Source organism: Nicotiana sylvestris, chromosome 11 (genome assembly GCF_000393655.2).
Source record: "Nicotiana sylvestris chromosome 11, ASM39365v2, whole genome shotgun sequence".
NCBI lineage: Eukaryota > Viridiplantae > Streptophyta > Magnoliopsida > Solanales > Solanaceae > Nicotiana > Nicotiana sylvestris.
The window spans coordinates 109,063,940-109,136,028 of NC_091067.1; the positions used below are offsets into that span (position 1 = coordinate 109,063,940).

Below are 72,089 nucleotides of genomic sequence, written 5' to 3' on the forward strand. Positions count from 1 at the left end.
TTCGGAATGGAATTCCAAAATTTGGAATAGGTCTGTAGTGTTATTTTTGACGTGTGTGCAAAATTTCAGGTCATTCAGTTGAGGTTTGGTAGGTTTCGGCATCGTTTGCGAAATTCAGAAATTTTGGAGGTTCTTAAGCTTGAATCCGAGGGTGATTTGATATTTTGATATTGTCTTTAGTGTTACAAAGGTTTGAATAAGTTTGAATGGTAATATGTGACTTGTTGGTGCTTTTGGTTGAGGTCCCGAGTGCCTCGGGATGAATTTGGATGGTTGACGGAAGAGTTGGATTTGAGTTGGTGCAGCTGAGATTTGCTGCTTTTGTTATTTCTGCAACTGTGGATCGAGGACCGCAGGTGCGAGGTTGCAGATGCGAAAGGGAGGCCACAAATGCGGTTTTGGCCAGTTGAATCTTGATCGCATGTGCGTAGGTTTTATCGCACCAGCGAGGCCGAAAGTGCGAGTGTATAACAGCAGATGCAGAATTTTTCGGATAAGTGGAATTCGCAGGTGCGCTTGATGGACCATAGATGCGTTAGCGCCGGTGCGCTCATTTGGACTGCAGGTGTGAGTCTTCTGGGTAGAAATTATAAAAGCTACACTTCGCGAATTTTTGCCCATTCTTTACCATTTTTGGACGAGTTTGGAGCTTTGGGTAGTGATTTTCAAGAGGAATCGAAGGTTATCAGCTGGTAGGTTACTTAGGCTTTATTATTTGTGTTTGTGATGATTGTTCCACTATTTAATCATGGAATTAGTGTGAATTTGGAGTGAAGTTGAAGGGGCTAGGGCTTGAGTTTTGGAGAGTTTTAATTGAGGATTTGAGGGGTCAAATGGAGTAGGATTTTGATGAATCTTATATGTATGGACTCGTAAGTGGAAGGAGTTTCTAGTTTTGTGATTTTTGCAGGATTCCGAGACGTGGGCACTGGGGCAGGGTTTGGGTGAATTTCGGGAATTTGGATTGAATTGATAGTTTCTTGTTTGGAATTGATTCTTTGGCCTATATTGATTGCGTTGTATTGCTTTTGGTTAGATCTGAGACACTTGGAGGCCGATTTCAAAGGCAAAGGTGTAGCGGAGTAGGTTTGGGCTTGATTTGAGGTAAGTAACGCTTTCAAACTTGGTTTTGAGTGTTCAAATCCCCGAACTACATGTTATGTGATTAAATATTGAGGTGATGCAAATGCCAAGTGACGGGCGTGTGGGCGTGCACCGTGAGAATTGTGGCCTGGTTCATTCCATGGCACCGCGTAATGACTCTTTCTTGCTGATATTTGTGTTGTGATTATGTGATTAAGTTGATGAGCTGCATATCATACTAATTACCATGTTAGGCCTTCACTCCGATACTATTAAGACCCGAGTGGTCGTTTCTTGCAGTCATCTCATTAGTTTCATTGATATTCTGTACTCAGTCTTGTTCATGCATATAATATCATTTCTCAGTCTCAGTTGTTATTATTTGGCACATCATATCATTGTTTCGGGCTAGTTCCATGGCATTGTGAGCTAGTGTATGTGAGACTGGAGAGTGATGACTAAGTGAGGCCGAGAGTCTAATTATGAATGACAGTTTTGGGATCAGGCTGCACCTCGCAGTAGGTTATTGATTATGCCTTCATTGTCTTGTTATAGCGCTTGGGCTGAAAGGAGCCCCTTCGGAGTCTACACACCCCTAGTGAGCGCGGATGATATTATTGAGAGATGGATTTCCCTGGACATGGATTTGTTCGAAGTATTGATACCTGAGATGGATTTCTTCTAAGGGTTGGATTACCCCTGTTCCTCGGTACTGGTTGACTTGAAGTCTATGATGTATATATTCCGGGATGGATTTCCCTGAGCCGGATGGCCATATGCGGTACCGAGTGGTTGAGCATACGGTGCATTTTTCAAACATTTCTGGCAGTGACATGTAGGGATTTGCTAAGCTTTATACTTCACATTGTTCGGATTGGTATTTTGCTTTACTGTGGTGTTGAATAATTGAATTTCCAGCATGCCTACTTTTCTGAACAATTTAAATGTGTTATAATTGCTGAGGTTTAGTTCGTCACTACCTATCAGTCCATAGTTTGGACTTGTTACTTACTGAGTTGGCGTACTCACGTTACCCCTTGCACTTTGTGTGCAAATCCAGGTATCTCAGGGCACGGTAGCAACTGTTAACTATTCCAGTCACGGATTATCACCGGAAATAGCGAGGTAGCTGCCTGGCGATCAAAGTTCTACCTTTCTCATTCGTTATCTTCCTTCTAGTATACTTTGGCTACTTTCAAACTTTTTTGGTCTTGTTATGTTTTGGAATAATTGTAGCATTGCTCATGGCTTAGTGACACTCGAGGTCAGGCTTTTATTTCTGCATTTTGATTTTTGACTTTATATGTTTTTTTGGAAATTTAGTTGAAAAGGGTCGTTATTTAAGTTTTAAATGAAATGTTAAACTATTTTTGAAATGTGTCTGCTGGCCTAGTTTCATAATAGGCGCCATCACGACCGGGTTGGTTTTGGGGTCGTGACAAGTTGGTATCGGAGCCTAGGTTACATAGGTCTCACGAGTCATGAGCAGGTTTAGTAGAGTCTTACGGTTCGGTACAGAGACATCTGTACTTATCTTCGAGAGGCTGCAGAACCTTTAGGAAAAGCTTCACATTCTTGAATTCATGTCTTGCGAATCTATTGATTCTCGTACTGAACTTCTATTATTCTATTCTCTTACAGATGGTGAGGACACATGCTACTAGTCAGGACAGACTACCACCTGTACCACCAGCTGAGGCCGCTAGAGGCCTAGGTCGTGGCCGTGGTAGGGGCAGGGGTGTAGCAAGCACAACAGCTAGGGAAACACCTGCAGATCTACCAGCAGCCCCAGTTCATGATCAAGTCCTAGTTGTGGACGCTCCAGCAGGACCAGCTCAGACACCGACTATGCCTATTATTATTCCAGGTCTTCAGGAGACCTTGGCTTAGATCTTGACCGTGTGCACCAGTCTTGCTCAGGTAGTCACTCTTTCTACTACAATAACTACTTCTCAGGCCGGGGGAGGCACTCAAACGCTCGCCACCCGTACACCCGAGCAGGTTGTTTAGGGACTATAGACACCAGAGGCACCACCAGCCCAGCCAGTTGCACCTGCTCAATATTTTGTGGTACCAGTCATGCCTAATAACGAGCAACATTGATTGGAGAGGTTTGGTAGATTTCAGCCTCCGACTTTCAGTAGTGTAGAGGGAGAGGATGTTCAGGGTTTCTTGGACAAGTGTTAGAGGATTCTACGTACAACGGGTATTCTGGAGACCAATGAGGTCTCATTTACTACCTTTCAGTTTTCTAGAAATGCCTTTACTTGGTGGGAGGCTTATGAGAGGCGTATGCCTGTTGGTGTAGCGCCCCTTACCTGGCATCAATTCTCTTTTATCTTCCTAGAGAAGTATGTACCGCAGTCCCGTAGAGAGGAGTTGCGTAGGCAGTTTGAGCAGTTGCGTTAGGGGGATATGACCGTGACACAGGAGATAAGATTCTTCGAGTTGGTCCGTCATGCTATCTGGCTAGTTCCTACGGATACGGAGAAGATCAAGAGGTTCCTTGATGGCCTCACTTATCAGCTACGGATTTTTCTGACCAGAGAGAGGGTATCTGGCGCTTCTTTTGAGGAGGTGATTAACATTGCCAGAGAGATAGAGTCAATTCGCCTCCAGGAGCAATTTGAGAGGGAGGCCAAGAGGCCTTGGGGATCTGGTAGCTTTGGTGGTGTGCCTTCTGGAGTCAGTTCCAGTACGACAGAGGCTGTCCATTCAGACATGCTCAGTCAGCTCGTCTGGATCACCGTGGTGGATCATCTGGCCATATATCTCAAAGTTCACATCAGGGTCACTCATCTCTCACTACCCTTCCAGCTCAAAGTTTAACTTATACACCATCGGTTCCGGGTTCATATATGCCTGGTTCTTCTAGTAGGTATCTTGGTGCTCGAGGCTACCTTCAGTCCTCGTTACTAGTAGCCGGTAGAGGTTGCTTCGAGTGTTGAGATTTGGGTCATATCAAGAGGTTTTGTCCCCGTCTTACGGGAGATTCATTCTAGCAGAGGAGTCAGCCTTCGGCTTCAGAACCAGTTACTTCCCCACCCGCCGAGCCAGCTCAGGGTGGAGGTCAGTCAGCTAGGGGTCGCCCTAGAGAGGGAGGCCGATCAGGCCCATTTTTATGCACTCCCAGCAAGACCATATGCTATTGCTTCACATTCTGTGATTATAGGTATTGTCTTAGTCTACCACAGAGATGCCTCTATATTATTTGACCCTGGTTCCACTTTTTCATATGTGTCATCATATTTTACTCATTATTTGGATATGCCCCCCGAGTCTCTTGTTTTGTCTGTTAGTGTATCTACTCCACTGGGTGATACTATTGTTGTGGACCGCGTATATTGGTTGTATGTAGTGACCATTGGGGTTTGGATACCCGAGTGGACCTCTTATTGCTTAGTATGGTTGATTTTGATGTGATATTGGGCATGGATTGGTTATCTCTGTGTCGCTCAATTTTGGACTGTCATACTAAGACAATGACGTTGGCTATGCTGGGGGTACCACAGATTGAGTGGAGAGGTTCGACGGATTATGTCCCCAGTAGGGGAATTTCTTACTTGAAGACCTAACGGATGGTTGGGAAGGGTTGTCTTTTTTATTTAGCCTTTGTGAGGGATGTCAGTGTAGAGACTCCTAACATCAATTTAGTTCCGTTAGTGAGGGACTTCTCGGATGTGTTTCCTGCAGACTTGCCGGGCATGCCACCGGACATGAATATTGACTTTGATATTGATTTGGTGCTTGGCACTCAGCCCATTTCTATTCCACCATATCGTATGGCACTGGCGGAGTTGAAGGAATTGAAAGAGCAGCTTCAGGAACTCCTTGATGAAGGGTTTATTCAGCCTCGTGTGTTACCTTGGGGTGTGCCTGTCCTATTTGTGAAGAAGAAGGATGTTACTATGAGGATGTGCATTGATTACTGGCAGTTGAATAAGGTCACAATCAAGAACAAGTATCCTTTACCTTTTAAAGATTTATTTGACCAGCTTTAGGGAGCGAGAATGTTCTCCAAGATTGATCTCCAATCAGGGTATCACCAGTTGAAGATCAGGGACTCAAACATTCTTAAGACAACTTTCAGGACCCGATACGGTCATTATGAGTTCCTTGTGATGTCTTTTGGGCGACCAATGCCCCAGCAGCGTTCATGCATTTGATGAACAACGTGTTTCGGCCTTATCTCGACTCGTTTGTGATTGTATTCATTGATAATATTCTGGTGTACTCGCGTAGTCAAGAGGAGCACACTGAGCATTTGAGAGTTGTATTGCAGTGGTTGATGGAGGAGAAACTTTATGCAATGTTCTCTAAGTGTGAGTTTTGGCTCGGTTCAATAGCTTTCTTGGGGAACGTGGTGTCCAGTAAGGCTATTTAGGCTGATCTGAAAAAGATAGAGGCGGTTCAAAGTTGGCCCAGACCGTCCCCAGCCACGGAGATTTGTAGATTTCTTCGTTTGATAAGTTATTACCGTCGGTTCGTTCAAGGATTTTCATCTATAGCATCACCCTTGACCAAATTGACTCAAAGAGTGCTCCTTTCATGTGGTCAGATGAGTGTGAGGCGAGCTTTCAGAAGCTCCAGACTGCCTTGACCACGACTCCAGTGTTAGGTTTGCCATTAGCTTCAGGTTCTTATACAGTATATTGTGATGCTTCTTGGATCGACATCGGGTATGTGTTGATGTAGGAGGGTAGAGTGATTGCTTATGCTTCTCGTTAGTTGAATCCCCATGAGAAGAACTACCCTGTTCATGATTTGGAGTTGGCTGCCATTGTTCACGCATTAAAGATTTGGAGGCATTATCTCTATGGTGTGTCTTGTGAGGTATTCACTGATCATCGTAGACTCCAGCACTTGTTCAAGCAGAAGGATCTCAATTTGAGGCAGCGGAGATGGTTGGAGCTACTAAAGGACTATGATATTACTATATTGTATCTCCTAGGAAAGGCCAATGTGGTGGCCGATGCCTTGAGTAGGAAGATAGTTAGTATAGGCGGTCTTGAATTTATTCTTGTTGGGGAGAAACCTCTTGTAGTTGATGTCCAGGCCTTAGCCCATCGGTTTGTGAGGTTGGATATTTTGGAGCCCAGTCGGATCTTAGCTTGTGTGGTTTCTCGGTTTTCCTTTTTTGATCGTATCAGAGAGTGCCAATATGATGATCCTGATTTGCTTGTCCTTAAGGACATAGTTCAGCACAACGATGCCAGAGATATGACTATTGGTGATGATAGGGTATTAAGGATGCAGGACCAAATATGTGTGCCCAATGTGGATGGGCTTTGAAATTGATTCTGGAAGAGGCCCATAACTCGCGATATTCCATTCATCCGGGTGCCGCGAAGATGTACCAAGACTTGAGATAGCACTATTGGTGGAGGAGAATGAAGAAGGATATAGTGAGATTGGTAGCTCGGTGTCTCAATTGTTAGCAGGTGAAATATGAGCATCAGAGACCGGGTGGCTTCTTTAGTAGATGGATATTCTAGAGTAGGAGTGGGAGCGGATCACCATGGATTTTGTAGTTGGACTCCCACGGACTTTGAGGAAGTTCGATGCTATTTGGATGATTGTGGATCGACTGACCAAGTCCGCACACTTCATTCCTGTGTGTACTACCTATTCTTCAGAGCGATTATATGAGATTTATATCCGAGAGATTGTTCACCTGCATGGTGTCCCAGTTTCTATCATTTTAGATAGAGGTACTCAGTTTACATCGCAGTTTTGGAGAGCCATGCAGTGACAGTTGGGTACTCAGATTGAGTTGTGCACAACCTTTCACCCTCAGACGGACGGGAAGTCCGAGCGCACTATTCAGATATTGGAGGACATGTTGCAAGCTTGTGTCATTGATTTTAGTGGTTCATGAGACCAGTTTCTATCGCTCGTGGAATTTGCTTACAACAATTGTTATCAGTCGAGTATTCAAATGGCTCTATATAAGGCTTTAAATGAGAGACAGTGTAGATCTCCATTAGGGTGGTTTGAGCCAGACAAGGCTAGGCTTTTGGGTATAGACTTGGTACATGATGCTTTGGAGAATGTGAAAGTGATTCAGGAGCGGCTTCGTACAATGCAGTCAAGACAAAAGAGTTATGCTGACAGAAAGGTTCGTGATGTGTATGACATGGTCAGAGAGAAGGTTCTACTGAAGGTTTCACCCATGAAGGGTGTTATGAGATTTAGGAAGAAGGTCAAATTGAGCCCTCGGTTCATTGGGCCTTTTGAGGTGCTTCGGAAGATTGGGGAGGTGGCTTATGAGCTTGCTTTGCCACCTAGCTTGTCGGGGGTGCATCCAGTATTCATGTTTCTATGCTCCGAAAGTATATTGGCGATCCATCTCATGTTTTGGATTTCAGCACGGTTCAGTTAGACAATGATTTGACTTATGATGTAGAGCTTGTGGCTGTCTTGGAGCGGCAGGTCTGAAAGTTGAGATCAAAAGATATAGCGTTCGTGAAAGTGAAGTGGATAGGTTGGCCCGTAGAGGAGGATGCTTGGGAGACCAAGAGAGAGATGCAGAGCAGATATCCAAACCTAGTTGAAGTTTCAGGTATGTTTCTAGACTCGTTCGAGGACGAACGTTTATTTAAGAGGGGGAAGATGTAACGACCTGACTGGACGTTTCATGAGTTACAACCCCGTTTCCCCCATTTCTACTTCTTTATGTGTTTTTCAGTCATATTTCATCGTATCATGTTGGTTGGTTCGGGTTCAGAGTATTCTTGGAGTGGAATGAGACACTTAGTCTCTTATTTAGAAGCTTAAGTTGGAAAAGTTAATCGAATGTTGAATTATGCGTATAAGATCTCGAATGTGAATTCTTATGGTTCAGATAGCCCCGTTAGGTGATTTTGGACTTAAAAGCGTGTTCAGAATGTAGTTTGGAGGTCCGTGGTAGAATTACGCTTGAATTGACAAAATTAAAAATTTGGCATTTTCTGGTCAGCAGTTGAAATCTTGATATCGGGGTCGGAATGGAATTTTGAAAATTGGAATAGGTCCGTAGTATTATTTTTGACGTGTGTACAAAATTTCAGGTCGTTTAGTTGAGGTTTGGTAGGTTTCGGCATCGTTTGCGGAATTCGGAAATTTGGAGGTTCTTAGGCTTGAATCCAAGAGTGAATTGGTGTTTTGATGTTGTTTTTAGTGTTCTGAAAGTTTGAATAAGTTTGAATGTGGATATGTGACCCGTTGGTTCTTTTGGTTGAGGTTCTGAGGGCCTCGGGATGAATTTCGATGGTTGACGGAAGAGTTGGATTTGAGTTGGTGCAGCTGAGATTTGCTGCTTCTGTTATTTCTGCACATGCAGATCGGGGACCGCAAGTGCGAGGTCGCTTATGAAAGAGGGAGGCCGCAGATGTGATTTTGGCCAGTTGAAGCTTGATCGTAGGTGCAGAGGTTTTATCGCACTAGCTAGGCCGCATGTGCGAGTGTATAGCCGCAAATGCGAAATTTTTCGGATAAGTGGAATCCGCAGGTACGAGTCTTCTGGGCAGAAACTATAAAAGCTACACTTCACGAATATTTTCCCATTCTTAACCATTTTTGGACAATATTGGAGCTTTGGGTAGTGATTTTCAAGAGGAATCGAAGGTTACCAGCTGGGTAAGTTACTTGAGCTTTATTATTTGTGTTTGTGATGATTGTTCCACTGTTTAATCATAGAATTAGTGAGAATTTGGATTGAAGGGGTTAGGGCTTGAGTTTTGGAGCGCTTTGATTGAGGATTTGAGGGGTCAAATGCAGTCTTGTATGTATGGTCTCGTGAGTGGAAGAAGTTTCTAGTTTTGTGATTTTTGGCAGATTCCGAGACATGGGCCTGGGGGCCGAGTTTGGGTGAATTTCGGGATTTTGGATTGAATTGATAGTTTTTCGTTTGGAATTTATTCCTTGGCCTATATTGATTGCGTTGTATTTCCTTTGGTTAGATTCGAGACATTTGGAGGCCGATTTTAGAGGCAAAGGTGTAGCGAAGTAGGTTTTTGTTTGGTTTGATGTAAGTAATGCTTCCAAACTTGGTTCTAACGGTTCGACACCCCAAACTACGTGTTATGTGACTAAATATTAAGATGACACAAATACCAAGTGATGGGCGTGTGGGGGTGCACCGTGAAAATTATAGCCTGGTTCATTCCATGGCACCGCGTAGTGACTCTTTCTTGCTGATATTTGTGTTGTGATTATGTGATTAAGTTAATGAGCTGTAAATCATGCTAGTTAGTATGTTAGTTCTTCACGCCGATACTGTTGAGACCCAAGTTGTCGTTTCTTTCTTTCATCTCATTAATTTCATTGATATTCTGTACTCAGTCTTGTTCATGCATATCATATCATATCATATCTCAGTCTCAGTTGCTATTATTTGGCACATTATATCATTGTTTCGAGCTAGTCCCGTGTGTGTGAGACTGAGATATGATATGATATGCATGAACAAGACTGAGTATAGAATATCAATGAAATTAATGAGATGAAAGAAAGAAACGACACCTACTGAGTGAGGCTGAGAGCCTGATTATGAGTGAAAGTTTTGGGATCGCGCTGCACGCCGCAACAGATTATTGATTATGCCTTCATTGGCTTGTTATAGCGTTTGGGATGAAAGGATCCCCTCCGGAGCCTACACACCCCTTGTGAGCGCGGATAATATTATTGAGGGATGAATTTCCTTGGATATGGATTTGTCCGAATTATTGATACTTGGAGATGGATTTTTCCTTAAGGTTGGATTACCCTTGTTCCTCGGTACCGGATGACTTGAAGTCAGTATTGTATATTTTTCGGGATGGATTTCCCTGGGCGGATGGCCATATGCGGTGCCGAGTGGTTGAGCACTTGAGAGTGGTAGCACACAGTGCATTTTTCATACATTTCTGGCATTGACATGTAGAGATTTGCTGAGCTTTATACTTTACATTGTTCGGATTGGTATTTTTCTTTACTGTGGTGTTAAATAATTGCATTGCCAGCATGCCTACTTTTCTGTACAATTTAAATGTGTTATAATTGCTGAGGATTAGTTCGTCACTACCTATCAGTCCATAGTTTGGACTTGTTACTTACTAAGTTGGTGTACTCACGTTACCCCCTGCACCTTGTGTGTAGATTCAGGTATCTCAGGGCACGGTAGCGGTTGTTGAGTATTCCAGTTGCGGATTTTCATCGGAGATAGTGATGTAGCTGCCTGGCGATCGCAGTTCGGCCTTTCTCCTTCCTTATCCTCCTTCTAGTATACTTTGGCTACTTTCAGACTATTTTGGTCTTGTTATGATTCAGAACAATTGTAGCATTGCTCATGGCTTAATGACAACCGAGGTCGAGCTTTTATTTCTGTATTTTGGTTTTTGACTTTATATTTTTTTTTTGTTGGAATTTCAGTTGAAAAAGGTCGTTATTTAAGTTTTAAATGAAATGTTGAACTATTTTGGAAATGTGTCAGCTGACCTAGTTTCATGATAGGTGCCATCACGATCGGGTTGATTTTGGGGTGGTGACACCTTTAATGTTCTACTCTTTCTTTTCCGCAATTCCATAAGATTGCAGTGAGTAAGGGGCAGTCTTTTAGTGAATAATGTCATATTCCAAACATATTTTTTCAAAAGGAGATTCATATTTGCCGCTCCTATGACTTTGTTGAGCCAACCATAAGAACTGTTATTTGTGTCACGACACAACCAGATTTAATAAATGGTGAAATCTTTTATCTTCAAACCGACTGACATTTGAAACAACCAGAATTAATACAATGACGAAGTTTTTACTCTTCAAACCGAGTAAAAAGTCGGAGTAGAAAATTACTTAGATTTTAATCTTCAAAGTGAGTAGAAAGTCACTCAGACTTTAATATCTGAGAATAAATAGAATGTCACGATGATATTAATATCAAAAATTGAGTAGAAAATCACGCAAATTTTAATCCAGAAGCAGGAGAAAAAAATCACGAGAATTTTGATTTTTCTCCAAAATAGGGATAGTAAATCACAAATATTTTTATTTTCTTTTCAAATGGCGTTCCAACTAAACTATTATAACCCCTAAATATTTCAACAGTTTGATATATTTTCTTATCAAACAAATATATGTAATATCTTTACATATATTATTCATGATCTCAAAAATACTTTCAAGTATTAGTGTAAGCCTAATTTACATCTTACAAACCTTGAAAATAATCTTTCACGTAATTTTATGCATGTTATCAAATTCTATATCAACAAATTAATTAAAAGAACTAACAAAATACATGTTATTCTCAATCATGTAAATAATTCTAGATTTTTTATATATGAGATCATCATATAATAAACATTTATCCTAATTAAAGTGAATAGAAAAAAGGTAGAACCCGGATTTCTCTGTTTCAACTTTCTTCTTTATCCATAATTTTCAAGTTGATTTTTTCTTCCATGAATATCTTTTTTTATCTTTTTTTTTTAATTTCCTTTGGCAACAAAATCATATCTTCCTTTTCTCAATTTTACTTTGAGAAAATCGGACGATTAGTCACGTCCTTTAGGTCCAAATTGGACAAAGCCGCTTTCTTTTCGAATTACGACGCTTTGGCAGTATATTTCTAATCACATGTAAAGACTTTTGTATATATGTTCCAGATGTTGTATCCCGTATTCAAAATGCGACATGACACAACAGGAAAGATTATTGTTTTAGCAATTTTTTTATTGATCAGTGACTTCCCTCCAACTGGCTCCAACAACACTGCACTAAGATATCTTAAAAAGTGTTATGATAGGAAAACTTCGGTAATTGACATCTTACGTGAATGACTTTCTTGGAATCAATGAAGACGTGTCATTCTTCCTTTTCATCTCAATGAATATTTCCGGAGAGATTTTAAAGTTCTCCTTCGCAATTCATTTTCCAGTAAAGTGGCTCTATACTGCAACGACCTTTCGTACTTTGCAGAATAACCCCAATTAGTGGAAAGTGGAAACAGATTTTGTTATTTTCAATCCTTGAATTCTTATGGATGGAAATTGGCTGTAAACAATCGCGCCTTTCAAGTGTGCATGATACGGTTCTCTTAGCGCATGATAGGCGTGTTCTTGCTAACATACGCTGATCGGGGAGGATGTAAGGTCTGTGAAAATTTTTACTCAAAAACCTGAATTTTATGGTGTCAAGTTAGGATCATGTGTTAGAAATTCACTCGCCGCGGTTCGGACTCTTTGGATTGATCTGTGCATTAAAAAGTTAAGAAATTATGTTTTCGAAATTCACACTAGAATGAGTAATTAGTTTGGAGGTTCATGGGTATAAGAATGAATTTCTTGCATGCATAAAAGATAATAGGGTATTGAGAGGTGGTGAACTGGAAAAGATAGCAATTGGGGTGTAAAGTGATAGAAATCTCTCACAAAAGGGTCCTAAAATCACAAGGCACACCTAGTGCTTGATAATGTGCTCAAATGAGCTAGAATCTTAATCATGTCTCTAATTCTTAGTTCAATTTATAATTTTCATAAAAGAGATTGAAGTTGCTAAGAGTCCCGGAATTTTATAAGGATTAAGGAAAGCTTTATTGAGGTATGTATGTCTAAAACCCCCTTTTATTAGAAATTGAGCTCCGTTGGCATTTACGCAAATGTGGTAAGACTAGAATTGATAGATGTATTGATTGTTATTTCGCATGAATTGGTTTGCAATTATATATATGTATACATGAAAGGTGTGCCTCAATGTGCGTAATGTACTATTCTTGATATTTAGAGATGTGCGAAAAATATGAATCATGTATTGAAATGCCTAGGCTATAAGCCAAGATTAAAACTGAGATTGTCATGCAAATTATGTGAAATCTTACCTATGCTTGCAACTTGAATTGCTTTTGTATGTGCCTATGATCATAAATTGCAAGGTTGGCATTGAAAGTGGAAATGGTGTGATAATTGTGGCCCTAAGTGCCAATGAATTGATATGATATATGTAAAATAAAGATTCAAAAGAGATGGTTAATGAGAAAGGAGCAACGCCTAGGTAAGGCGGCCTAGCCGATCTGGCCGTGATCAGACACCATGCCGCACATATGATGACAATGTGCTGATATTGAATTCTGAAAAAGGGAAATAAAATGGTGATTGAGGTATATGTCTCAAATGAGGCAACCTAGCCGATCAGGTCGTGATCATACTCCGCTCAAGATAGCGGTGGTATTGAGAATAATGATGAACATATGAAAGAAATGCCCCAAAATAAAGTCATGGAAATTATGTGAAAGTTTATATGATTCTTTTATTTGATGATGTGGTGTCCGATTAGAACCTTTGATTGTCTCTTGTGACTTTCTTGTTCTTGCATGATAGGTCTTTCTAATAAAATGGTGTTTAGTTATACATACTAGTACTATTCCATGGTACTAACGCCCCTTTTGCCGGTGGCGCTATATTTTTAAATGAATGTAGATGGCTCCATAACGGATAGTGCTGATCGTGCGTAACACAGTATCCTCCTCTCAAAGTCTTGGTGAGCCCCTTTCTCCTTCAAGGGGTTATGTTGTACATCTTTTTTATAGATATCCACTTTTAAGATATAGCGGGGCCTTGCTTCCGGCATTGTCATACTTGTCTTTTGTATCCTTAGAGGCTCCGTAGACGTTTGTGTGGGTTATGTACGGGTTTATGAACTAAGTGGTATCTCAAACTCTTGTTTCTCTAAATTGTGACTGTATATAATCTTGAAACTTATCTACGGTTTAAGGTTGTAATATGAAATGATCTATCAATGTTGTATATACAATATTTCCTACTGTCCAAGTAAACGAAAGCATGGTTCCCTTCATCATTTTGAGCTGGGTAGAAAGTGTTAAAAAGGCTTGCTCTATCGGGATCACTCGATTGAGCGTCGGTCGTGCCTCCCGAGGTTGTGGCGTGACAATTGGGTATCAAAGCCTAAGGTTTTGAAGTATCCTAGGATGTCTCGGAGCCATGTCTAGCAGAGTCCTTCTTATCGGTGTGTAGTCGACCACATCTATAAGTTGGAGGCTACTTGAGCATTCAGAAATAACACCCTTCATTGGTATTCTGGATCATGCAGCAAAACTTGTTATGGAACTATTCCCCTCTAACTAGTGCATTGTTCTATCTAAGAAGAAAGGGAGAATTGGCCAAGGAGCCAATGCCACCTTAGGAGTGGCTGATGATTCATTGCTTGATACTGCGGGTGAGGGTAGTCGCCCTACTATCACCTTGCTTGGTTCTTCTATCCCAGAGCAGACTATCCCAATTCCTACACCTGCGGAGGGTACCGCTATCCCTCCAATTGATACTCTTGTTCTGCCTCCAGCCCCAGCTTCCGCTTCTGGTATTTCTGATGGGGATCTTAGGGGAGCTATTCAGATATTAACCCAGCTAGCGGCCTCTCATGCCCAGAGGTCAAATGTTGCGCCCAGTTCATCCAGCCACCAAGGGGATTCCACCAGTTCCAGGGTGAACAGATTTCTTCAGTTAGATCCTCTAGTGTTTATGGGTGCCAATCCAGAAGAAGACCCTCAGGATTTTATTGATGAGATGCACAAGACCCTTAGGGTTATGCGTGCAATTAAGACTGAAGGAGTAGAGTTGGCTGCCTATCGTCTGAAAGGGGTGGCCTATTCGTGGTTTGAGTTGTGGGAAGATTATCGTGAGGAGGGGAGCCCTCCGGAGAGGTGAGGTGAGTTTGTCGATGCCTTTATAGATCATTTTCTGCCTGCTGAGACAAGGGCAGCCCGTGCAACAGAGTTTGAAAATCTAAAGAAAGGTAGCAGAAGTGTGTGGGAGTATCACATGGAGTTTGCCCGCCTGTCCAAGTATTCCATTCATATATTGCCCACAATAGAGGCCAGGGTGCGTCAGTTTGTTCAGGGCCTTAATCCTTTGACTATTAATGAGGCTTCTACAGCTGCCTTGAATTCTGATATGAATTATAGGAAAATGGTAGCATTTTCTCAGGCCACAGAGAACTATAAACTGAAGAACCGAATGGAGAGAGGGTAACAGCAAGGCCCGGTCTACAGGCAACATGGGAGAGTCACTAGGTGGGGGAAGATTAGTTTTCAGGGGAGGATCATCAGGGCTGTCCCAGTCAGTTGCACAGTCTTTAGCTAGTGCACCACCATCAAGGCCCAACCAGCAGCAGTGGAGTCGTTTCAGGGCCGGTCAGGGCAACAGGGGATCCCATCAGCGGGGTCGATCAGGAGAGATGTCCCAGCAGCAGCAGAGCTCCCCGTGCCCTAGGTGCGGGAAGATGCACTAAGGGATTTGCTATTTAGAGTTATCCGTATGCTATGTATGTGGGATGAGGGGTCATATTCAGAGGCAATGTCGTGTATCCCGCCAGGGAGCGGGTAGGGGCACAACACAGTCATCTAGTCCAGCAGTTGCTACATCCTCAGCCCCCTCTCCAGCTCAAGGTACCCCAGCACCTGCAGGGCATGGTGCGTCTAGGGGTGGTACGCAGAGTTCAGAAGGACTCAGCCGATTCTATGCTATGAGTGGTCGCCAGACTGTAGAGGCTTCTCCAGATGTTGTTACATGTATTCTGACTGTCCAATCTCATGATGTGTATGCACTTATTGACCCAGTTCCACCTTGTCCTATGTTACCACTTTTATTGCTATGGAATTTGGGATAGAACTAGATCAACTTCATGAGCCATTTTCGGTATCTACTCTGGTTGGTGAGTCAATTACGGACACTCGAGTCTATAGAGGTTGTGTTGTCACGGTGCGGGGTAGGGATACCATGGCCGATCTTATTGAGCTAGGGATGGTCGATATTTATGTAATAATGGGAATGAATTGGCTTTATTCATGCTTTGCCAAACTTGATTGTCGAACTAGAACCATGAGGATTGAATTTCCTAATGAGCCAGTTGTTGAATGGAATGGAGATAATGTAGTGCCAAAAGGTCGGTTTATTTCTTACATTAAGGCCGTGAAGATGATCAAGAAAGGGTGTATATATCATTTAGTTTGGGTTACGGACACCAATGCCGAGGCGCCTAGCCTTGAGTTCGTGCTAGTTGTGAATGAATTTCCGGATGTCTTTCTAGATGAGCTCCCTAGGATTCCACCAGACAGGGAGATTGATTTTGGGATCGATGTGATGCCATGCACGCAACATATATCAATTCCACCTTACATAATGGTACCGACTGAATTGAAAGAGATAAAGGAACAATTGAAGGATTTGCTAGAAAAGGGTTTCATTCGGTCGAGTGTGTCACCATGGGGCGCACCGGTCTTGTTTGTAAGGAAGAAAGATGCGTCTCTACGGATGTGTATTGACTACCGGCAATTCAACAAGGTTACAATCAAGAATAAATATCCTCAACCAAGAATAGATGACTTGTTTGATCAATTTCAAGGTGCTACGTGTTTCTAAAAAATTGACTTGCGGACCGGGTATCATCAATTGAAGATAAGGGAGCAGGATATTCCAAAAACAACTTTCAGGATTCGGTATAGGCACTTTGAATTTCTGATGATGTCTTTTGGGAAAACAAATGCCCCGACAACTTTCATGGATCTTATGAATCGAGTCTTCAAGCCTTTTCTAGACTCCTTTGTGATAGTGTTCATTGACGATATTCTTGTGTATTCCCGAAGTCGGGAGGACCATGCTGACCATCTCAGGGCAATTCTTCAGACTCTTCAGCAACATCAATTGTATGTAAAATTTTCAAAATGTGAATTTTGGCTTGAATTTGTAGCATCCTTGGGTCATGTCGTCTCTAGGGAAGGAATTATGGTTGATCCTCAAAAGATTGCAGTAGTGAAGAATTGGCCTAGACCTACCACTCCAACAGAGATTCGCAGTTTCTTAGGTTTGGCAGGGTACTACAGGAGATTTGTGGAGGGTTTTCTACTCTCGCCTCTCCATTGACTAAATTGACGCAGAAAGCAGTTAAATTCCAATGGTCCGATGCTTGTGAAAGGAGTTTCCAAGAATTGAAATAAAGATTGACTACAACACCGGTATTAGCCATGCTAGAGGGTATAGAGAGATTTGTGGTGTATTGCGATGCTTCAAGGATTAGGCTTGGGTGTGTGTTAATGCAACACGACAAGGTTATAGCCTACGCTTCTACGCAACTCAAGAATCATGAAAGGAACTATCCAGATCATGACTTAGAGTTTGCGGCAGTGGTGTTTTCGCTAAAGATTTGGCGACATTATCTGTATGGGGTCCACGTGGATGTATTTATGGACAGCCTTCAATATATTTTCAAGTAGAAGGAATTGAATCTGAGATAGAGGAGAGGGCTAGAGTTACTCAAGGACTCTGACATTGATATTCTTTATCACCGGGAAAGGCTAATGTTGTGGTGGATGATCTTAGTCAAAAATCTATGGGAAGTTTAGATCATTTGGAGGCATGTCAGAGGCCGTTGGCCAGGGAGGTTCACCAGTTGGCTAGTTTGGGAGTTCCTCTTGCGGACTCTAATGAAGGAGGAGTGATTGTACAAAATAGGGCTGGATCATCGCTTGTAGAAGAGGTGAAGGAGAAGCAATTCGACGATTCATTATTAGCACAACTGAAAGAAGGGATTCATAAACATAAAACCACAACTTTTTCCTTTGGCATGGATGATGGTACCCTACGGTACCAAGGCCGCCTATGCGTTCCAAATATCGACGGTCTTCGGGGAAGGATCATGACAGAAGCTCACACTTCCAGGTATTCCGTGCAATTAGGGTCTACGAAAATGTATCATGACCTCAAGAAAGTTTATTGGTGGAACAACATGAAAAAGGAGGTGGCGTACTTTGTGGCAAGATGTCCGAACTATAAGCAAGTGAAGGCCGAACATCAAAGGCCCAGAGGATTGGCCCAAAGCATAGAAATTCCAATGTAGAAATGAGAGATGATCAATATGGATTTTGTGGTAGGGTTACCGCACATTCCGTGCAAGGTCGACTCAATTTGGGTAATCGTGGACCGACTCACGAAATCAGCGCACTTCTTGCTAGTTAAATCTACCGATACAGCGGAACAATATGCTCAGTTGTATATCAAGTAAATAGTTAGGTTGCATGGTACTCCAGTCTCAATCATTTTAGATCGAGGGGCTCAATTCATGGCCAACTTTTGGAAGAAATTTCAGTAAGGTTTGGGCATGCAGGTAAATCTTAGCACAACTTTTTACCCTCAGACTGACGGGCAAGCGGAGCGAATTATTCAGATGCTTGAGGACATGTTTCATGCTTGTATTCTCGATTTCAAGGGTAGCTGGGATGATCATTTTCCACTCATAGAGTTTGCTTATAACAACAACTTCTATGCTAGTATCTAGATGGCACCATTTGAGGCGTTGTATGGTAGAAGATGTAGATCTCCCATTGGGTGGTTCAAAGTTGGAGAAGCTGGATTGATAGGGCCGGACCTTGTGCATCAGGCTATAGAGAAAGTCAAGATTATTAAAGAGAGGTTGAGAACTACTCAGAGTCGCCAAAAGTCGTATTCGGACGTTCGTCGGAGAGATTTCGAGTTCAAAGAATATGATTGGGTATTTTTGAAGATTTCCCCCATGAAGGGTATCATGCGGTTTAGCAAGAAAGGGAAATTGAGTCTGAGGTATGTTGGACCATACAGAATCATTCAGAGTGTTGGTCAGGTGGAATACAAGCTCGAGTTGCCACCCGAGATGTCATTGGTGCACCTAGTCTTCCATGTGTCTATGTTGAAGATGGTAGTGGGAGATCCGTCCACTATTGTACCAGTTGAAACTATTGAGGTTAATGAGGAACTGTCATATGTAGATGTTCCACTTGCCAAGCAAGTTCGAAAATTGAGAAATAAGGAAATTGCCTCCGTGAAAGTGTTATGGCGGAACCAGCAGGTTGAAGAAGCCACTTGGGAAGCCGAGGAAGAAATGACAAAGAAGTACCCACTTTTGTTTGAATAGTCGGGTAATAGTTTTTATGCATTTGATTCTTATGAACCCTTATCTTTTGATTTGATCTATATAAAACTGTCCTGTTTTGGTTAAATGTTGCATATGCGGCCATGGTTAGTGTTGTACAAGTTATGTTATGTCTGTGGAATGTGTACATGCTGTTAGGATATGTTTCTAGGGCTTTTTGACAGGTGGATAGGCCTAGTTACAAAGGAAACTCTGGCGAAATTTCTGGAAATTTAGGGAATTAGCCAAATTTGGGGGCTATTAATATGTTTCATGTTGTGAAAAGCAAAGGATTGCATAAAGATTGCTAATAAGTGAACATTGATCCTCATTCGAGGACGAATGATATTAAGTGGGGGTGGATGTAAGGCCCCGTGAAAATTTCTACTCAAAAACCTGAATCTCATGGTGCCAAGTTTGGACCATGTGTTAGAAATTCACTCGCCGCGGTTCGGACCCTTTGGATTGATTTGTGTATTAAAAAGTCAAGAAATTATGTTTTTGAAATTCACACTAGAATGAGTAATTAGCTTGGGGGTTCATGGGTATAAGAATAGATTTCTTACATGCATAAAAGGTAATAGAGTATTGAGAGGTGGTGAACTGGAAAGGATAGCAATTGGGGTGTAAAATGATAGAAATCTCTCACAAAAGGGTCCTAAAATGACAATGCAAACCAAATGCTTGATAATGTGCTCAAATGAGCTAGAATCTTAATCATGTCTCTAATTCTTGGTTCAATTTGTAATTTTCATAAAAGATATTGAAGTTGCTAAGAGTTCCGGAATTTTATAAGGATTAAGGAAAGATTTATTGAGGTATATATGGCTAAAACCCCCTTTTATTAGAAATTGAGCTCCGTTGGTGTTTACACAAATATGGTAAGGCTAGAATTGATAGATCTATTGATTGTTATTTCACATGAATTGGTTTGCAATTATATATATATATATATATACATTAAAGGTGTGCCTCAATGTGTGTAATGTACTATTCTTGATATTTAGAGATGTGCGAAAAATATGAATCATGTGTTGAAATGCCTAGGTTATAAGCCAAGATTAAAACTGAGATTGTCATGCTAATTATGTGAAATCTTACCTATGCTTGCAACTTAAATAGCTTTCGTATGTGCCTATGATCATAAATTGCAAGATTGACATTGAAAGTGGAAATGGTGTGATAATTGTGGCCCTAAGTGCCAATGAATTGATATGATATATCTGAAATAAATATTCAAAAGAGATGATTAATGGAAAGGAACAATGCCTAGGTAAGACGGCCTAGCCGATCGAGTCGTTATCGGACACCATGCAGCACATATGGTGGCATGTGCTGATATTGAATTCTGAAAAAGGGAAATGAAATGATGATTGAGGTATATGTCTCAAATGAGGCAACCTAGCCGATTGGGTCGTGATCGGATTCTGCTCAAGATACCGGTGGTATTGAGAACCGTGATGAAAATATGAAAGAAATTCCCCAAACTAAAGTCATGGAAATTATGTGAAAGATTATATGATTCTTTTATTTGATGATGTGGTATCCGGTTAAAAGCTTTGATTGTCTCTTGTGATTTCCTTGTTCTTGCATGATAGTTCTTTCTAATAAAATGGTGTTTAGTTATACATACTAGTACTATTCCATTGTACTAACGTCCCTTTTGCCGGGGGCGCTACATTTTTAAATGAATGTAGGTGGCTCCATAGCGGATAGTGCTGATCGCGCATAGCGGAGTATCCTCCTCTCAAAGTCTTGGTGAGCCCCTTTCTCCTTCAAGGGGTTATGTTGTACATATTTTGTTATAAATATCCACTTTTGAGGTATAGCGGGGTCCTTGTTGCCGGCGTTGTCATACTTGTCTTTTGTATCCTTAGAGGCTCCGCAGACGTTTGTGTGGGTTATGTACGGGTGTTGGACGGGTCTATGAACTAAGTGCTAATCTCAAACTCTTGTTTCTCTAAATTGTGACTGTATGTAATGTTGAAACTTAGCTACGATTTAAGGTTGTAATATGAAATGATCTATCAATGTTAAATGTGCAATATTTCCTACTGTCTATGTAAATAAAAGCATGGTCCCCTTAATCATATTGAGTTGGGTAGAAAGTGTTAAAAATGCTTGCTTAGTCAGGATCACTCGATTGAGCACCGGTTGCGCCTCGCGAGGTTGGGGCGTGTCAAACAATGGGGAGGGGAAGACCTAGGAAAATTGCGACGTCAATTCAGTTAGGAAATATCATGGAAGCTGGTAATTCATAAGTTGCAGGGATAGGGAGAGCTGAGGTGGTGGATGCTGTGATAGATTCAATGGAACAGTGACCGCCATTAGCAGCCACGAAGGAAGCTCTGAAAACACCGCATGCAACAAGTCCTGTAGTGATGATCGAGAATGCGAAAGTAAATTTTGTTGCTCAAGTGCGAACTGGTAGATCTAACCAAGGGAAAAATGGCATACATGCCAATAGTAATCGAATTCAGCAAGTAGGGGAGATCGTGAGAAACTCGGTAGAAGCTGGTGATGATAGGGGAAAAAATGAGAGTAAATTGGAAGCTGATAAGAACAAAAATGAAGTACCAGCTGTAATTAAAGAGACGAGCCAGAAGAATTGGGCAAACTTATTTGTAAGGAATAAATTGGCTTCAAAAGGTATGGATCTAAATTTCATTGCGCCGGCTATCAAAAATGGAGAAGTAATTGTGGAATTATGTAAAGAAGAAGTTGAAGAACAGACAAGGAAATAGAAGCAAGATTTAATTCTCTATGTTGTTGGAATTACACCAACAATTGGAACTATGGAGCGATTCATCGCGTCAGAATGGAATTTTACTGCTAAACCTAAGGTCTACTATCATAATGAGGGACAATTCGTTGTAAGGTTCAATTTAATGGAGGATAGGGATGAAGTATTGTATTCTGGTCCGCATATGCTTGGTACTAAACCGATGATTGTGAAGGCTTGGTTGGAGAATTTTGATTTCAGCAAGGAGGTCCTGCACACCATTCCTGTGTGGGTGAAGTTTCCAAATCTCCCATTGAATTGTTGGGGAGCTAGATCTCTAAGAAGAATTAGCAGTGGACTAGGGATCCCATTTTACGCTGATGCTTGCACTACTCAGTTGGATCGAATTACCTATGCGCGAGTTTTGATTGAGATGAATGTAACAAAAGAACTCCCAAAGTTCATCAAAGTAACATATCCAAATGGAAGAGAATTTAGTCAAAGAGTAGCATACGATTGGGTGCCAGAATTTTGCCATATTGGGCATAGATGTGGGAAAGATGAACAACAGATACAGAAGAATAAGGTAAAACAACAGAAGCAGAGGCAAGAGTGGCAACCAAAAAAAAATGAAGCAATGAAAAGGTAGATCAACAGATATCAGTACATGTAAAAAGTAACCAAATAGTAATGATTGAAGAAGTAACCAGTAAAACTGATAACTCAAATGCAAGGATTGGTTGTGGAGAGGGGAGGCAGAGCTGAACAAAAGCAACAGAAAAGTCTATAGCTAGAAGCAAGGAGAAAATGGGGGAGGATAAAATTAATACCATTAATGGATTTAGTATACTAGCAGAATCTGGATTGCAACTAATGAACCCAAGTCAATTGGGTGAAGGCTCGAGTAGACAAAGGAGGTAGGAAGAGGCAGAAGGGTGTTCACACACTATATTCATTCTAGTATAAAGTTGATAACATGGAATATTAGGGGTCTAAACAAGACTTCAAGACAGAAGGAGATTAAGAAGTGTATAAGAAGTAATAAGGTTAGTATGATTGCATTACTAGAACATAAAGTGAAGGAGCAAAAAACTAGTCAAATAATTAAGAGGATCACTACAGGTTGGGATTGGCCAGCTAATTATGAACATAGTAGTAAAGGGAGAATCTAGTTGGTATGGGATGTTAAGAAAGTGGAATGTGTGGTGATGGAGAAGTCAGACCAATTCATTCATGCTGCAATTCTTATCTAGAACATGAATGTGCAGTTTGAATTCACAGTAGTCTATAGATTGCATACTGTGGATGACATGAGAAAATTGTGGAGGGATCTATTGCAAATTAATAGAAAAGTACAGGGGGCATGACTAATCATGAGGAACTTCGATGCCATAAGGTCTAGGGAGGATAAGCCAATTAGAATCCTATACAAGAGATGGAAGTGAAGGACTTTAATAATTTTATGGATGATGCTGTTTTGGCTGAGTTGAGGACTAGTGGTAGAAGCTTCACATGTACAAATGGTCACACATACAGTAGGATTGATAGGGCACTGGTTAATGCTGAGTAGATGCTGAAAATGCCTCACCTAGTGGTATAGGTAATGGATCCGGGATGTTCTGATCACTCACCATTGAGCATTACATTTGAAGACAAAGAAGAATCAAGACTTAAGCCTTTCAAGTTCTTGAACCATCTTGCTGATCATAAGGACTTTATGCAGATAGTAAACAAAGCTTGGAAAGGAAATAACAGAGACAACAAAATGAGAGATGTTTGGGAAAGATTGAAAAAGGTGAAGGAAGCCATGAAGAAATTGAATGTTGATGAATATAATGCTGTAGGAGGAAGGATCACAGAATGCAGGGAACAACTATGCATTCTGCAGGAGCAAATGAGAAAACCTGGCTAACCAAAAAATATTATACTAGCTAAGAAAGAGTTAAAGTTGCAATTGGAGAAATGGCTAAGGGTGGAAGAAAATATTTTAAAGCAAAAATCAAGAATACAATGGTTAAATCTAGGAAATGGCAACAATGCCTATTTCTATGCAAGCATGAAGAGCAAGAACTCCCAAAACATGATACAGAACTTAACAAGAAGCAATGGAATAGTGACACAGACAAAATAGGAGGTGGAAGATGAGATAATGGGATTCTACAAACAGTTACTAGGATCAGCAGCTGGAAAACTTCCAACTATTAATCCAACAATAATGAGAGAAGGGCCACTGATCAATAGACAACAACAAAGGCAGTTGATAGCAGATGTATCAATGGAGGAAATATACAGAGCACTGATGGGAATAAGTGGCAACAAAGCACCAGGTTGTGATGATTTTAATGCATTATTTTTCAAAAAAGCTTGGCCAGTGGTTGGGGAGAAGATTACTAAAGCAGTGTTGCAGTTCTTTTCTGAAGACAAACTATATCAACAAATCAATTGCACTACAGTGACCTTAATTCCTAAGGTACCAAATCCAAATAGAGTCTCAGATTGCAGGCCAATTTCTTGCTTCACCATACTCTATAAGATTATCCCGAAGGTACTAACAAAAAGGTTGCAAGGCATAATGAATGATATTGTAGATGAAAGTCAATCAGCTTTTGTCTCAGGGAGATTGATCAATAATAACATAATAATAAGCCATTAGCTTGTTAAAGGTTATGGTAGGAAGGGTATATCTCCTAGATGCATGTTAAAAGTGGATATGAAGAAAACATATGATTCTACTGAATGGGACTACATGGAGCAGGTGCTAAGGAACATATAAATGCCAGGAAAGTTTGTGAACTGGATTATGGTATGTGTGAGAAGTGTATCATATTCCATAGTTATAAATGGACAACATTCAACACCTTTCAAAGAAAAAAAGGGATTGAGGTAAGGTGATCCATTATCCCTCTGTCTATTTGTCTTTGCTATGGAATACCTTACAAGATTGTTGAAGACCTTAAAGAAGAGTCCAGATTTTAACTTCCACCCAAAATGTGCTAAGTTGAACATACTACAACTTAATTTTACTGATGATCTTCTACTATCCTACCGAGGTGATTATATATCTGTGAAGATGCTGTACCAATGTTTTCAAGAGTTCTCACAAGCCTCATGTCTAGATGCTACCACAGGGAAAAGTTCAATCTACTTTGGAGGAGTTAGAGATGACATTCAACAAGAGATATTAACAATGTTGGGTTTCTCAAAAGGGATCCTCCCAGTGAGATACCTGGGGGTACCTTTGAGTACTAAAAGAATGACATTGCTACAATATCAGCCATTACTTGAGAAAATGGTAGGGAGAATTCAGTCCTAGACTACTAAATTCCTAACCTATGCAGGAAGAGTCCAACTTATCAAAAGCATCCTATTCTTCATTCAAGTGTATTGATCTTAAATCTTCCTATTGCCTAAGAAGCTCATTCTGTTGGTTGAAAGTATCCGTAGAAAGTTCTTATGGACAAGAAATGTTGAGAGTACAAGGAAGGCACTTATAGCTTGGGATAAATTGTGTTGTCCAAGGGTAGCAGGAGGTTTGAATTTGCTGGATATAGGCACATAGAACAAAGCTGCAATGTGCAAGCTACTATGGAACTTGTGAAAAAAGAAGGATAAATTATGGGTGCAATGGGTTCATGTATACTATAAAAAGTACAGTCCTGGCTGGGGGGACTGAACCAAAGCAGGCATCTTGGGTGATTTAAAAAATCTTTAAAGCCAAGAAGTATTTTGTAGAAGCTGGTTACATAGAGGATGATGTGATTAGAATGAAGACTTTCAGTATTAAAGATATGTACTTAAAGAATAGAGGATAATTCAGTAAAGTTTCATGAAAAAGGATCATCTGGAACAATGCTGGATTACCAAAATGGATATTCATGGGATATTTGGTTGCTCATAGAAGACTCCAAATAAGAGACATATTGAAAAGGTAGGGATGTGTAGAAGATGACTCATGTCCATTAAGCAATGCAGAAGCAGGGACCATGAATCATTTATTCTTTGTATGCCCATTCTCAAAGATAATATGGTCTGCTATGTTATGATGGCTGAAGATTGTTAGACCCGTTATGGATTGAGAACATGAGCTGCAATGGGCTGAACAACACTATCGTGGTAGGAGTGCAGCTGCTGAAATCTATAGGATAATGCTGGTTGGTAGCATATACTATATTTGACAAGAAAAGAATACTAGAGTCTTACAAGAAATACAGAGGACTGCTGAAACAATTACTAGAAGTTAGCACAAGATATACACTGTACAGGAAATGTAAAGAAATGTTTGAAATGGAAACTGATTAAATTGAATTCTTATCCTACTGTTTAGTGAAATGGTTAGATAGAGATACTGGAGATTAGAGGAAAGGAAAAAGTAGCTCAGTGTGGGGCGTATGTCCAGAACAAGCTATAGCAAATCAGTGTAAGTATTACTTGGTAATAAAGTTTTAGTTACCAAAAAAAAAAATCGCGCCTTTCCTTAATTTTTATCCACATGGCCAAGGTTGGCAAGTTTCATGGCAACTATGGTTTCACAAAGACCTTAATCTCACAAATTGAACCGCAAGTAAAGAATGTGCCTTTCGCTCGATCTGATTTATTTGTCATGTCTCTGTCTTGGAAATTCTTTCACAGTTATGCTCACAATAAAGAAAATTTATTCCACGCAACTAAATTTTCTTTAATATAATCTTCTTTCTTCTTCATACAAAAAATCTCTTCTTGTTTATTAGTCTTTAACAAACACAGAAAAAGAAAATAAAAATAATAAAATATTTGACACTTATATTTATTTAAAAAATAATTCAATAATATAGAAAAAATGAGAGAAATATTCAGATTTTCCATGTGTAAAAATGAAGTCGAGCCTATAAAGTTATAAGAAATAAAACGGTAAGATGGAGAGGTACCATCCAAAAGGTGCCTCTTTCATTTTCCATTCACACCCTTTAAAAACAACCTAACAGCAAGTTGACTCCAAGTACAAGTGGAACCGTGGGATCATGAAGGTCGTCAAATTAACTTTCAGCTTAAGTTCGGTAATTAGTTACTACCTCAGTGATGTTCTATGTAATAATCTTTTATTTATAGTCTATTTCAAAAAGAATGTATTTTTATATATAGTTAGAAAAAATACTTTTAAACTTCTCATTTTATTCTTAATGATATGATTTTTATAATCAAAAATAAGTTACGACATATTTAAGATCATAAGTTTCAAAAAGATTTTTTTTTTTTTAAAACTCTTTCCTAGTCAAACAACTTCTGTAAATGAAACAGATGGAGCATTTACAAGAGGCTTAGTAGTCTTGAGAGAGGCTCGTGCCCAAAAGACCAAGTTTCACACATACTAGCTAGCTAGCTAAGTAGAACGCATTAAACGAGCAGTTTCTAAAGATCGAATTAGACCACGGGAAAAAGATAATGTCATGACCCCAAATCCAACTAGTCGTGATAGCACCTAACCCAACCCGCTAGGCAAGTCAAGCAACATACAACACAACTCATATAAGAATAATAAGAGTAAATGAGTAAATGTCACGACCCAAAATCCAACTAGTCGTGATGGCACCTAACTCAACCCGCTAGATAAGCCAGTTATCAACTATCCAATTCCAATGAAATTTAATAAGACAAATTAAGTAAAAGAAAATATCTGAATCTTATTTATTTTCCAAGGACTGGTAGTACAAATCATGAGTTTCAAAGATTAGAATTTACAAAGCTAGTATGAAATAATTACAACATTTGTTCGAAATGTACATAAACAGATTTCTATAATTCTAAGTCTACCATGAACAAGAGGCAGCTACAACCAGAATGCAGGTACATCTTCAAATCCATCTCCTGCCATACACCGCAACATCAACATCCAACATCTGTATGCAAGGTGCAGAAGTGTAGTATGAGTATAATCGACCCCATGTACTCAGAAGTAACAAACCTAACGTTAGGTTGAAAGTAGTGACGAGCTAGAACATAGGTTGGGTCCAACACCAATAACCAACAACAACGCATAACAACATAATAAAAGTAATAAACGAATTAACTTAGATATAAAATGCTCAGGTTGTTCATAGTTCCAGAAAAAATAGGCCCGCCTTCCAAATATATTAGTGAAAACCCATATTTTTTTTTACCTAAATCGCCAAAAAAAATCAGAGTAAGTTTGAAAACTGTGATTTTTTCCAAAAACCTTTCGACAAAACATAAGATGTTTCATTTTCAGATAGTATGAGGAAAATACATCTCTATGCCTACATGTCAATATATAGGTGAATACATCTCAGAGTACTCAATCTCACTGTCTCGCATTCTCCCTCACCATGCTCAATAATCGGCACACTCAATCATTCAGCACTGTACAATGCCCGCTGTAGTGTCTAACCCGATCACGCATATATATATATATATATATATATATATATATATATATATATATAATCAACTGCACTCACTGGGGGTGTGTACAGACTCCAAAGTGTCTCCTTCATCCCAAGCACCATAATCCGCATGGACAACTCACGTGCTACACGGATAATTCAAGTGCTATCGTATCAATATCTGGATCCGCACGGACAACTCACGTGCTATAGTATCAATATTTGGATCAACGCGGACAACTCACATGCTGCACGGACAAACTCACATGCTACAGTATCAATAACCTCACAATTAGGCCCTCGGCCTTACTCAGTCATCAAACTCTCCAGCCTCTCGGGCTCACAATGTCATGAAACTACCCCAACAATGATGATATCATGTATCAATAAATAACAACAGAGATTGAGTTATGATATGAAATGAATGAACATGAGTGAGTATGAAATTGCAATTTAAACAAATAATTCAACAATAATATGACCCCGATGGGTCCCAACAGAATAAACATGTAGTCTAGACATGGTTTCTATCATGGATCACAACTCAATAGCTCTAGTACGTTGAGATTTTATGGTTACAGATAAAATCAGGTAACTACACAGTATCATAGGAATAATGGAGTCAATTCACATAGTTCACTCCCACACGCCCATCACCTAGCATGCGCGTCACCTCAACACCAAACACATAACACGTAATTCGGGGTCATACCCTCATCACCAAGTTTAGAAGTGTTACTTACCTCGAACAAAGCCAAATTCAATACCGAGCAAGCTAAATGATGCTACAAAAATGCCATTCCCTGCGTACTGACCTCCGAACAGCTCAAACTAGCTACAAGCAACTCAAATACATCAAATAATGCCAAAGAAAGCAAACACAATCGATAAAGGACGAATCTTTAATCAAAAGCCCAATATCGGCCAAAACGTCCAACCCAGGCCCGTGCTTCAGAATCTGACAAAACTCATAAAATCAAATAACCCATTCAATTACGAGTCCAACCATACTAGTTTCACTCAAATCCGACTCCGAATCGATGTTCAACACTCAAAAATTAAATTTATGAAATTTTAGGCTAAAACTCCCAATTTTCTCTTTTGTAACCCTCAATCAAATGCCGAAAATGAAGATAGATTCATGATATACAATAAAAAATGAGTAGAACACTTACCCCAGTTCACATGGTGAAAATTGCTTCAAGAATCGCTTCAATCCGAGCTCCATAGCTCCAGAAGTGCAAAAATGGCCGAAATTCCCAAAATAGAGTACTTTATAATACTGCTCCAGCAATACTCATCGCGATCGCGGGAAAACCATCGCGATCGTGAAGCACAAATACAACTGGCACCAGATTACACTCCGCGTTCGCGATACACTCCTCGCGAAGGCGACTCATAGCTAGCTCAGAACATCGCGAATGTGATGTAGAAGGCCTCCAGCTTCAACTTCCAGCTCAACCCTACGCGTCCGCGATCCCTCATATGCGAACGCGAAGAAAACTTACCCCTTCTCTACCCCAAACACATTCAACCTATCGCAAATGCGTTGAAGAAATCTCACAGTCCCATAATACGTGATCATGGCTGTTTCTTCGAAATTGCAAAGAACAACAGAGACATCAGTAACCAGCAACTCCAAACCAACCCGAAATGACTCGAAACCACCCCGAAACTCACCCGAACCCCTCGTAACCCCGTTCGAACTTACCAACAAGTCCCAGAATATAATACGAACCTAATTGAGGCCTCAAGTCACACATAATAACATCAAAAATGATGAATCACACCTCAAATTAAACTTGATAAACTTTGAACATTTCCAACTTCCATAACTCATGCCAAAACATAGCAAATCAACCCTGAATGAACCCAAATTTTACACACAAGTTCCAAATGACATGAAGAAGCTATCCAAATTCCCAGAACTACAATCCGTACCTGATGTCATCAAAGTCAACTCTCGATCAAACTTATAAACTTTCCAAACTTTTAAATTTTTAATTTTTGCCAATTTGTGCCGAAACCTTCTAGAAATATCCAAATGCAAATCTAGGCATACGCCCGAGTCCAAAATCACCACCCGGACCCATTGGAACCATCAAAACCCCTGTTCCGAGGTCAAATTCACAAAAGTCAAACTTGGTCAACTCTTCTAACTTTAAGGCTTCAATCATGAAATTCATTCTTCCAGATAAATTCTGAATAACCGGAAACCAAAACCGATGACTAACACAAGTCATAATATATCATATGGAGCAACTCATGCCCTTAGACTACCGAGCAAAGTGCAAATGCTCCAAATAACTGGTCGGGTCATTTTATAAAATAATCGAATTCCTATACAAACTCCCAAGGATTGGTAGTACAAGTCATGAGCTTCTAAGAGTTAGAATTTACAAAGTTGGTACGAAATAAATACACCATCTATTCGAATTATACATAAAAAAAAATTCAAAATCTAAAGCAACCAAAGACAAGTGGCAGCTATCACTGGAACATAGGTACATCTTCAATGCCTTCTTCCCCCATACACAACAACACAAGCTCCAAGATCTGCATGCAAGGTGCAGAAGTGTAGCATGAGTACAACCGCATGTACTCAATAAGTAACAAGCTCGGACAATGGTCAGAGTCCAACATCAATAGCAAATGACAATTAATTATAATGTGAAATAGATAACAATAGTGAATAACTTAAGAGATGCTATGCTCGGCTCATTCAAAGTTGTGGAAGAGTAGACATGTTTTTCATGTACAACAACTAATTTCAAATTATCAATGAAATTTACTAAACATGATTTTATCGAAAGAACAATATTTTCCCAATTACAACATTAGATAAGCACTTCTTGCTTACCAATTATCATGTGAAAAATACATCTCTATGCCTCCATAGCAAGTATACATGTCAAGTAATCAAATGTCATATCACCATCTAGTATAAGAAGGTACATCTCTATGCCTACACGTCAAGTAATCAAATGTCATGTCACAATCTAACATAAGGAAGATATATCTTTATGCCTACATGTCTAGTATACATGTCAAGAAATCAGTTTTCACAGTAGAATCATTAAGTACACACAATCTTATCATGCTCCAAGTGCCTGGCTCAAATTCCCCAAATAATATTACCGCAGATCTATCAAAATAATCACACTAAGCTCTGTACAGGTCCCTGGCATAGCTGCCCATCATCGAGCATGTGTATATAATATTGTGCATGTGCCCATTACTGGCATGTCAGACTCTGGAGGAGCGGACCCTACCCAAGCGATAATCATAATCACATAGCCCAAGTAGTAGGGCCCGGTGTGTAGCCTCAAATCAGTATAGCGCATCCCAATATAGGGACTGTCATATGCATCGCCTCAATATCAATATAACCGTTGCAGCATGCAACCCGATCTAGTTATCCATATTAATACGGCTCTATGGCCTACATTAGTTAACAAATCCGCTCAAGTCTCAATATGCAGACATCTCACAGAAACACAATCCAACTATATAACACATACTATCACAATATGTCTCAAATACAGTTCAAACTCGTGTCGCATACAAGGACACCAATATCATGTGAGACATGGCATTAAAAGTGCACAGAGGCAGAGATATAACATGCGAATGTAACTATCATGAATGTACAATATGACTATGGATAAGGTAAATAGTTCATGATGGCAAAAATAGCCCTATCATGTCTTAATCATATGAACAACTAGCCTAGGCATGATTTCTAGCATGAATAATATCCCACACAGTCATATAAATGGAGAAAACATGATATCAAAGAAGCATGATAGCAAAACAAGGCATATAATAGCCTAAAAACTACGCGGATCATGAATACCTCGGTGCATGCACCCGTGCCCATCACCTAGCACTTGCATCACCCCCAACCCATATCATATATCATATTTCTCAGGTATATTTACCCTCAAATCCAAGTTTAGATTTGTTACTTACCTCGAATAAGCCAAATCCAATGCCGAACAAGCCAAACAATACTCTGTAAGCACCATCCCCCATAAATCGACCTTCGAATGGCTCAAAACTAGCTAAAAGCAACTCAAATATATAAATAATGCCAAAGAAAATAAACCCAATCGATAAAAGTCGAATCTTTAATCAAAAACTCAAAGTCAACGAAAAAGTCAAACCCGAGCTTGCACCTAGGAATCCGTCAAAACATAAAAATTCCTACAACCCATCCAATTACAATTCCAATCATACTAATTTCACTCAAATCCGACTCCGAATCGATGTTCGAAACTCAATTATTCACTTTAGGAAAGTTTAGACAAAAACCTCTAATTTCTTCTCTTTAAATCCTTAACTTAGGTGTTATAATCCATGAAAAAATAAAATATATAATTAAATCAAAGATAAAATTACTTAGCCTCAAGATTTGGGCGTTTATCTCCTCCAAAATCGCCTTACTTATGCTCCAAGAACTCAAAATGTGAAGAAAATGAACTCAATATCCTGAAATTTGATGTTTTAATGCACTGCCAGGGGTCCTTATTCACGATCGAGGTCGCCAAACTTGAGATCGCAATTCAAAAGAATTCCAGGACAATTTTTACCCTTCGTGATTACGGCCATGTCCCCACGATCGCAATGAACAAATTCCAACAAGCTTGCCCAACTCTTCCGGACAGCCTCTAGTATAATGTCCATAAGTATTTTTTTTTACAAAACTCCAAATCAATAATGGTTTAATTTTCTAAAAACTAAACACAAAGGGCTAGAAATTTCATTTTTGGATCATCTCCAAATAGCTTATAGACTGTACGATATAAGCTTCCAAAGTCAGTTCTGTGACAACATATATTCTTCTATGCGATAGCGAGAAAGGTTTCCACGATAAGGATTCACAAGGCAGAAACAATAATATGCTCTTCGTGAACGCGACCCAAAGGTCCACGATCACGATTCACATCCTGTGGCCAAAAACTAGCAGCTAAAAAGGGCCTAAAAATGATCCAAAACTACCCCGAAACTCACCCGAGCCTCTCGGGACCCCGTCTGAACATACCAATAAGCCCCAAAACATAATACTGACTTACTCGGCGCCTCAAATTACACACAGTAACATCAAATCCACGAGTCGTTGATCAAGATCAATCTCGTAAGTTCTTAAACTTCAATCTTCGAACCAAGCATCTGATTCAAGCCTAACCAATCCATAATTAACCCAAATTTTGCATAAAAGTTCCAAATGACATAGTGAACCTATTCCAATTCTCGTAAAAACAATCTGAACCCGATAACATTGAATTCAACTCTCGGTCAAACCTATGAACTTTCCAAATCTTCAAATTGTCAACTTTTGCCAAATAGTACCAAAACCTTCCAGAAACATCCAAATGCAAATTCGGGCATATGACCCTGTCAAAATTCACCATCCGAACCTAACGGAACCATTAAAACTTCGATCTAAGTCAAATACACCAAAGTAAAAGTTGGTCAACTCTTCTAACTTAAAGCTTCTAAGATAAGAATCATTCTTCCAAATAAATCCCGAATCACCCGAAACCAAAATCGACGATACTCACAAGTCATAATACATCATATGAAGTTACTCATGACCTCGAAGCATCAAACAGAATGAAAATGCTTAAAATAATCGGTTGGGTCGTTACATTCTCCCCTACTTAAACATACATTCATCCTCGAACGTGCCAAAAGTCGCTAAAAGCCATCAAATCATTATATAAACTCACCATGCACTTAATCATGGGTGGTCCCACGTCCTCCCAATCCATATAAGTCAGTTATCACAACATAACTAAAGATTATTCCTTTATCCTTGGTCCATAAACCTTAGAACCCAATTTCTAGCATCCGAAATCCATTACAAGACCCGATTCCTATATCCATCCAATGTGTAAGTCTCAATAAGCTGAATCAAACCATATCCATAACCTAAAATGTAGTCAGATGATATATTGCGTAACCCATATGCCCATAGAAATAACTTTCGACCACAATAGCTACTCAATAACAAACTCGGTACTGGTAAAAAACTTCATAGAAAATAAAACTTTGTTCAAAACCTTCATAAACTACCAATGATGGAAGAGACACATAGAAACTCACAACCACTCATCAAATCAACAAGTCACGGAGCTCTCTTGCTCAATAAGATCCATAACCCAATTCTAAGCTGACTTCCGATATTATTCTTCCAAACATACTGCAATCATATCTGATAGCACTCACTACAAGTCTAATAACCTTATCTCACCTAGTACGAGCTGCTCGACTGACATGCCATACCAATAAAACCTAGAGCTACATACCATGCAATCCGTGAACCAATAAGCAATAACTCAAATACACCCACAAATGGAAAGAGAATCATATGAGAGAACCGTTCCGCAAGCTCAACTAGTACCACCACAAGAGCAATATTAGGAACCCATCATATAAAGGAGAACAAAACACACAAGATCAACACAATGGATCATACCCCAATATCACTCTACAGTGATGCACAACCCAATCCAAACACTAGTCCACACGAATATCTCGAACCATGATGATCATACTCAACAATCATATGTATATCAATAACAAATATACGATATGCATGATCATAAGTATGGATAAACGAATAGCACTATAAACCACCAACAAGAAGGACCATAACCAAGATGCAATCAACCATTCAACACCCCACGAGCCATCTTGCTTTAATTCCGCCACTAGTCCCAAACCGAATCGCATCGCATGTGTAAAAAGTCAACAGTCTGACAACCTATTGCAGCATAAAATTATAACACATGAAACATATTAAATACGAATAAGATCAACTTTAACCAATGACAAACCCCTCAACAATAGCTGTGCTAAGTCAACAAACCGACCTGATATAGAATACACATCCTCATTAGGCCTATCATTGGGCCCCTAAATCAACTCTAGTCATCTACAAATAGATAAACAACCCTCAAAAAGTCCACAATGCCCTAACCATAACACATACTATTAGCTATCTAACTTTGGCCATACCTTCACAGTCGGTAACCAAGGAACGGTCTACCTCTAAGAACCTCTTAGTCTCCAAATCCTTAGGATACATGAATCGCCATATCTGATCCCAACTCCACCCCTCACTGACTAACACCTCCTTTATACATAATCATCCCATGAGAAATACTTCTAAAATTCTTCCGTGAAACATAACAAAATTTGAACATAAGCAATCGATCAACCAGGCGAGTACCGTAATACCAATCAAGCATCCGCAAGTCAAAACATTGTGCACCTTCTGAAATGCGCACTCTTCTCAGGTGATACCAGATAGAGCCAATATTCTTCTAGACATCATGAATCATCCATACTATCTAGAATTTATGACTTTCCTTTAAAACTTAATAGCAACCATGTACATGCAACCTCAATCTCATACGACACACCTCATCTAGCATACCATCATACGAAAACACGAGAATCTCATCATCAACTATGAATCCCGATCAGAATACATACCCTATCAACCTGAAACCATCCACATGGCTCCGACCCAATAGAAAATCACAACACGCAACATACTCCTCATTTTGGTAGAAGACATATGTCTCAGGTAGTGCTACAAATCATCGAGAACACTTCGAAACCCATATACATGTAACCAAGCCCTTAGAACTGAATTCCTCTAACACAACCAAGTCATGCAGGTCGCAAAACCCAAGTTTATTTCCGCAAAACATTGGTAAAGCCTCACCAAATCATAAGAACCAAAAAAACCAATCATACTATTACCATACTGATCCAACATACTACCAAGCTGCCATATTTTGCCGAGTTCCTTATTGACTTGACTTTCAGTTAAGACTTCTCCTTACCAATACTCTACGATCCTTAGACCAAGCTCATTCCAAGAGATCCTAGCTTGAAACTACCTTGCCTTATGGCCTATGCCATTGCATTCCCTCTTAAGCACCCATAGTACTGCAACCAAGATACCCACACTAAAGAAACCTTATGTAAGTCTAAATTTGTTTCCTTAACCTCTCTGATACTGAAATGTAGAATCCATAATGCTAAAATAATACCACAAGGTTTGGCACCATCCAATGCAAATCTCAGTTATTAGACATTTACAAGTTCGTAGATTTTCTCAAATACCATATATGCATCTTGAACTCGTTAGAACCTTCTCAAAATTCATCCACTATGCTCTAATATCAAATGTACTGCCAATACGGGCCGAACGACTTGTACTCCATTAACAGACAAATACCTCAAGAAAATAATCCACATCTCTAAGCAACCGAGTGAATCCCCTTTTTCATAGCACATCACATCCACCATGAATAGCAAACCAGAATCATCTCAAGATTTTCATATATCCATAAAGTGTAATACATCATGCATCTAGAAATTTCCTCGCTCAAATCATCCTCAAAGTCAACCTCTTTAGGTTACAATTGATCCTCAAATATTCCTCAAACCGAAATCAACATACAACATTTCCATGCTATCTAATCGTCGATAGCAGGCTCCCGTACCTATCTCAAAGCTATAGAACATAATATCCGATAAACCACAATACCCTTACTCCATAACTGCCATGATCTCGCACCGCAATTCAACCCAAATCTTTCATGAACTCATGTAGCACTAATGATAACATGCCTCAAATCATCTACTAAACTCACATTCATACACGTGACAATCAAGCCAACTTCCTCAAGCGATCCAAACTCAAATTGAAATGCATATAACCTATTGGTATAGAGAAACTCTCCACAAAAATATCATAAGTCACACATTTGTAGACTACCCCATAAGTGATAACCAACCTGCTTAGCCTCAACTGGCATCTCTCCATACCCCATCATGGTCACAACCAAAGCAATCACTTAACCTTCCCGAGTCTAAACTCGTCATAAGTTATATGAATCTATTCAACCCACACATGAACACCGTGAGATATTTCTCAACACACTCAGAACTCGAGACTGTACAATACGTTAAGACAAGAATAAAAAATCCAACAGTCCTTTTCACATCCCCAACAAACTCATCTCGTCACTTCCAAGCTATCTGAACACATCTCGCATTTACATCATACTTGTCATATAGTTATCCAGCTACTCACTAAGCCATCAATACCACTCATAGGAACACTACCAGGCATACGAGTCCAAAAGCACATACTCGATTAACCAAAACCGCTAAGCCCAAGCTGTGGTTTGAACTTGGACACAAGTCCTTCAGACTGTCCCATGACCACAACACAAAGAACATATCTTTGCACCTCATCCATGACATCACAAGAAATCGATGCATAACAAATACCAAATGATCAAGATCACGTAAGAGTGAGTGAAAGGAATTCAAAGAGATACGCTTCAAAATGTATCAATGTTGCACGGTAAAGAAAAAAAGATGGGACATTTCCATACATGCCATGTAGCTTCTCGAAGATAGGTATGGATGTCATCATACTGATCTGCAAGACTCTACTAGACACTTGCTTATGACTCGTAAAACTTATGAACCTAGAGCTCTGATACCAACTTTTCACGACCCCAAATCTAACTAGTTGTGATGACACCTAACCCAGCCCGCTAGATAAGCCAAACAACATACAACACAACACATATAAGAATAATAAGAGTAAATGAGTAAAATAACAAAATTCCTATACAAACTCCCAAGGATTGGTAGTACAAGTCATGACCTTCTAAGACTTAGAATTTACAAAGTTGGTACGAAATAAATACACTATCTGCCCGAAATATACATATACAAAAATTCAAAATGTAATGCAACTAAGGACAAGTAGCAGCTATCACTAGAACATGGGCACATCTTCAATGCCAGCTCCCGCCATACATAAGAACACAAGCTCCAAGATCTGCATGTAAGGTGCAGAAGTGTAGTATGAGTACAACCAACTCTATATACTCAATAAGTAACAAACCTAACCTCGGGTTGAAAGCAATGACGAGCTCGGAATATGGTTAGAGTCCAACATCAATAGCCAATGAAAATTCATAATAATGTGAAATAGACAAAAATAGTGATAACTTAAGAGATGCTATGCTCGGTTCGTTCACATTGAGGGAGAGTAGACATGCTTTTCAAGTATAACAGTTAAAGTTCAAATTTTTCACTAAAATTAATTAAACACGAGTTTATCGAACGAATTGTGTTTTTCCCAATTACAACATCAGATAAGCACTTCTTGTTTACCAATTATCATGTGGAGTATACATCTCTATGCCTATATGTTAAGTAATCAAATGTCATATCACCATCTAGTATGAGAAATGTGCATCTCTATGCCTACATGTCAAGTAATCAAATGTCATGTCACAGTCTAGCATGAGGAAGGTATATCTCTATGCCTACATGTTGTAGTATACATGTCAAGAAATTAGTTTTCACAGCATCATTAAGTAAACATAATCTTAGCACGGTCTTGGTGCCTGACTCAAATGCCCCAAACAATATCACCGTGGATCCATCAAAATAATAACACATAGCACTGTACGACTTCCTTGCATAGCTGCCCATCATCGAACACGTGTATATAACACTTATGCACCCAATGCTGGCATGTCAGACTCTGGAGGGACAGAACCTGCCCGAGCGCTAATCATAATCACATAGCCAAATAGTGGGGCCGGATGCACTCCTAGCCTCAAATCAGTATAGCTTAGACTAATATCTAGTCTGGCATATGCATTACTTCATATCAATATAACCATTTCGGTTTACAATTCGATCCAAATATCCATATTAATACGGCTCTATGGTCAAAATCAGTCAACAATCTGCTCAAGCCTCAACATGCAAACATCTCATAGAAACACAATCCAACTATATAATACAGACTATCACAATATGTCTCAAATACAGTTCAAACTCGTGTCACGTACAAGGACACCAATATCATGTGAGACACCATATCAAAAGTGCATAGAGTTAGAGATATAACATGTGGATGTAACTATCATGACTGTATAATATGACTATGGCTAAGGCAAATAGCTCAACATGGAAAAAATAGAGGTATCATGTCTCAAACAATCGAGCAAGTAGCCTAGGCTTGATTTCCTGCATGAATGATATCCCACGCAGTCACATAAATGGAGAAAACATGATATCAAAGAAGCATGATAGCAAAACGAGGCATATAATAGCCTATGAACTGCCTGGATCATGATTAACTCGGTGTACGCACCCGCGCCCATCACCTAGCACGTGCGTCACCCCCAGCCATTTCAAGTATCATAGTTGTTAGGATATTTTCACTCAAATACAAGTTTAGATCTATTACTTACCTCGAAGAAGCCTTGTCAATACCGAACAATCCAAACAATACTCTGTAAGCGCCATCCCGTATAAATCAACCCTAAATGGCTCAAAACTAGCCATAAGCAACTCAAAAACATCAAATAATGCCAAAGGAAACAAATCCAAAAGATAAAGGTCAATTCTTTAATCAAAAACTCAAAGTCAACAAAAATGTTTAACCCGAGCCCGCACCATGGAACCCGACAAAACTTACAAATATCGGTAACCCATCCAATTACGAGTCCAACTATACAAATTTCACTCAAATCTGACTCCAAATCTATGTTCAGAACTCAATTATTCACTTTATGAAAGATTAGACAAAACCCCCAATTTCTTCTCTTCAAATCCTTAATTTAGGTATAATAATCCATGAAAAAAAATATATAATTAAAACAAATATAAAATTACATCCCTTCAAGATTGGGTATTTATCTCCCCTAATATTGCCTTACTTGTGCTCCAAACACTCAAAAGGTGAAGAAAATAAACTCAAAATCCCAAAATTTGATGTTTTAATGCACTGCCATGGGTCCATATTCGCGATTGTGACCGCGATTCAAAAATATTCTAGAACAGTTTTTAACCTTTGCGATCGCGGCCATGTTCCCGTGATCGCGATGAACAAATTCCAACAAACTTGCCCAACTCTTCCGGACAACCTCTGGTATAATGGCCGTACCATTTTGTACAAAACTCCAAATGGAAAGTGGTTTGATTTTCTGAAAATTAAACACAAAGGGCTATAATTTTTATTTTTGGATCATCTACAAGTTCCTTATAGATTGCAAGATATAAGCTTCTAAAGTGAAACATGTAATTGCAGAAATTCTTCCACGCGATCGCGAGAAAGGCTTCTGCGATCGCGATTCATAAGGCCTAAACAACAATTTGCTTTTCGCGAATGCGACCCAAAGGTCCGGGATCGCGATTCACACCCCTGCAGCCAAAAACTAGCAACCAAAAAGGGCCTAGAAATGTCCGCAACCACCCCGGAACTCACCCGAGCATCTCGGGACCCGTTTCGAACATACCAAAAAGTCCAAAAACATGATACAGACCTACTCGAGGCCTCTAATCACTCATAATAACATCAAAATCATGAATCGACGAGCAAGATCAATCTCTTAAGTTCATAAACTTCAAACTTCAAACCAAACGTCTGATTCAAGCGTAATCAATCCGAAATTAACCCAAATTTTGCATACAAGTTTCAAAAAATATATCAAACCTATTCACACTCCTAGAACAACAATCTGAACATGATAACATCGAAGTCAACTCTCAGTCAAAACTATGAACTTTCCAAACCTTCAAATTGCCAACATTCGCCAAATAGTACCAAAGCTTTTTAGAAGCATCCAAATGCAAATTCGGGCATACGACCCCGTCAAAAATTACCACCTGACCTAACGGAATCATCAAAACTCCGATCCAAGGTCAAATACACAAAAGTAAAACTTGGTCAACTCTTCTAACTTAAAGCTTCTAAGATAAGAATCATTCTTCCAAATCAATCCCGAATTACCCGAAACCAAAATCGACGATACTCACAAGTCATAATACATCATATGAAGCTACTCATGACCTCGAAGCATCAAACGGAATGAAAATGCTTAAAATAATCGGTTGGGTCATTACATTCTCCCCTACTTAAGCATACATCCATCCTCGGACGTGCCAAGAGTTGCTAAAAGGCCATCAAATCTTTGTATAAACTCACCATGCACTTAATCATGGGTGGTCCCACATAATCCCAATCCATATAAGTCTGTTATCACAACATAACTAAAGATTATTCCCTTATCCTTAGTCTATAAACCTTAGAACCCAATTTCTAATATCCGGAATCCATTACAAGACCCGATTCTCACATCCATCCAATAAATAAGTCTGAATAAGTTGAATCAAACCATATCCATAACCCAAAATATAGTCAGATGATATATTACATAACCCAAATGCCCATAGAAATAGCTTTCGACCACAATAACTACTCAATAACAAATTCGGTACTCGTAAAAAACTTCATACTAAATAAAACTTTGTTCAAAACTTTCGTACACTGCCAATGATGGAAGAGACACATAGAAACTAACAGCCACTCATCAAATCAAAAAGTCATGGAGCTCTCTCGCTCGATATTATACACAACCCAATTCTAAGCTAACTTTCGATATTATTCTTCCAAACATAGTGTGATCATATCTGATGGCACTCACTACAAGTACAATAACGTCATCTCACCTAGTACGATCTGCTCAACTAACATTCCATACCACTAACACCTAGAGCTATATACCATGCAACCGTGCACCTATAAGCAACAACTCAAATACACCCAAAAATGGAAAGAGAATCATATGAGAGAACCGTTCCGCAAGATCAACTGGTACCACCACAAGAACAATGCTAGGAACCCATCATACAAAAGATAAAAAAACACACAAGATCACCACAATGGATCATATCCCAACATAACTCCGCATTGATGCTTGACCCAATCCAAATACTAGTCCACACGAATACCTCGAACTATGATGATCATAATCAACAATCATATGCATATCAATAAGAAATATACGATGTGCATGAGCATAAGTATGGAGAAACAAATAGCACTATATACCACAAACAAGATGGACCATAAACAAGATGCAACAAACTATTCAACACCCCACGAGCCATCTCGCTAGAATTCCGCCACTAGTCCCAAAGCGAACTGCATCGCATGTGTAAATAATCAATAGTCTCGCAACCCATTGCAGCATAAAAGTATAATACATGAAACATATTAGAATACGAATAAGATCAACTTTAACCAATGACAAATCCCTCAATAATAGCTGTGCTGAGTCAACAAACCGACCCAATGTAGAATATACATCCTCGTTAGGCTTATCATTGGGCCCCTAAATCAACTCCGATCATTTACAAATAGATAAACAACCCTCCAAAAGTCCACAATTCCCTAACCATAACACATACTATTAGCTATCTAACTTTGGCCATACCTTTACAGTCGGCAACCAATGAACGGTCTGTCTCTGAGAACCTCCTAGTCTCCAAATCCTTAGGATACATGAATCACCATATCTGATCCCAACACCACCACTCACTAACTAACACGTCCTTTATACACAATCATCCCATGAGAAATACTTCTAAAATTCTTTCGTACCACATAAAAAAATTTGAACATAAGTAGTTGATCAACCAGGCGAGTACCGTAATACCAATCAAGCATGTGCAAGTCAAAACATTGTGCGCCTTCTGAAATACGCACTCTTCTCAGGTGATACCAGATAGAGCCATCATTCTTCTAGACATCATAAATCATCTATGCTATCTAGAACTCATGACTTTCCTTTCAAACTTAATAGCAACCATGTACATACAACCTCAATCTCATACGACACACCTCATCTAGCATACCATCATACAAAAACACGAGAATCACATCATCAACTATGAATCATGAGCAGAATACATACCCCATCAACCAGAAACCATCCACATGGCTCCCATCCAGGAGAAATCACAACACCCAACATGCTCATCATGTCGGTAGAAGACATCTATCTCAAGTAAAGCTAGAAACCATCGAGAACACTTCGAAACCCACATGCATATAACCAAGACACTAGAACTGAATTCCTCTAACACAACCAAGTCATGCAGGTCGCAAAACCCAAGAGTATTGCCACAAAACATCGGTAAAGCCTCACCAAATCATAAGAACCAAAAAACCAATCATACTATTACTATACTGATCCAACATACTACCAAGCTGCCATATTTCTCCGAGCTCCTTATCGACTTGACTTCAAGTTAACACTACTCCTTACCAGTACTCTACGATCCTTAGACCAAGCTCATTCCAAGAGATCCTAGCATGAAACTACCTTGCCTTATGGCCCATAAGCCGTTGCATTCCCTCTTAAGCACCCACAGTACTACAAAGGAGATACCCACTATGAAGAGACCTTATGTAAGTCTAAATTTGTTTCCTTAACCTCTCTAATACTGAAATGTAGAATCCATAATGCTACAAAAATATCGCAAGGCTCAGAATCATCCAATGCAAATCTCAGATATTAGACATTTACAAGTCCGTAGATTTTCTCAAATACCATATATGTATGTTGAACTCGTCAGAACCTTCTCAAGATTCATCCACTCAGCTCTTATATCAAATGCACTGCCAATACAGGCCGAACGACTTGTACTCCATTAGCAGACAAATACCTCAAGAAAATAATCCACATCTCTAAGCAACCGAGTGAATCCCCTTTTTCATAGCACATCACATCTACTATGAATAGCGAACCCGAATCATCCCACGATTTCCATATATCCATAAATTGTAATACATCATGCATTTAGAAATTTCCTCACTCAAATCATCCTCAAAGTCAACCTCTTTAGGTTACAACTTATCCTCAAATATGCCTCAAACCGAAATCAATATAACACATTTCCATGCTATCTAATCATCGATAGCAGGCTCCGCATCTATCTGAAAGTTATAGAACATAATATCCGATAACCCACAATACCCTTACTCCATAACTTCCATGATCTCGTACCGCAATTCAACCCAAATCTTTCATGAACTCATGTAGCACTAATCATAACATGCCTCTAATCATCTCCTAAGATCACATTCATCCACGTGACAATCAAGCAAACTTCCTCAAACGATCCAAACTCAAATTGCAATACATATAACCCATTGGTATAGTGAAACTCTCCACAAAAATATCATAAGTCACACATCCGTAGACTACCCCTCAAGTGATAACCAACCTGCTTAGCCTTAAATGGCATCTCTCCATGCCCCATCGTGGTCACAACCAAAGCTATCACTTAACCTTCCCAAGTCTAAACTCGTCATAAGGTATATGAATCTATTCAGCCAACACATGAACACCGCAAGATATTTCTCAACACACTCAGAACTTGAGACTGTACAATATGTTAAGACAAGAATCAAGCATCCAACAATCCTTTTCACATTCCCAACAAACTTTCCTCGTCACTTCCAAGCCATCTGAACACATCTCGCATTCACATCATACTCGTCATATAGTTATCCAGCCACTCACTGAGCCATCAATCCTACTCCTAAGGACACCACCGGGAATACGAGTCCAAAAGCATATACTTGATCAACCAAACCATCGAGCCCAAGATGTGGTTTGAACATGGCCTCAAGTCCTTCAGGCTGGCCCATGACCACAGCACAAAGAACATAACTTTGCACCTCATCCACGACATCACAAGACGTCGATGCACAACTGATACTGAATTATCAAGAGTACGTTAGAGTGAGTGAAAGGAATTCAAAGAGATACGCTTCAAGATGAATCAATGTCGCACAGTAAAGAAAAAAGATGGGAAATTTTCCATACATGCCCTGTAGCTTCTCGAAGATAGGTATGGATGTCATCATACTGATCTGCAAGAGAATAGTAAAACCTATAAACCTAGAGCTCTAATACCAACTTTTCACGACCCCAAATCTAACTAGTTATGATGACACCTAACCCAGCCCTCTAGATAAGCCAAACAACATACAACACAACACATATAAGAATAATAAGAGTAAATGAGTAAAATAACAGAAATTCTATACAAACTCCCAAGGATTGGTAGTAAAAGTCATGATCTTCTAAGACTTAGAATTTACAAAGTTGGTAAGAAATAAATATAGTATCTGTCCGAAATATACATAAACAAAATTTCAAAATCTAAAGCAACTAAGGACAAGTGGCAGCTATCACTAGAACACAGGTACATCTTCAATGCCAGCTCCCGCCATACACAAGAACACAAGCTCCAAGATCTGCACGTAAGGTGCAGAAGTGTAGTATGAGTACAACCAACTCCATATACTCAATAAGTAACAAACCTAACCTCGGGTTGAAAGCAATGACGAGCTCGGAATATGGTCAGAGTCCAACATCAATAGCCAATGACAATTCATAATAATGTGAAATAGACAAAATAGTGAATAACTTAAGAGATGCTATGCTCGGCTCGTTCAAATTGAGGGAGAGTAGACATGCTTTTCAAGTATAACAGTTAAAGTTCAAATTTTTCACTGAAATTAATTAAACTCGAGTTTATCAAACGAATTGTGTTTTTCCCAAGTACAACATCAGATAAGCACTTCTTGTTTACCAATTATCATGTGGAGTATACATCTCTATGCCTATATGTTAAGTAATCAAATGTCATATCACTGTCTAGTATGAGAAATGTGCATCTCTATGCCTACATGTCAAGTAATCAAATGTCATGTAACATTCTAGCATGAGGAATGTATATGTCTATGCCTACATGATGCAGTATACATGTCAAGAAATCAGACTTCCTTGCATAGCTGCCCATCATCGAACACGTGTATATAACACTTATGCACCCAATGCTGGCATGACAGACTCTGGAGTGGCAGAACCTGCCCAAGCGCTAATCATAATCACATAGCCCAAATAGTGGGGCCTGGTGCACTCCTAGCCTCAAATCAGTATAGCTTAGCCTAATATCTAGCCTGGCATATGCATCATTTCATATCAATATAACCGTTGCGGTGTACAATTCGATCCAAATATCCACATTAATACGGCTCTATGGACAAATTAGTCAACAATCTACTTAAGCCACAACACGCAAACATCTCATAGAAACACAATCCAACTATATAATACGGACTATCACAATATGTCTCAAATACAGTTCAAACTCGTGTCACGTACAAGGACACAAATATCATTTGAGGCACCATATCAAAAGTGCACAGAGTTAGAGATATAACATGTGGATGTAACTATCATGACTGTATAATATGACTATGGCTAAGGTAAATAGCTCAACATGCAAAAATAACGGTGTCATTTCTCAAACAATCGAGCAGGTAGCTTAGGCTTGATTTCTTGCATGAATGATATCCCACACAATCACATAAATGGAGAAACCATGATATCAAAGAAGCATGATAGCAAAACAAGGCATATAATAGCCTAAGAACTGCCTGGATCATGATTAACTCGGTGTACGCACCCGCGCCCGTTACCTAGCACGTGTGTCACCCCAACCCACCTCAAATACCATACTTCTCAGGATATTTTCCCTCAAATCCATGTTTAGATTTGTTACTTACCTCGAACAAGCCTAATCAATACCGATCAATCCAAACAAAACTCTGTAAGTGCCATCCCGCATAAATCAACCCTGAATGGCTCGAAACTAGCCGTAAGCAACTCAAAACATCAAATAATGCCAAAGGAAACAAATCCAAAAGATAAAGGTCAAATATTTAATTAAAAACTCAAAGTCAACCAAAAAATCTAACTTGGGCCCGCACCATGGAACCTAAAAAACTCACAAATCTCGATAACCCCATCCAATTACGAGTCCAACCATACTAATTTCACTGAAATCCGACTCCAAATCTATGTTCAGAACTCAATTATTCACTTTAGGAAAGATTAGACAAACCCCCCAATTTCTTATCTTCAAATCCTTAATTTAGGTATAATAATCAATTAAAAAAATATAATTAAAACAAATATAAAATTACATACCCTCAAAATTTGGGTATTTATCTCCCCCAAAATCGCCTAACTTGTGCTCCAAACACTCAAAAAGTGAAGAAAATAAACTCAAAATCCCGAAATTTGATGTTTTAATGCACTTTCATGGGTCCATATTCGCGATCACGACCGCGATTAAAAAATATTCTAGAACAGTTTTTAACCTTTGCGATCGCGGCCATGTCCCCGCGATCGCGATGAACAAATTCCAGCAAACTTGCCCAACTCTTCCGGACAGCCTCTCGTATAATGACCGTACCATTTTGTACAAAACTCCAAATGGCTAATGGTTTGATTTTCTGAAAACTAAACACAAAGGGGTACAATTTTTTATATTGGTTCGTCTCCAAGTTCCTTATAGATTGCAAGATATAAGCTTCCAAAGTCAAGCATGTGATAGTAGAAATTCTTCCATGCGATCGCGAGAAAGGCTTCTGCGATCGTGAGAAAGGCTTCTGCGATCACGAGAAAGGCTTCTGCGATCGCGATTCATAAGGCCGAAACAACAATTTGCTCTTCGCGAATGCGACCCAAAGGTCTGGGATCGCGATTCACACCCCAGCAGCCAAAAACTAGCAACTAAAAAGGGCCTAGAAATAGTTCGAAGCCACCCCGAAACTCACCCGAGCATCTCGGGACCCATTCCGAACATACTAACAAGTCCTAAAACATAATACAGACCTACTAGAGGCCTCAAATTACACATAATAACATTAAAATCATGAATCGACGATCAAGATCAATCTTTTAAGTTCATAAACTTCAAACTTCTAACCAAGCGTCTGATTCAAGCGTAACCAATCCGAAATTAACACAAATTTTGCATACAAGTTTCAAATAATATATCGAACCTATTCTAACTCCCAGAACAATAATCCGAACCTGATAACATCGAAGTCAACTCTCAGTCAAACCTATGAACTTTCCAAACCTTCAAATTGCCAACTTTTGCCAAATAGTACCAAAACCTTCTAGAACCATCCAAATACAAATATGGGCATACGCCTAAGTCCAAAATCACCATCTGGACCTAATGGAACAATCAAAACTCTGATCTGAGTTCAAATAGACAAAAGTCAAATATGACCAACTCTTCTAACTTAAAGTTTCTAAGATGAGAATCATTCTTCAAAATCAATCCCGAATCAACCGAAACCCAAACTGACGATACATACAAGTCATAATATATCATATAAAGATACTCATGAACTCGAACTATCGAACGGAATGCAAATGCTCAAAATGACCAATCGGATCATTATAGATAATATTTGACTAGTGTAGATTTGTAGTCTAGAGCACTTTATTAAATCAATTCACTTATGTTTTTTTGAGTGTTTTGTCATCGAGGCTAAATTTTCCAATTGCAGTAATTATCTTGTAGTAGTCAGAGTAAATTCCTGGCAATATTAGTTGCTCCTTGCTACTTTCGAGTATTGACTAGAAATTGGAGCAAGGAAGAGTTTATTTAGTCCTAACAATGTTATTGCTTCACATTCCAATATTGTGCACCATCTTAAGTAGATCGTTGGTATAGATTTGATAAAGAAATCAACCATCTTAACTTGAATGAATATGTTGCATCTTAATATCTTCATTATTGATAGATATGTAATGTCTCCATATAATATCGTGGAATGGCCTTTTCAATATCTCCACAGAGTTAAAAAATTTGGCTATCACATTACCATGCTTATAGCTATAGAAAGATACATATGTGCACAAATTGCACTTAGGGTGTGGTACTTTAAGACCAAGAATTGTATATGCTTTAAGCAATTTAAATCCTTCAGGGATTTCCATATAAGCCATATAAATAGATTTTAGATGCATATCAAGTTTTCATGTCATGCTAGATATATAAGATAGATAAAAATGATTGTACACACTACTGACTTTATACTTTCAAGTATTTGAACTGCAGGTCCAAAACTACATGTCTTTCATATGAAACCAATTCTACATGAATTATTTCTCCAGACTTATAAAGATTTATCACAGATTTTGTTGACGAATAATTTATATTCGTTCCAACCTTCATTTTTTTCTTAAAGACATAACATTGAGATTTATTCATTTTCAGGTACCTGAACCTCTCCTGAGATTTTATGAAGTGTTATGCTATGTGATCTTCTAGATTACTTGCCTCCTTATGTGATCATTTTGATCATTTGTTCATCTTATTTATCAAGAATTTTATTTAACACTGATTTGTCTATACGCTTTAAGTGTACCATGGACTTTGTCCTTCTAGGACTTATTCTAATAGGAGTATTTGCAGTGAGAATGTAGTTACTTTCATTGGGTAAGAAAATTCATCTGGCATGCTTTACAATATACTGCAAATGAATTATCTTTTTATTAACTTCAAGTTGGTATTATCTTATTCCAGGATCCAAATGTACAAATGATAATTTATTCTACGTATTTTTCTCAATTGTTTATCGTGTCTCCCCCTCATGTTCGAAAACTTACTTGGTTCCTCAACTTTGAAAACACACCTTTATGCATTATGGTGTTAATCAAAATATACACCATACATCAATAACAATAAGATGAAATTATTTGGTTCCTGACCCAGGACCACTTGTGAGGGGAAAATGTAATATACGTTCGTATATAACATATATCAAACTAATATAGATAACTTTGTTCTCATAAGCAAAGGTTTAGCTATTAAGTGGAGGCACTCGATAGATCATTTTACTAAACCAAATGTGATGTAAACTAACTTATCAAAATGAAATGTCTTGAATAGAAAATCTGGAAATTATGCTACAAATTAAATTATTGAGCAAGTTACCATGCAAACACCATGTCACGACCCAATTTCCACTAAAGGCCGTGATGGTACCCAACGTCACCGTTAGGCAAGCCAATGGTGATAGATCTATTTAATTTCTCATTTTATTACTTTTAAAATCATAAATTTTATTTAATAAAGAAACTAAGTATGAAAGCCACAGTGATGTAAAGCATAAATAAAACGTAAAAGTAAAATGCTGATAATATTAGACAAAAACCATAAACATCTACTAGAACTTCCCAAAATCTGGTGTCACAAGTGCATGAGCAATCTAGTAGAATATACAAACCACTACAACTACTGTGTGAAATAAAGTAGACAGAAATATAAAATGCAACAGGAAGGAGACTCTGGGTGTCGCAGATTGGATCATGGGGGAGCAGCTCACCACTAAGTCTCTGGGTAATGTGGATGCGCGACTGAACGGACATCGGATGTACCTGCCTCAGTACCTGCACAATTTATGCAGAAGTGTAGCATGAGTACGTAAATCAACATGTACCCAATAAGTATAGTCTAACCTCGAAGAAGTAGTGACGAGGTATTGACATTGATACTTACTAGTGGTCAATAAGTGAAGTGCAAGACTTATAAATTGGCATGAAATACAACAATAACAATGGAATAAGAAGCAATAGATAAGTGATTCTTTAACAAAATATCAATTTAAAATATCCAAATACCACATGCCAATTTCAAGAAATAAGAGCCATCAAGTAATTGTTAATTCTCAAAAGTCATGATGGAAATATCAAGTATAATCGGACTCCTAGCGATAATGCACATGAGTTATGCCGAGATCGTATGACCCGATCCATAATAATAATGTACATACACAACCAAGGTTGTACGACCCGATCTATGGATGCATCTCATTATATATGTATTGCAGAGGCGTTCGGCCCGATCCACGGGAATAGAGAGACTCTTCGGACTACGGGTCATACAATCACAACACAAGGATATGCATATAAAGAAGCAAAATTTTCTATCAACAATCGAATATACCGTAAAAACTCGAAGTAACGAAGCTCGACCTAACATCATATCTAATCAATTTCAATTACAAATTCAAGTAATTAAACTAACAAGTTGGATTTAGATAATACAAATATTGCATGATAAAATCCTAAGTCTACCCGGACATAAATATGATTTTTATCTACGTATGGACTCTCATCACTTCATACGTTCGTAGCACCCACAGTTAATAACAAATAATAATTTAAACACCTACGAGGATAATTCCCTCTTAAAAGGTTAGGCAAGAGACTTACCTCGCTTCCAAGTCCACTACTCGGCCCTTCAACCTCACTAATTGCCCCAAATTGATGCCCGAGCAATCCAAAACTAGCCAAAGGTCACACAAACTAGTCAATATATGCTCAAAGTTTATAATTCATCTATTCGAGTAATTATCCAACCTAGATCGGAAAGTTCCTAAAAGACACATCATGCCCATGTACCCGAATTCTGAAATGTTTTGCAGATAAATGTTACCAATGACCTTACAAATTCAAATATATAATTTATACTCAATTCCATAATTAATTTCGTGGTCTAATCCTATTTTTACCTAACCCTAGGTTTTTCAACATAATCCCATAATTTCCACAATTTCTATGTTAAAATCTACCTATAATCTATGTATTAAACTCATATTTGGTAGAAATCACTTGCCAAAAAATGCTAGAAAAAAAATCCCCCTTTAGGAGCTCCAAAATCGGCCAAGAGAAGTGGAAATTGAAAAAGAATGGCCTAAGTCCCGATTTTTATTATGTGTTCTGCCTAGTGATCCTTCTTCGCGATTGTGAAGGCAAAAACCAGCCATCGCCCAAACACCCTCTTCACGAATGTGATAGGACCATCATGATTGTGAAGGTTAACCAAACCAACCCTTCGTGAACGCAGTCGGCCCATCACGGATGCGAAGGACAACGACCTAGACTCCCAGGCCCATCACACCCTTCTACGCGAACGCGACACAACTTTCGTGAATGCGATGGCTACTGGTCTCCAGCCTTCATGAATGTGAAGCACAAAATGCCCCAGCCACAATTCCTTCAACGCGAACGCGAAACTCCCTCCGCATTTGCGAAGAAGGAATCTAGCAGTAGAAAATCTGCTACTTTGAACTTAGCTCGAGGTGGTACTAAACACACCAGAGCCACCTGGGACTCCGTCCAAATGCACCAACAAGTCCATAAAAATAATACGGACCTGCCCGAAGCCTCAAAACACCTAAAATAACATCGATACTATGAATCGCAACCTAGAACCAAATTAATCAACTTATGTACTTCAAACTTCTTCAACTAGCTCCGAACGCGACGAATCATACTTAGACAACTTGGTATGAAGCCAAATTTTATGCACAAGTCACAGATCACCATATGAACCCATTACAAGCTCTAAATCCCAAACAGACATCGATAACACCAAAGTCTACTTCAAACCAAATTTAAGAAACTCTAAAACCTTCAATGTGCCAACTTTCGACAATAAGCGTCGAAACGCTTCCGGATCACCCAAAACTCGATCCGAACACATGCCTAAGTCCAAAATCATCATAAACACCTATTGGAACCATCAAATCTAGGTTTAGAAGTCGTTTAATAGATATATTGGTTCAAGTCAAACTTGACCACCTTAGACCACTATTAAGGAATTATATATTTTGAATTCAACCTGAACCCTTCCAAAATGAAACCAATCATCCCCGCAAGTCATAAAAAAGTAAAAAAAACATACGAGAAGTATTAAATTGGGGAAAAGGGATCTATAAAGCAAAATGTCTGGTCGGGTCGTTCCATTCTCCACCTCTTAAACAAACGTTTGTCCTCGAACAGGTCTAGAATCATACCTGGAGTGCTAAACAAGTGTGGATATCTGCTCTGCATGTCCTCCTCGGTATCCCAAGTTGCCTCTTCGACTGGTTGACCCCTCTACTAGACCTTTACCACTGAAATCTTCTTAGACCTCAACTAGCAGACCTGTTTGCCGATAATATCAACTGGCTCCTCCTCATATCCCAAGATCTTATCTAGTTGAACTGTGCTGTAATCTAACACATGTGACATGTCGACATGGCACTTCCGGAGCATAGGTATTGGAAAACTGGATGAACTCCCGATAGATTGGGAGGCAAAGAAAGCCTTAGGCAACCTCTCCAATTTGCTCCAACACATCGAATGGACCAATCAACCTCTGACTCAACTTGCCCTTCTTTCCGAACCTTTGATACCCTCCATCAACGAGAATTTCAAGAGAACCTTCTAGCCCACCATAAATGATAAATCACACATCTTCTAATGTGCGTAACCCTTCTTTCTAGACTGAGCTGTGCGAAGTTGCTCCTGAATCAACGATACCATATCTAAGTCATCCATTACCAAATCTGTACAATATAACCTAGCCTCGCCGGGCTCAAACCACCCATGGGGAACAATATCGCTGACCATACAAGGCCTCAAATGGATCCATCTCGATGCTCGACTGATAACTATTGTTATAAGCAAACTCGGCCAAAGGTATGAATCGATCCCACTACCCTCCAAAGTCAATCACATATGCGCTGAGAATATCCTCCAGAATCTGAACTGTTTGCTCCGACTACCCGTCGCTCCATGGATGAATGGCCACGCTGAGCTCTACTCGGGTACCCAACTCACTCGATACTGCTCTCCATAAATGTGAAGTGAACTGAGGGCCTCTATCTAAAATGATGGAGATAGGTATGACATGCAACCGAACAATCTCCCGAATATAAATTTGGGCCGACCTCTCTGAAGAGCACTTAGTCACTAATGGAATAAAGTGTGCCGACTTGGTCAACCTGTTGACAATGACCCAAATGGCATCAAATTTCCTCAATGTTTGTGGCAACCCAACTATGAAGTCCATAGTAATGCGCTCCCATACGGTATAACCATCTATTGAAGTAAGCTACCTGGCCTCTAGTGCTCATACTTAGCCTGCTAGCAATTTAGACATCTCGCCATATACTTAACTATGTCCTTCTTCATCCGTGCCCAACAATAATACTGCCTCTTGTCATGATACATCTTCATAGCACCTGGAAGAATAGAATACCATGAACTGTGTTCCTCATCTAGAATCGTCTCCCTCAGGCCATTATAAATTTGAAAAACATATGCGACCCTAAAGTCGTAGAACACCATCATCACCGATAATAACCTCTGTGGCACCACCCTGTAGCACCGTATCTCTATGAACCAGCAAGTGCGGATCGTCATACTAACGATCCTTGATCCGCTCAAATTAAGAAGACTGATCCACAACACATGTAATAACTCGATTGGGTGATCCAACCTCACAAGTCGGTTAGATAAGGATTGAATGTCCAAAGCCAATGGCCTCTTCTCCATTGAAATGAATGCCAAACTACCCATACTCTCGGCCTTTCTGCTCAAAGCATATGCAACCACATTCTCCTTGCCCGGATAATAGAGAAAAGTAATATCATAATCCTTCACTAACTCAAGCAATATGTGCTTCCTCAAATTAATATTCCTCTTCTTAAACAAAGCTGCAAATTGCAGTGATCGGCATAGCCCCCCCACAACACCCCAAAAAGATAATGCCTCCAGATCTTGAGAATATGAACTATCGCGGACAACTCCAAATCATGCACGGGATAATTCTTCTTATAGGATTTTAGCTGACATGAACCATCTGCAATAACTCTCCCCTCCTGCATCAATTCACAACCCAAGCCAATGCACGAAGTGTCACAATACACAATATACATCCCTGAACTGGAGGGCAACACTAACACCAGTGTCGTAGTCAATGTGATCTTGAGCTTCTGGAAGATTGCCTCGCAATCATCAGACTATCTCAACAGAGCACCCTTCTGGGTCAATCTAGTCAAAGGAATTGTAATAGACGAGATTCCCTCCACAAACCGACGACAATACCTGCTAACCCGAAGAAACTCCTGATCTGGGTCGCTGTGGTAGGTCGAGGACAACTCTGAACTAACTAGATCTTCTTGGGATCTACCATAATACCCTCACCGATACAACATGCCCCAAGAACGCCACCCAATCTAACTAGAACTCGCACTTGGAGAACTTAGCATATAGCTTCTGTTCTTGCAGGGTCTAAAGCACAGCCCTCAAATGTTGCTTGTTCTCCTCCATACTACACGAGTAGATCAATATGTCATCAATGAAGACAATGACAAACAAGTCAAGATATTACCTGAACACCCAATTCATCAAATCATAAATGCCTTCAGGGCATTAGTCAAGCCGAATGACATTACTAGAAACTCCTGGTGCTTATATCTAGTCTGAAAAGACATTTTCGGGACATCCGAAGCTCGAATCCTCACCTGATGATACCCAGACCTAGAGTCGATCATAGAGAACACCTTAGCACCCTGTAACTGATCAAACAAATCATCAATACGTGGCAACGGGTACTTATTCTTGATAGTGACTTTTTTCAGCTGGCGGTAATCAATGCACATCCACATACTCCCATCATTCTTCTTCACAAACAATACTTGTTAGGACTCGAAATTTACAACCTCGGGACTGTGATAGTGCCTAACATCTACTCGCTAGGAAAACCGACGATGTTAAACTAATTACCTAGCTTTTAACAATTAACACAGAGTAATGATATTTAAAAATTAATAAACTCAGAATTTAACACAATGTTAATAGAAGTGACGTGATGCTAAGTACTCCCAGATATTTGGAGTCACAAGAACATGAGAAACAAGAGTACTACACATATGGTCTAAAGCAAATACAATTGTTTGAGACTAGACAAACAGTAGAATAGATAAAGAAGGGGACTTCAACGCTACGAATACTGTGCAGCTATTCCTCAAGTCTCTGAATATAGTTGAATCCGAACATAACACCACTAGACGTCGCTGGTTTCAACACCAGTATCTGCACAAGAAGTGTAGAAGTGTAGCATGAGTACAATCGACCCAATGTGCTCCGTAAGTGTCGAGCCTAACCTCGACGAGGCTGTGACAAGACACCTACGTAAAATCCTATGCACTTATATATATATATATATATATATATATATATATATATATATATATATATATACATAAATCAATAAAATAACAAGTAAAACAATTAATATATTAACTGGTAGGGGATATGCGAAAGGGGAAATATCGTAAGAACGAGAAGTATGAAATCATCAAATATCATATTCCAAAATAAGCAACAATATAACCAAGTAAATCACCAATCTGGAAATCAAATAAGGCAATGAAATAAAAATGGAATGGCATCACTCTTTGTGCTTTTACTCTCGTCCTCACCATGTAATATCATAAATTAAAAGGCACGACATCACCCTTTATGCTTTTACACTCAACCTCCCATAATATGATAAATGATGATAAGTAATCAAATGTGCGACATCACCCTTTGTTCTTTAATCCGCACAACCTTTCAATAAATGATAATAAATGCAAGTAAGGCACGACAACACCCTTCGTGCTTTCTGTTTTCCCTCACCAAACAACAATACAACTCCAAGATAACAATGCAAGTCGGGAAGAAATTTCACTTCAATTATAGTGCCATGATACCAAACTCAACTTTTAAAATTGCCAACAACTTTAAAATAAATAATAAATACGAGGCGAATAATGAAAGAAGTAATAAACTATCCTAAGCATGGAAAACATAGTCAATGAAACAATCTAACACAAACAAACGGTTTCCGCCCGCATGCTTTAACCCAATGACAATGCATTTATACTTTTCACCTCAGATATACGTTGTCCCCACACATGATACACGTACCAACTAGACCAGCAAGTCCTAATCCCTCAAGTCAAGGTTAACCACGACACTTACCTCACTACACAACCAATCAAATCTAGCCAAATATAGTTCAACTAATTCAAATTAGGCTTTATAAACTACCCATGAGTGAAAAAGATTCAATCTTTAGTAATTTTGGAAAAAGTCAACAAAGGTTAACCCGTGCCCTCTTGGTCAAAACCCGAGATTTGTACCAAAACCCAATTACTCATTCACCCCTGAGCATGATTATGTGATTTGTTTCAAAAATGCGGCCTCAATTTGAGGTCTAAATCTCAATTTCTCAAAATCTCGAATTTCTAACTTAATCCCTAATTTCTACCATGCAAGATCTTAAATTAAAGTTTAAAATCAATGGGTGTTTATGGAAATGTAATAAAACAAGTTAAAATTTACTAACCAATAAAGTTGGGATGAAAAATCTCTTCAAAATCGCCACTAGGCCGAGCTCAAACTTGGAAATGGTGAAAAATGATTAAATCCCGACTTTGAAATGTTTTAATACTTGGGCGTAAGGTGTTGTTCGCGTTCCTGAAGTACCTAATGCGTTCGTGAAGTACCTAACGCGTTCGCTAAGAACACTGGCCAAATGGCCATCGCGATTGTGAACTCCTTCACGAGTTCGCGAAGAGATCCTCATCCTGGCCTTTGCGTTCATGACCACTGTGTGGAATTCACGTAGAAGGATGCCCATGCCTGCCCCCAGATCCCACAACCCTTTGCGAGAGGACGGTCACGTTCGCGAAGGGTAAACCCTCCATTACTTCACATTCGCGACCATGTCCCCGCATTAGCGAAGAAGAATTTCCACCCCACCCTAACTTCCCCTTCGCGATCACGAGAGTAGCTTTGCGATTGCGAGATTAGCTTCACGATCGCGAAGCACAAAGTACTAGACACCAGTAACAACTGAAAACAAGCAAATTTGTAAGTCCAAAATGGTCTATAGCATATTAGAACTCACCTAAGCCCCTCAGGCTCCAAACCAAACATGCATGCAAGTGTAATAACATTATAAGAACTCGCTAGCACGATCAAAACACCAAAACAACATCTTTAACTATGAATGGGGCATCAAAATGCATTAAGTTTCAAAGAAAAATCAAGAACCTCAAAAATCATAACCAAGCATCTGAATCCTATCAAACCAACTCCGATTTGCACCAAATTTTGTAGACAAGTTTCAAATTGCAAAACAAACCTATACCAAGTCCCGTAACCAAATTCCAAACCCGATAGCCATAAAGTCAACCTACGGTCAAACCTAGGAAGTTTTCAAACCTTCAAATTCCTAACTTTTGTTAAAACAAGTCAAATCAACTTAGGGATTTTCGAATTCAATTTAGGGCATATGCCCAAGTCTAAAATTATAATACGGACCAATCGGGATCGTCAAAATACCGATTTGGGAGTGTTTAAACAAAAAGTTGACCGTAGTCAACTCAAATTATTTTTAAAGCTAAAAATCATGTTTTCATCAAATTTTTATTCATAGACTTTCCGGAAAAAGACACGGACTTCGCACACAAGTAGAGAAACATTATATGGAGCTAATAGATGTCTCGAAACACAGAAATAAGGGCTAATACTCAAAACGACCTATCGGGTTGTCAGCTTCTCTACCTTTAAAAGAAACGTTCATCCTCAAACGGACATAGAAAAATACCTGGACTGGTGAAAAGGTGTGGTTATCTACTCTGCATATCAGCCTTAGACTCCCACGTAGCTGCCTCAGCTAGATGACCTCTCCGTTGCACTCTCACAAATGGATAACTCTTAGACCTTAACTTTCGAACCTGTCGGGCTAGAATAGCCATATGTGACGGATCACCAATTAGACTGAGCTGAAATCTAATACATGGGACGGAGCACCACAATACTAACCGAGCATGGAAACATGGAACACCGGGTGAACTGCCGATAAGCTAGGTGGCAATGCAAGTCTATAGGCCACCTCACCAACTCTCTCAAGGATCTCAAAAGGACCAATATACCTTGGGTTCAACTTAACCTTTTTTAATCTCTCGAACTGCAACACCCTTTTCATGGGTGAAATCCAAGGCAAAACCCTCTCTCCCACCATGAATGTTACATCACGAGCCCTTCTATCAGCATAAATCTTCTGCCTAGACTAGGCTGGATGAAGTCGATCCTAAGTCAACTTGACTTTATCCAAGGCATCCAGAACCAAATCAGTGCCCAACAACCTAGCCTCTCTCGGGTCAAACCAACCAACTGAATAACGACACCACCTCCCATATAAGGCCTCATAAAGAGCCATCTGAATACTCGATTGATAGTTGTTGCTGTAAGAAATAATCCCAAAAACCCCCTGAAATCCATAACACAGGGGCATATCATGTCCTCAAAGATTTGAGTGGTGCACTTAGACTGCCTATCCATTTGAGGGTGAAATGTTGTGCTCAACTCAACCTACATACCTAACTCACGCTACACAACTCTTTAAAAATGCGATGTAAACTATGTGCCTCAATCGGAGATATTAGACATCGACATATCGTGGAGATGAGCAATCTCCCAAATATAGATCTGAGCCAGCTGCTCTAAAGAATAGGTAGCCGCCACTAGAATGAAATATGCTGACTTGGTCAACCTATCTATAATGACCCACACTGCGTCAAATTTCTTCAAAGTCTATGGGATCCCGACAACACAATCCATGGTAATATGCTACAACTTCCGCTCGAGAATCTCAAGTCTCTGAAGTAAACCGGCGTTTGATGCTCGTACTTCACCTGATGACAGTTCATACACCGAGCCACATACTCTACTATATATTTCTTCATTCTTCTCCACTAATAATGCTTCCTCAAATCCTGATACATCTTGGCGGCACCCGAATGAATGGAATACCGCAAACTGTGGGCCTCTTCAAGAATCATCTCATGCAGCACATCCACATTGGGCACACAATTCGACCCTGTATCTGCAATAACCCATCATATATAATACAAAACTCATTAGCACCACCATGCTGCACCATGCCATTAAGGACAAGAAAAATAGGGGCGACATACTGACACTCTCTGATGCGCTCATACAAAGAGACCGAGAAACCATGCAAGCAAGAACCGGTCTAGGTTCCGAAGCATCTAACCTCATGAGCAAATTTCCCAACGCCTGTACATCTAATGCTAGCGGTCTCTTACCAATTAGAATATAAAGGCTACCCATACTCTCAGCCTTTTTGCACAAGGCATCGGCCACCATATTGGCCTTCTCGGGATTGTAAAAAATGGTAATATCGTAGTCTTTTAACATCTATAACCACATGCGTTGCCTCAAGTTTAGATCCTTTTTCTTAAACAAGTGTTGTAGACTCCGATGATCTGTGAATACCTCATACGACATGTCACAGAGTTAATGCCTCCAAATTTTCAATGCATGAACAATAGCTGCCAACTTAAATTCATGAATAGGTAGTTCTTCTAATGAACCTTCAGTTGTCGAGATGCGTAGGCAATCACCCTACCGTCTGGAATTAACACTGCGCCAAGCTCAATACGTGACGCATCATAATACACAATGTAATACCCCAAACCCGTAGGCAGCACCAACACTAGAGCTATAATCAAAGCAGTATTGAGCTTCTAAAAGATTACCTCACACTCACTAAACCACCTGAATGGGAGCCCCTTCTGGGTCAATCTAGTCAATGAGGCTGCGATAGATGAAAACCCCTCCACAAACAGGTGATAAATACCCGCCAAACCTAAGAAGCTCCAAATGTCTATAGCTGAAGTAGGTCTAGGCCAGTTCTTATGAACCTCAATCTTCTTAGGATCCACCTTAATGCCTTTGAAAGATACAACATGACCTAAAAAGGCAACCGAGTGCAACTAAAACTCACACTTTGAAAACTTAGCATATAAATGACCATCCCTCAAGGTCTAACGTACAACACGAAGATGTTGCTCATGCTCCTCTCGACTACGGGAGTAGACTAAAATATCTTCAATAAAGATGGTCACAAAAGAATCCAAATAGGGCTTGAATACTCGATTAATCAAATCCATAAATATTGCTGAGTCATTTGTCAAGCAAAATGACATCACTAGGAACTCATAGTGACCATACCGAGTCAGAAAAGTTGTCTTAGGGACATCTGATGCCCTAATCTTCAATTAATGGTCGCAAGATCTCAAATCAATTTTCAAAAACACTTTGGCACCCTGAAGTTGATCAAATAAGTCATCAATCCTCTGAAATGGATAGTTGTTCTTGATAGTGACCTTGTTCAACTACCGATAATCTATACACATCCGCATCGAACCATCCTTCTTCTTCATGAACAACACTGGTGCACCCTAGGGAGAGACAGTACGTCTAATTAATCCCTTATCAAGAAAATCCTGTAATTGCTCCTTCAATTCCTTCAACTCAACTGGGTCCATACGGTATGATGTAATAGAAATGGCTTGAGTGCTCGCATCCAAGTCAATACAAAATTCGATATCTCTGTAAGGCGGCATCCCCGACAAATTTGCAGGAAATACCTCAAAAAACTTGCGCATAACTGGTACTATCACGACCCAAACTACCATGTCGTGATGACACCTATCGTGGTACTAGGCAAACCTCGACATTTCAATCTCAAATATTAATTCACACTATTTAATAATAAAACTTTATAAATAAGATCTGAATACCAGAAGTGCGGAAACAAAATCCCGACAACGGGGTGTCACTAGTCATGGGCATCTACTACAATCTATCCAAAAACATACTAAGACTAATGCAGTTTGGAAATGTAAGTATAAACTACTACAGGAAGATAGGAGGGAGAAGAGCAGGGCTGCGATTGCCAGCAACTACATTGCTAACTCCGAGAAGATCTACGATTGGAATAGTCAACAGCCGCTACCACATCCTAATACGCCTGGATTTGTACACAAGATGCAGGGAGTAACATGAGTACGCCAACTCAGTAATCAACCAGAGTAAATAAAGGCTGAGAATCAGTGACGAGCAATAAAACATATAAAGTTCATATCATGAAATCTTAGTAAATATACAACAGTCTTTTAAAAGCAGAGTTTGAATCAAATCACTTTGTTTAAACTCAGTTTCAGTAAAATCATTTGAAGATATTTTTCAATAGTTCTCAAACAGAGGTTGAGCGCAACAGTGAGCAAAAATGATGAAAACATAACCAGCCCATCGGGCAAAACATCACCCATATACAGCCCCTCATAGTAACTCGTATACAGCCCATCGAGCAATACCTCACCATCACTCACAATCAAGGTACCCGCACTCATTGGGGTATGTAGACTCCAGAGGGTCTCCTTCAGCCCAAGTGCTATAACAAGCCACCTCATGGAATAAATCAATCAAGCCAATGGTCTCACTTTATCATGAATCAGTAACAACATGTTGTGGCGTGAAACTTGATCTCATAAATATCCTCACAAATCAGGTCCTCGGCCTCACTCAGTCATAAACCTCTCAAGCCACTCGGGCTATCAGTAAAAACAGGGTACTCAGCCCAAAACAACATTTTTATGCATCAAAATAGAGTAATAAAGACTGAGTTATGAAATCAATAAGGATAACATGACTGAATATAGATTTTCAACTAAAAACAGTGAGAGGATAACAATAAAAAGGACCTTAAGGGTCCAAACAGCTCTGGCACAAGGCCCAAATATGGTATTCAACACAATTTACAAAAATTCTTTCTAAAACACATAAGTATCATATAGTTTCAACCAAATACGCAACTTATAGTTAGGGGATAGAACAAGTGACAATCCCCAACGGTTCACGCCTACACGCCCGTCACCTAGCATGCGTGTCACCTCAAAATAGTAAAATCAAACGAAATACGAGGTTTTATACCCTCAGGACTAGATTTACAATCGTTACTTACCTCAAACCGGCCAAACCTCTACTCCGCGATGCTTTTGCCATTCGACTCAACCTGCAATCGCTCCGACTCTATTCACAACCGGAACAATACCATCAATATGCGTTAATGGAATAAATTTCACAAGAAAAACTATCAAATTAGACACAAATCCCGAAATCCACTCAAGCCTGGACCCCATGTCCAAGTCTCGAAATCCGACAAAAATCACAAAACAGAAATCCCTTTCACTCACGAGTCCATAGATACAAGATTTATCAAAATCCGACTTCATTTGACCCCTCAAATCCTCAATCAAACTCTCTAAAATCCCAAGCCCTAACCCCTTATTTTCACCCCTAACCTTCACTAATTACATGATTAAACAATGAGAATTTACCATAAACACGAGTATTAGGGCTCAAATAACTTACCTCAATGTAAACCCCCTTGAATCCCTCTTCAATTCACTCCCAAAAGCTCCAAAACCAAATAAAAATGGTGAAGAATGAACCAAAATTCGCGAAGTCTATAATTTATACTTTCTGCCCAAAATCAGTATTTGCGATCTAACAGTCGCTTCGGTAACACCGCACCAGTAGAAAATCCATCACAGATGTGGTTCCCACTTATTCCCTTAGAAACTGCTTCTGTAATCCAAACATTGCACATGCGGTCTCGCAGGTGCGCTCCGTTGTTCCCACATGCGGCTCCTGCCTCAGCTTTCCAAATTCTGCATCTGCGACTATCGCACGTACGATTCCCACTCCGCAGGTGCGGAACCATCAGAAGCAACAACTTCAGCTGCCTTATTCCACTTCCCAACTCTCTATTAACCATCTGAATTCATCCCGAGGCCCTCGGGACCTCAACCGAAAATATCAACAATTCACATATCAACATACGAACTTAGATGAACCTTCAGATCAATCAAAACACCAAATCACTCTCGGATTCAAGCCTAAGAACTTCTAAACTTCCAAATTTTGCAAATGTTGTCAAAACCTATCAAACCTCGTCTGAATGACCTCAAATTTTGTACACACATCACAAATGATACCGAAACCACTCCAGACCTGAACAAAACAACACGACATGATGAAATACAAATGAGGAACACACAAGGAAGCAGAAATGGGGGAAACGAGGGCTATAACTCACGAAATGACCGACTGGGTCGTGACATCCTCCCCCTTTTGAACAAACGTTCGTCCTCGAACGAGTCTAGAAACATACCTGAAGCCTCAAATAGGTGTGGATACCTTCTTCGTATCTCCCGCTCGGTCTCCTAAGTAGCCTCCTCTACGGGCCGACCTCTCCACTGCACTTTTACTGAAGCTATATCCTTTAATCTCAACTTTCAGACCTGTTGCCCCAAAATAGCCATTGGCTCCACATCATTAGTCAAATCACCGTCTAATTGAACCATGATGAAATTCAAAACATGAGATGTTTCTCTGATATACTTCCGGAGCATAGAAACATGAAATAGCGGATGCACACCCGACAAGATAGGTGGCAAAGCAAGCTCATAAGCTACCTCCCCAATCCTCCGAAGCACCTCAAAAGGCCCAATGAATTGAGGGCTCAACTTGCCCTTCTTCCTAATTTTCATAAAACCCCTCATGGATGAAACCTTCAGTAGAACCTTCTCCCCAACCATGTAATACATATCACGAACCTTTCTATCAGCATAAATCTTTTGTCTTAACAGAGCAGTATGAAGTCGCTCCTGAATCACTTTCACCTTGTCTAAAGCATCAGTACCAAGTATGTACCCAAAAGTCTAGCCTCGCCCGACTCAAACTAACCTACTGTAGATCTACACTGTCTCCCATATAAAGCCTCATATAGAGCCATCTAACTGCTCGATTGATAACTGTTGTTATATGCAAACTCCGTGAGCGGTAGAAATTGGTCCCATAAATCCCCAAAATCAATGACGCAAGTGCGTAACATGTCCTCCAATATCTAAATAGTGCACTCGGATTGTCCGTCCATCTAAGGGTGAAAAGCTATGATCAACTCAACCTTAGTACCCAACTCTCATTGCACGGCCTTCCAAAACTGCAATGTAAACTGAGTACCTCTATCTGAAATGACGTAAACTAGGACACCATGCAGGCGAACAATCTTTCGGATATAAATCTCAGCTAACCTCTCTAAAGAATAGGTAGTACACACAGGAATAAAGTGCGTGGACTTGGTCAGCCGATCCACGATCACCCAAATAGCATCAAACTTCCTCAAATTCCGTGGGAGTCCAACTATGAAATACATGGTGATCCGCTCCCACTTCCACTCTGGAATCTCTATCTGCTAAAGCAAGCCACCCGGTCTCTGATGCTCATATTTCACATGCTGACAATTGAGACACCAAGCTACAAACCCCACTATATCTTTCTTCATTCTCCTCCACCAGTAGTGCTCTCTCAAATCCTAGTACATCGTCACGGCACCCCGGATGGATGGAATACCGCGAGCTATGGGCCTCCTCCAGAATCAACCCCCAAAGTCCATCTACATTGGACACATATATCCGGCCGTGCATCCTCAATACCCTATCATCACCGATAGTCACATCTCTGACATCATCATGCAGAACCTTATCCTTGAGGATGAGAAAATGATGATCATCATACTAGCACACTCTGATGCGATCAAACAAGGAAGACTGAGAAACCACACAAGCTAGGATCCGACTGGGCTCCAAAATATCCAACCTCAAAAACTTATTGGCCAAAGCCTGAACATCAACCGCAAGAGGTATCTCCCTAACAGAAATAAATGCAAGACTTCCAATACTCACCGCCTTCCTATTCAAGGCATCAGCCACTACATTGGCCTTCCCCGGATGGTACAAAATAGTAATATCATAGTCCTTTTATACCTCCAACCATCTACGCTGCCTCAAATTGAGATCCTTTTGCTTGAACAAGTGTTGAAGGTTACGATGATCAGTAAACACCTCACAAGATACACCATAGAGAAAATGCCTCCAAATCTTCAACGCGTGAACAATGGCAGCCAACTCCAAATCATGAATAGGGTAGTTCTTCTCACAAGGTTTCAACTGACGAGAAGCATAAGCAATTACTCTTCCCCCTGCATCAGCACACACCCAATACCAACTCGAGAAGCATCACAATATACTATAAAAGAACCTAAAGCTGATGGAAAAACTAACACTGGAGTTGTGGTAAAGGTGGTCTTAAGCTTCTGAAAGCTCGCCTTACACTAATCCGACCACCTGAAAGGAGCACCCTTTTGGGTCAATTTGGTCAATGGTGCTACAATAGATGAAAATCCTTGAACGAACTGACGGTAATAACCGGCCAAACCAAGAAAGCTACGAATATCTGTGGCTGAGGATGGTTAAGGCCAACTCTGGACCGCCTCTATCTTCTTCAGATCAACCTGAATACCCTCACTGGACACTACGTGCCCCAAGAATGCAACTGAATCGAGCTAAAAATCAAACTTGGAGAACTTAGCATAAAGTTTCTCCTCCCTCAACCACTGTAATACCACACACAAATGCTTAGCATGCTCCTCCTAGCTATGTGAGTACACAAGAATATCATCAATGAGTACAATAACAAATGTGTCGAGATAAGGTCGAAACACGCTGTTCATAAAATGTATGAACGCTGCTGCGGTATTTGTCAGCCCAAATGACATCATAAGAAACTCATAATGACCATATGGAGTCTTGAAAGTTGTCTTAACAATGTCTGAGTCCCTGATCTTCAATTGGTGATACCCTGACCTGAGATCTATCTTGGAGAACACCCTCGCTCCCTGAAGCTGGTTGAATAAATCATCAATACGAGGCAAAGGATACTTGTTCTTGATTGTGACTTTGTTCAACTACCTGTAGTCAATGCAAATTCTCATAGTGCCATCCTTCTTCTTTACAAATAGAATAGGTGCACCCCAAGGTGACACACTAGGCCGAATAAACCCTTTATCAAGGAGTTCCTAAAGCTGCTCCTTTAATTCCTTTAACTCTGTTGGTGCCATACGATACAATGGAATATAAATGGGCTGAGTGCCTGGCATAAAATCAATACCGAAGTTATTATCCCTGTCTAGTGGCATGCCCGACAGGTCTACCAGAAACACATTTGGAAAATATCTCACCACCAGAACTAAATCAATAGAAGGAATCTCTGCACTGACATCCCGCATGAAGGCCAAATAAGAAAGACAACCCTTCACAACTATCCGCTGGGCCTTCAAAAATGAAATCACTTTACTGGGAACACAATCCGATGAACCTCGCCACTCAATCCGTGGCACCCCCAGCATAGCCAGTGTCACTATCTTAGCGTGACAGTCCAGAATAACGTGACACAAAGACAACCAATCCATGCCCAATATCACATCAAAATCAACCATACTAGGTAGCAAAAGGTCCACTCAGGTCTCCAAACCTCCTAATAGTAACCACACAAGATCGATATAAATGGTCTATAACAATACCCTCACCCACCGGAGTAAACACATAAATAGATAAAATAAGAGACTCGTGGAGGGGTATCCAAATAATGAGAAAAATATAATAACACATATGAAAAAGTGGAACCGGGATCAAATAATACAGAGGGATCCTTGTGACAAACTGAGACAATACATGTGATCACAGCATCTGAAGTAATAGCATGTGGTCTAGCTGGGAGTGCATAGAAATGGGCCTGACCACCACCTAATAAACCTCCCCATCTAGGACGACCCCTAGCTAATGGTCCTACACCCCTAGCTTACTGGGTGGGTGGCAAAGTAACTGGTGCTGAAGTCGATGGATGACTTCTCTGCTAAGGCGAACCCCCATGACGACGAGGACACTGCCTCCATATATGACCCAACTCCCCACACTCATAACAACCTCTAGTGTTGGTAACAGGGACTGAAGGGAAACCCTAACACCGAGATGATTGGTAGAAGAACCTGGCATGGAGGAGCCCTGAACTAATGGAGCACAGGACGAACTCTGGGCTGGGAGGACACTAAGTGAGGAATGGCCCTGATGGGAACTGTGAGAACCATGGCTCGATGATGCCCTATGGTAAACTGGGCGAGCTTACTAAGCATGTTTGCATGGATGGCCTCTCCCGTGCTGGAACTGAACCCTGTGAGGAACACCCCTAAAACTACCAGATCCACGAGGCCACTTGGACTCCCTCTCCACTCACTCTTGACGGTGAATCAACTCTATGTCTCGAGAAATGTCAAAAACCTCCTCAAAAGAAGCACCAGACACCCCCTGTCTAGTCAGATTAATCTGTAGCTAATATAGGAGGCCATCAACTAAACTCCTGATACTCTCCTTATTTGTGGGGACCGACTAGATAGCATGACGGACTAACTCCGACAACCACATCTCATACTGCATCACAGTCATATTATCCTAATGCAATAGCTCGAACTGCCTGCGCAGCTCCTCTCTGTGAGACTGCGACACATACTTCTCCAAAAAGATAACGGATAACTGCTGCTAGGTAAGGGGCGCTGCACCAACATTCCTACGCCTCTCATAAGCCTCCCACCAAGTAAAGGCATCTCCCGAGAACTAAAAGTTAGTGAACGAGACCCCACTGGTCTCCATAATACCCATTGTATGAAGAATCCTCTAACACTTATCCAAGAAACCTTGGTCATCCTCGGCCTCTGTACCACTAAAAGTCGGAGGCTGGAGTCTACCAAACCTCTCCAAACTACGTTGCTCATCATCAGGCATGACTGGTACCACATAATCTTGAGCAGGTGCAACCAGCTGGACTGGTGGTGCCTCCAGTGTCTGTAGTCCCTGAATAGCCTGCTCGGGTGTACGGGCAGTGGGAGTTTGAGTGCCTCCCCAGGCCTGAAAAGTAGCTGTTGAAGTAGAACCACAAATGCTTGAGCAAGGTTGGTGCACACGGTCAAAATCTGAGCTAAGGTCTCCTGAAGACCTGAGATAACAATAGGCAGAACCGGTGCCTAAGCTGGTCTCGCTGGAGCATCCATAACTGGGACCTGATCATGAACTGGGGCGGCTGGTGGATCTGTAGGTGCTGCCCTAGCTGCTATGCGGGTTGCACCCCTGCCCCTACCACGGCCTCGACCACGACCTCGACCTCTCGTGGCCTCAACTGGTGGTATTGGTGGCCGTCCATCCTGAACGGTAGCATGTGTCCTCACCATCTGTGAGAGAATAGAATAACATAAGTTTAGTTACCATAATCAACAGATTCACACGATAAGAATTCAAGAATGTGAAGTTTTCCTTAAAGGTTTTGCAGCCTCTCAAAGATAAGTGCATACATCTCCGTATTAATCCGCAAGACTCTACTAAACCCATTAATGACTTGTGAGATCTATGGAACCTAGGCTCTAATATCAACTTGTCACGACCCAAACTACCATGTCGTGATTGTGCCTATTGTGGTACTAGGCAAGCCGACTCTTTACCAAAAACAACACGATATTTCAATCTCAAAGATAAATTCACGCTATTTAATAATAAAACTTCATAAAGAAGATCTGAATAACAAAAGAGCGGAAAGAAAAGCCTGACATCGGGGTGTCACTAATCACGAGCATCTTGTACAATATGTCCAAAAATATAGTAAGACTAGCACAACCTAGAAATGTAACTATAAACAACTACAGGAAGATAGGAGGGAGAAGATCATGGCTACGATCGCCAGTAGCTACCTTGCTAACTCCGAGAAGATCTACGACTGGAATAGTCAATAGCTGCTACCGGGTCCTGATACGCCTGGATCTGCATACAAGATGCAGGGAGTAATGTGAGTACGCCAATTCTGTAAGTAACCAAAGTAAATAAAGGCTGAGAAGCAGTGACGAGCAATAAAACATATAAAGTTCATATCATAAAATCTCAATAAAAATACAACAGACTTTTTAAAAGCAGAGTTTGAATCAAATCATTTCATTTAAACATAGTTGCAGTAAAATCATTTGAAGATACTTTTCAACATTTCTCAAACAGACAGTGAGCAAAAATGATGAAAACATAACCAACCCCTCGGGCAAAACAATACCCATATATAGCCCCTCGGACAAACCTCACAGTGACTCGTATACAGTCCCTCGGGCAATACCTCACCATCACTCACAATCAGGGTACCCGCGCTTACTAGGCGTGTGCAGACTCCGGAGAGGCTCCTTCAGCCCAAGCGCTATAACAAACCACCTCGTGGAATAAATCAATCAGGCCCTCGGTCTCACTCAATCATGAATCAGTAGCAACATGCTGCTGTGTGCAGCCCGATCCCACAAATATCCTCACAAATCAGTCCCTCAGCCTCACTCAGTCATAAACCTCTCAAGCAACTCTCGCTATTAGTAAAAAACAGGGTACTCAACCTAAAACAACATTTTTATATGCATCAAAACAGAGTAATAAAGACTTAGTTATGAAATCAATAAGTATAACATGACTGAATATATATTTTCAACCGAAAATAGTGAGAGGATAGTAAGAAAAAGGGCCCTAAGTGTCCAAACAATTGTGGCACAAGGCACAAATATGGCATTCAACCCAATTTATAGAAATTCATTCTAAAACACCTAAGTATCATATAGTTTCAACCAAAATATGCAACTTACACTTGCTATTGGACGGACCAAGTCACAATCCTCAATGGAGCATGCCCACACGCCTGTCACCTAGCATGCGCGTCACCACAAAATAGTAAAAAGATAAGAAATCCGTGGTTACATCCCTTCAGGACTAGATTTACAATCGTTACTTACCTCAACCCGGCCAAACCTCTACTCTGCGATGCTCTTTCCCATCGATTTGGCTTCCAATCGCTCTGAATCTATTCACAACCAGAATAATACCATCAATATGCACTAATGGAATGAATTGCACAAGAAAAACTATCAAATTAGACACAAATCCCGAAATCCACTCAAGCCCGGCTGCCCAGCACACATCTCGAATTCTGACAAAAAACACAAACATATAAAGCCCTTTCACTCACGAGTCCATACATATAAGATTTATCAAAATTCGACTACATTTGACCCCTCAAATCCTCAATCAAACTCTCCAAAATCCCAAGCCCTAACCCCTCATTTTCACCCCTAACATTCACTAATTACATCATTAAACAATGGGAATTTACCATAAACACGAATATTAGGGCTCAAATAAATTACCTCAATGTAAGCCCCCTTGAATGCCTCTTCAATTCACTCCCAAAAGCTCTAAAACCGAATAAAAATGGTCAAGAATGAATCAAAATTCACGAAGTCTACAATTTATACTTTCAGCCCGAAACTTCCACATTTGCGGTCCAACAATCACTTCTACGACACCGCACCTGCGAAAAATCCATTGCAGGTGTGGTTCCCACTTATTCCCTCAGAAACCGCTTCTGTGGTCCAAATATCGCACCTGTGGTCTCGTAGGTACGACTATTCCCACCTTTAGATCCTGCCTCAGCTTTCCAAATTCCGCATCTGCGGTTCACCTTCCGAATCTACAAGCATCGCACCTACGGTTCCCACTTCGTAGGTGCGGAACCATCAGAAGGAACAACTTCAGCTACCTTATTCCACTTCCCAACTATCCATTAACCATCCGAATTCATCCTGAGGCCCTCGGGACCTCATCAAAAATATCAACAAGTCACATATCAACATAAGAACTTAGTCTAAACTTTGGAACACTCAAAACAACATCAAAATACCAAATCACCCTTGGATTTAAGCCTAAGAACTTCTAAACTTCCAAATTCCGCAAACAATGCCGAAACCTATCAAACCTCGTGCAAATGACCTCAAATTTTGCACACATGTCACAAATGATACTACAAACCTACCCCAACTTCCAAAATTCCATTCCAACCATGATATCAAACTTTCCATTGCCAGCCGAAAATTGCCAAATTTCCAATTTTGCCAATTCAAGCCTAATTTCACCACAGACCTCCAAATCACATTCCGAATGCGTTCCCAGGTCCAAAATCTCCTAAATGAGCTAACCAAATCATAGAAATCCAAATCTGAGATCATTTACCCATAGGTCAACATCCAGATGTCTTTTCCAACTAAAACTTCTAAATAGGAGACTAAGTGTCTCATTTCACACTGAAACCACTCCATACCTAAACCAACTAATACGATACAATGAAATACACATGAGGAACACATTAGGAATAAGAAATGGGGGAAACGAGGGCTATAACTCACGAAATGACCGGTCGGGTCGTTACATGTATTGAATCCATGGAAGGAACTGCTGCACTAGGATCACAGATGTAGGCCAAATATGCTATACATCCCTTCTCAACCATATGTCGAGCCTTCACATAAGCAATAAACTTGCAAGTAGGATGGCCAAGAGTCCCTCTCCACTCTAATAATTGCAACCCCAACATGGATAATGTCATCTTCTTAGCGTGACAATGTGTCAACCAATCTATACCCAAGATAATATCAAAGTCCACCATATCAAGAAGTAGAAAATCTATAGTAGTATCAAGGCTCCCGATAGAAACCACACATGAATGATAAACACGATCTACTACACTAGAATCTCTCACAGACATGGA

At 40.0% G+C, this 72,089-nt stretch overlaps 4 protein-coding genes across 4 annotated transcripts; 3 read left to right on the forward strand and 1 right to left on the reverse strand.

The window, feature by feature from the left end:
* Nucleotides 1–17,439: 17,439 nt before the first annotated feature.
* Nucleotides 17,440–17,946, forward strand: LOC138881457 (uncharacterized). The gene has a single exon (XM_070161684.1). The coding sequence runs from the start codon at nucleotides 17,440–17,442 to the stop codon at nucleotides 17,944–17,946; it is 507 nt and encodes a 168-aa protein (XP_070017785.1).
* A 438-nt stretch (nucleotides 17,947–18,384) lies between these two features.
* Nucleotides 18,385–18,996, forward strand: LOC138881458 (uncharacterized). The gene has a single exon (XM_070161685.1). It carries the CDS (start codon nucleotides 18,385–18,387, stop codon nucleotides 18,994–18,996), a length of 612 nt encoding a protein of 203 aa, XP_070017786.1.
* Nucleotides 18,997–21,788: 2,792 nt separating this feature from the next.
* LOC138881459 (uncharacterized) lies at nucleotides 21,789–22,364 on the forward strand. Its single transcript, XM_070161686.1, has one exon. It carries the CDS (start codon nucleotides 21,789–21,791, stop codon nucleotides 22,362–22,364), a length of 576 nt encoding a protein of 191 aa, XP_070017787.1.
* A 37,103-nt stretch (nucleotides 22,365–59,467) lies between these two features.
* LOC138881460 (uncharacterized) lies at nucleotides 59,468–59,933 on the reverse strand. Its single transcript, XM_070161687.1, has 2 exons — nucleotides 59,690–59,933; nucleotides 59,468–59,598 (listed from the first exon to the last, which is right to left on the reverse strand). Exons 1-2 carry the CDS (start codon nucleotides 59,931–59,933, stop codon nucleotides 59,468–59,470), a joined length of 375 nt encoding a protein of 124 aa, XP_070017788.1.
* Nucleotides 59,934–72,089: the final 12,156 nt, after the last annotated feature.

Excerpts from the sequence above, each read along its gene's own strand:
- LOC138881457 (XM_070161684.1), top strand. The coding sequence starts at position 17,440 with ATGGGAAGTTTAGATCATTTGGAGGCATGTCAGAGGCCGTTGGCCAGG.
- LOC138881458 (XM_070161685.1), top strand. The coding sequence starts at position 18,385 with ATGGCACCATTTGAGGCGTTGTATGGTAGAAGATGTAGATCTCCCATT.
- LOC138881459 (XM_070161686.1), top strand. The coding sequence starts at position 21,789 with ATGGAGCGATTCATCGCGTCAGAATGGAATTTTACTGCTAAACCTAAG.
- LOC138881460 (XM_070161687.1), bottom strand. The coding sequence starts at position 59,933 with ATGTTAAAAGACTACGATATTACCATTTTTTACAATCCCGAGAAGGCC. Across the intron at positions 59,599-59,689 it reads GAGCGCATCAGAGAGTGTCA|ATACAGGGTCGAATTGTGTG; the intron begins GTATGTCGCCCC and ends GGGTTATTGCAG.